The 58,971-nt window shown below is 39.8% G+C and overlaps 1 protein-coding gene and 1 long non-coding RNA gene across 4 annotated transcripts; one reads left to right on the top strand and one right to left on the bottom strand.

Annotated features, from left to right (window-relative positions):
• Positions 1-36,213: 36,213 nt before the first annotated feature.
• LOC307019482 (zinc finger protein 862-like) lies at positions 36,214-43,416 on the bottom strand. 3 transcript variants are annotated; one of them, XM_079650430.1, is made up of 20 exons: positions 43,311-43,415; positions 42,996-43,073; positions 42,738-42,825; positions 42,485-42,655; positions 42,210-42,385; positions 41,855-42,030; positions 41,575-41,744; positions 41,249-41,487; positions 40,917-41,174; positions 40,601-40,804; positions 40,275-40,508; positions 40,046-40,198; positions 39,101-39,955; positions 38,762-38,883; positions 37,735-38,629; positions 37,595-37,650; positions 37,453-37,483; positions 37,287-37,351; positions 36,801-36,884; positions 36,214-36,696 (listed from the first exon to the last, which is right to left on the bottom strand). In XM_079650430.1, exons 1-13 carry the CDS (start codon positions 43,365-43,367, stop codon positions 39,782-39,784), a joined length of 2,178 nt encoding a protein of 725 aa, XP_079506556.1. In that variant the 5' UTR covers positions 43,368-43,415; the 3' UTR covers positions 36,214-36,696; positions 36,801-36,884; positions 37,287-37,351; positions 37,453-37,483; positions 37,595-37,650; positions 37,735-38,629; positions 38,762-38,883; positions 39,101-39,781. The 3 variants fall into 3 exon arrangements, with proteins under 3 accessions (XP_079506556.1, XP_079506554.1, XP_079506555.1); XM_079650428.1 differs by having other exon boundaries at positions 42,210-42,655; positions 43,311-43,416; XM_079650429.1 differs by having other exon boundaries at positions 38,762-38,880; positions 42,210-42,655; positions 43,311-43,416.
• Positions 43,417-52,708: 9,292 nt separating this feature from the next.
• LOC307020434 lies at positions 52,709-58,169 on the top strand. The gene is made up of 2 exons (XR_013802892.1): positions 52,709-54,192; positions 54,396-58,169. It is a non-coding gene; the product is annotated as an uncharacterized lncRNA (long non-coding RNA).
• The last annotated feature ends 802 nt before the right edge of the window (positions 58,170-58,971 follow it).

Raw genomic sequence — 58,971 nt, 5'->3', positions numbered from 1 at the left:
CGTGAGAGTCACGCAATCAACCCATATCTTACGCACTCACGCCACACATGCCTTTCCTCACGCTAAGATTTCGTCCAAAATAAATGTATATAAAAATAAAGTGAAGGAAAAGCAAACCGAGCGGTCTACGAAATGAGACGGTCTTCTGGCTTAGTTCAGTAAAGTTGGAACGATATTGGGAGATTTCACGGATCAATTACTCATGAACAAAACGTTATTCAGACACAAATGACGTCTCCTAAGTACCGTGGTAAGGTTGACAATGAACTACAATCACAATTTGATTAAAAAAAGACAATACGCGCAGTCCTCCGAGCTGGACACATTACATTGGTCTCTATCTGCAGCCGGAGAAGAAACGAGTGCTCAGGGACCGTCTGCAAAGTGCAACTCCGAAAAAAGAGAAAACAATAATATTCAATCGAGAGAGAGGCCTGTAATTTTCATCCTAGGTATACCTCAACTATGAGAGACAAAATGAGAAGAAAACAAATGAAGAAAATCACATTGTCTGATTTTTAAAGAATTTATTTGTAAATTATGGTGGAAAATAAGTATTTGGTCAATAACAAAAGTTCATTTCAATACTTTGTTATATACCCTTTGTTGGCAATGACAGAGGTCAAACATTTTCTGTAAGTCTTCACAAGGTTTTCACACACTGTTGCTGGTATTTTGGCCCATTCCTCCATGCAGATCTCCTCTAGAGCAGAGATGTTTTGGGGCTGTCGCTGGGCAACACAGACTTTCAACTCCCTCCAAAGATTTTCTATGGGGTTGAGATCTGGAGACTGGCTAGGCCACTCCAGGACCTTGAAATGCTTCTTATGAAGCCACTCCTTCGTTGCCCGGGCGGTGTGTTTGGGATCATTGTCATGCTGAAAGACCCAGCCACGTTTCATCTTCAATGCCCTTGCAGATGGAAGGAGGTTGTCACTCAAAATCTCACGATACATGGCCCCATTCATTCTTTCCTTTACACGGATCAGACGTCCTGGTCCCTTTGCAGAAAAACAGCCCCAAAGCATGATGTTTCCACCCCCATGTTTCACAGTAGGTATGGTGTTTTTTGGATGCAACTCAGCATTCTTTCTCCTCCAAACACGTCTAGTTGAGTTTTTACCAAAAAGTTCTATTTTGGTTTCATCTGACCATATGACATTCTCCCAATCCTCTTCTGGATCATCTAAATGCTCTCTAGCAAACTTCAGACGGGCCTGGACATGTACTGGCTTAAGCAGGGGGACACGTCTGGCACTGCAGGATTTGAGTCCCTGCACTCTAAAAACAAATGCCTTGGCTCAGCCAAGAAAATCAACGCAACAGTTTGCATCAATGTTTATTGAGTTAAGACAACTTCTAATGAAATTGTCTCAAAGCAACAAACTTATTTGAGTTAGGGGAGAAGGCTTTCCCTCCACAATCAGAGGTGTTTTTAATTACCACTTACTTAATAATTGGTAGCATAAACACAAGTTTTGAAGTTGATTGCTTTAAAAATTAAGTTGTTACGACTAGTTTTACCACATGATTTAAAAGGAATTTTAAGTTGTACAGATGGAGCACTGAATTTCGGACTCCAGCTTACAGCTTCCTGCCTACCACCAGCCAAAGACCAGTATAGAGGAATGTTAAGCCCTCCCACTATTTTCCAAGAGGGCGTTGCCAGACTTTCAATTTCAGGTTTTAACCAGGAGATGGCGCTTCATTCACAAATACAGAAAGACAAGTTTCATGGACTTTCAGTTGTGTTTTGAAGAGCATTTTAACACATCAATATTTTAGATCAACTAAAGTATATCTAATCTTGTAATTCAATAATATATAGTCTTTATATATTAAATAATCATAATTATAATGTAAATGTTTACATTACACTTCTTTATTTGTTATGCTCATACTTTAACCTTTACAATCGTTTGCTTTAATATGCAGTATATTTTTGTGTTTGCTTCCTCCTGCTCCCTTTCGGACACATACTGTATGATGTATTATTATTATTAATATGAAGATATTATTAAGATAAGATAAGATGTTACTTTATTGATTGAACATTTTAGTTTAGAATGTGCTGTCCCACGGTGATTCAGAAGGCTCACAGGTCACATTCCGACCATTATTTAAAACAATAGGTGCTTTCACACCTTCTACAGTTTGATTTGTATATAGGGAGCTCTGTCAGTTTTCGAATTACTCTTTTGCTTTCGGGGAGCCCTATTTTTCAGAGCACATCCTGCTACTAAATATGTCACACGCACGCTCTGTTGACTGGCGCAGCAGCGCGGATGCGATCAATTGCTATAAAAACACTCTTCTACTAATACAGACGGTGTCACTATGCCGGCGGATGTGGCCGTTGTTGAAGCCTCTTCAGGCTCCGCATCGGCAGGCCTCTCCCTCGGTGTGGAGCTGTCAAACTCGACCCTAACGCCGCTTACAGCCGGCCAACTAAAAGTTGTTTTCCGTTCACGTTGTCATTTTTAGACTCCTTCGCTTCTTTGCTTGTGAATCCAAAAGCTGTGACGCTTGGCTGTTTTCGTTTTGCCATATTTTTTTATTACACAGCCAGAGTTAAAAAAATATCAATATGAACATTTCAAATACCGCGCCGGCATCACCGCCATAATCATAGCAACGTAAGTAAGAATGCAGCGCCGCCACATACAGATGGCAACACCCAGACATATTCACAAATATAAAACAAATATTCAGAAACTGTAATGAACAATAACTATTATTTATTTCAAGAACTGTTATTTACAGAAACTCAACATTTCTAATCTGTGTGACACAAATATGCAGGATTGTTTTGGGCTCCCCCTATTTATCTCAAAGTCAGCCTTCAGGGGAGCTCCCTCCCTCTTCGGGGGAGCCAAGCTCCTCCTAGCTCCCCCCCATTTCGAACAGTGTCTGTGGCTGAATGGCCAGCGATTAGGTGCGGCGCATTTGTCATAGGTGATCATGCCGTCAGATTTCATTTAAAAAACAGATCTGATTTTAAGACTATTTCTGCGCTCATAAAGAATGATAAGAATAAGAATAATGCGTATTGAACTGGTTTCATTAATTAGTGAGTTTATTTAATACTAGAACCGCCAATCGGGTCAATTTGTGTGATGTGTTGTTGTGTGTGTGCAATGTAACTTTTTTTCAATAAAATATTAAAGTCTCCCAGTCCCTGACTTTTCCTGAAAGTGTGTTATGTAGCACCCTATGTGTTCAGAGCAGAGCTCCCTGTCGGAGCGGCAGAGCGTGATGTGAACTGAAAAGTTTTTCTGTGGCAATATTATTTAAGGAACCGTTGAGCTCGCTAGCTAGCATATTGTCACTATCTGCTAACATTAGCTTTAGCCTTCTATTTCTAATAGTTTTTTTCATAGGCTATAAACAGAGGTGGTATACTGTACCTCAAGAAGCATGTCCTTGATCTGCTTCACCGAGATTCATTTTTAATAAAAAGCGATATCACAATAGTAAACAAAGTATGTTTACTCTCACAGTAGCCTCTACTACTTTGTACCCTCTCACATAACTATTCACAGTTCAAAGGCTGCTAATTTTGGTCAAACAGCAATTTGCCAATGCAACTGGGCTATCTATTTGAATGACAAAAGCTGACACTCACCTTAACATGTCCTTTGTATATTTCTATTTGTCTTAAAGGTCACATGTAATGCTTTTCCGGTTATTACCCGTCCCCTTGTGTGTTATGAAGGTTTTTCTGCATGTAAACGGTGTGCAGAGTCAAAACCCTCAAAGTACACCCTGTAGCGAGTAAAGCTCTAAAAACAGAAAATACTTCCCCAAAACGCCTTGTCGGTGAAACGTCATCATGACGTCATCATCCATTTGATTCTTCAGGGTACGTGCTTTCGTACCCTGGAACTAAATGGGCCAATCCGTGGAGCCGTTACGTTACGTCCGCGGAGCCGTTACGTTAAGCCCCCGCTGATTGGTCCAAATTGACCAATCCACACACACACTCAGTGCAGGCAGCCCTGCTGAGTTCTGCTCCCTGCTGCAGGCTGATAACAGACAGTTGGGATCGCGCGAAATTCTCTCTGCAGACCCATTCCCACGGCGTTTATCAACCTATAAACCGTTTTCTTACTCAATATCAAGCCACACTTATTGTTTTTATTTCGGCTGTGCCTTTGTGTGTGTTCAGGTTGAGTTTGGCTGTGTTTGGCTGTGTATCGCTAAACAAGGAAATCACGGAGGGGGGGGGAGCTGCAGCGAGCCGTTTAGTGGAGAAAATAAATACTGCTGAATAGACATACTTTACAGAGATGCTGTATGCGAAACCAATGTGAGTTTGGAAAATTGCACAGTATTTTTCTATTTTAGTATACCTCAACAATGGAATTATGATCAGTGGAAATGGCCATGACATGTGACCTTAAACTGTCGGAACTTGTCCAGGCATGTTAAGTGGGAGTGGACTTGAACTCCTTAACTCAAGGTGTAGAACAATTAAGTTATCAAGCCAATTGCATTACTTACAACTTGAATTTTGTTTTAAGTCAATTAACGCAGAAATCAGAGTTCAAATTACACACAATATTAAGTTGATGTAATTACCAACATTATTACGTCAACACAACTTATAAATACATTTTTGCAACTTAAAATGTTTATCTAAATCAATTAACTCACATTTTTATCTTGCAACCGTGCATTTAATTAAGTGGAGGTGAAAGGTTGCCTGAATTCGTTTTTAGAGTGTGGCGGCGTAGTGTGTTACTGATGGTAGCCTTTGTTACTTTGGTCCCAGCTCTCTGCAGGTCATTGACTAGGTCCCCCCGTGTGGTTCTGGGATTTTTGCTCACCGTTCTTGTGATCATTTTGACCCCACGGGGTGAGATCTTGCGTGGAGCCCCAGATCGAGGGAGATTATCAGTGGTCTTGTATGTCTTCCATTTTCTAATAATTGCTCCCACAGTTGATTTCTTCACACCAAGCTGCTTACCTATTGCAGATTCAGTCTTCCCAGCCTGGTGCAGGTCTACAATTTTGTTTCTGGTGTCCTTTGACAGCTCTTTGGTCTAGGCCATAGTGGAGTTTGGAGTGTGACTGTTTGAGGTTGTGGACAGGTGTCTTATATACTGATAACGAGTTCAAACAGGTGCCATTAATACAGTTAACAAGTGGAGGACAGAGGAGGCTCTTAAAGAAAAAGTTACAGGTCTGTGAGAGCCAGAAATCTTGTTTGTTTGTAGGTGACCAAATACTTATTTTCCACCATAATTTGCAAATAAATTCTTTAAAAATCAGACAATGTGATTTTCTGGATTTTTTTTTCTCATTTTGTCTCTCATAGTTGAGGTATACCTATAAAATTACAGGCCTCTCTCATCTTTGTAAGTGGGAGAACTTGCACAATTGGTGGCTGACTAAATACTTTTTTGCCCCACTGTATATGCCATTTTATATGCTGGGAGCTGATTATCAAGCCTTCATTGTAAGAGTCGCGGGTACACTGTGTATGTGCGTATTCCACTGTAGCCCCGGTACATTAATGGGAAACCCTAGTTTGTAACACTGTACACATGAACGTTTCTTTTTTGGGTTCACCAAAAAAAAATCTCACTCCAAGCTGAACTCAAATGTTGGCAGCCCTGATCATACTGAATAAATATTTACTGTGAATGTATGCAAAAATGTATGGCATATGGCTGTCTGGATCGGGTAGTGACACGGGGTGTCACTACCCGATCCGTTCCCCTGCCCGATCGGTACTGCGCATGTGCGAGATGGTCCGCCATATTGGACAACTCCGGACGGCAACCCAAGATGGACACTTGACACAGTGGCTTTTAGCAAAGCTCAAAAATAAAACCAGAGAGAGATGAGTTATTGTTATTACATAGTGACTTCACTATTATTTAACAACTCTTTTTATTGGGTTCTTTTATTTGGGGTTAAGTACATTGTCAGAATAAGTGAGAAATTAATTTAACTTCTGTTAGACAGCTATCATACTGAATAAATATTTACTGTGAATGTATGCAAACATGTATGGCATATGTGTATTATGTGTCCTTCCTGGATTGCCGTCGTGAGTGCTCCAATATGGCGGACCATCTCGCACATGCGCAGTACCGATCGGGCAGGGGGACGGATTGGGTAGTGACACGGGGTACCATATGGATATCTGCTCGGAGTATCATATCTGCTCGGGCATATTGCTGAGCGGAGGCTGCTCGGGAATGTGGCGGAGTAAGAAGCAACAACGTTGCAGGCTCGTAGAAAAAGTTTAGATTTGAGTCCTTGACTGCAAAACCGACAGGCAATAGCTTATTCATGATACACTTTAAGTTATTATAGAAGCTTAAATAGTCACATTTTACTTTAATTCTCCAGTTACCAACACTTTTGACATAAAGTGCCTGCTAGCATGACCGACCACGATTACAACTTAAAAGTTCTCCGTGAGGCATCTGACGACTCGGTTATTGAGGACATGGAAGCGGACAACTCTAAGGGACACAAAATCAATTGGGACCACTCACCAACTAAAGGACCGAATCCAAAGAAATCAAAGGTTCATGGCAAAACACAAATGGCAGAGGATAGCAGCAGCACCATTCTCCAGGTGATACAAGTCTTATCCGGAAAAATGGATGAACAGACAGAGCTGTTAAAAAAGTTTGAAAAACGCATTGAAGCAAACACTGAAGCAGCTAAAGAAAATAAGAAAGAGATTTCTGCTCTTCAGAAAAAGTTTGATGATCTTCTGAAAGATAACACTTTACTACGTAAGTCTGGCGAGGAGCAAGCCCGCTACAAACGGAGGTGGAATCTGAGGATGAATGGTCTACCTGAAAAAGAAGGAGAAAACACAAGAGAAGCTGTGATCGGGATACTCACAAGAGTTGTTCCGTTGTCTGTGGAAAAGCTGCGTGACTCAGTAGACACTGTCCATCGGCTGGGTGTGAAGGGTAATGCAGTTACTTCCAACAACACACCGCGGTCAATCATCATTCAGTTCGGGATGAGGACTGTTCGTGACGAGATCTGGAAAAAGTCCAAAGATGCGAGAGTCTGCAGCGAGATGCACATTCATTCCAAAGAGGATTTCTACAAGGAGGACCAGTAATTAACTGGAGGGACAAGGAGCAGGTTTTCGGTCCTCAGTAGGTATGCTGAAGTTCTCAGTTTGAGTGTTTTTAGGATTGGACTTGTCTCAGGTTATATTCAAAATTTTGTAAGCTATTGCACTAAATATGTTTGTTAAGGGCCACGTTACTCACTCCTGCGCATCGATATAGCATTCCTTTGCGCATTTTCTTAAGGATTCTATCTTTGCTCTTTCAATGTTATCGTTCATATCCTTAAATGCTAGGGGGCTAAAAAATGTGAAACGTAAGGCAATTTGTCTTTTTTGTAAGGAACAAAAGGCAAATTGTGTTTTTCTGAAAGAAACTCATTCTGCAGAGGCAGACACTATGTTCTGGAATGTACAATGGGGAGACAAAAAAATGTCAGCCATGTAACATCACATTCGGCTGGAGTGATGATTTTATTTAACAGGTTACCTGGAAATATAATTGACCATAGGAGTGATACAAACGGTCATTGGCTAATGGTTGTGACTGATGTTAATGGGACTAATTACATACTGGTGTGTGTTTATGGATATAACAGAAAGATTAAAAACAATAATTTTCTTTCAATCTTGTGCCAAAAATTAGAGGAATGGAAAGTACTTTTTATGACTGATAAGATTATAATCGGAGGGGATTTTAATGTAGTTCCTGATGAGTGGTTAGATCGTCTTCCTTTAAGGGGACATTGTCATAATTTTAATGATTCTATTATTCACTTGGCCTCTAAACTTAATTTAACTGATGTTTGGAGAATAAATAATCCCTCAAAGGCACAATATACCTGGTTTAATTCTTCTAACAATGGTCAGTGTTATAGGCTCGATTATTGGTTAATCTCTATTAGTTTAACTAATAATGTCTCAAAGTGTGACATTTCAGCATCACCTCTGACTGATCACTGTGTCATCTCTTTTTCCTTTTTACTATGCAACTTCAATCCCAATCTTAAACCTATATGGAAATTCAATAATAGTCTTTTGGAGAATGCAGATTTTTGTAAAAAGATCAAACAACTGATAAAAGAAACCCTGGCTTTGGATATATCATCTCTCAGTAAATGGGAATGGTATAAATTTAGTGTGAGACAGATTGCGATAAATTCCAGTAAATACTCCTCTAGATTAAAGAAACAAAAACAACAAGAGATGACAAGTGAAATTAATAATTTATGCCTTAAAGCTGAGTTATCATTGGATGAGCAAATTAAACTGAACAATTTACAAACTCAATTAGACAATAGGTATTTGGAAAAAGCTAAGGGAGCTTTTATTCGTTCGAGAGCCCGATGGATTGAGCAAGGAGAGAAAAACACTTCTTATTTCTTCAATCTTAAAAAGCAAAGACAAGTGAAAAATAAAATCCAAAAACTGAGTGTTAATGATGTCACTATTGAAAATCAAGACCAGATAAACGAAGAAATTAGACTTTTTTATAGCAATTTATATAACTAAAAGATTTCGAAAGAAAATTGTGATAACTTTTTGGTAAAATTACAGAATTCAAAAAGACAATAGATGATCCTTTTAAACAGTATATGGACGATCGACTAAAAATTGAAGAATTACTGCAAATGTCTGGTGGCAAATCACCAGGGCTGGAAGGTATAACCATAGAGTTTTACAAATATTTTGGTCAGATGTGCGAGAAATGCTTTATAAGGCTTTCACAGATTGCATTTCAGCAGGAAACCTTTCGCCAACCATGAAACATGGCCTTATTACCTTAATTCCAAAACCAAATAAAAATAATCTTTTGTTGGATAATTGGAGACCTATTACCCTACTATGTAATGATTACAAACTGTTAGCACATGTTTATGCTAACAGGTTAAACTCAGGTCTGAATCAACTAGTAGATGAATATTAAACAGCCTTTAAAAAAGGGCAGAAGTATTCATAACCATACCAGACTGATATTGGATATGCTCGATTACCAGGAGTTTATTGATACTGAAGGTCTCGTACTATTTCTGGATTTTTATAAGGCATTTGATACTGTTGAACATTCCTTTTTAATGGAAACTCTGACATTTCTGGGTCTTGGTGAACATTTCTGCAACATAATTAGGATGCTCTATTCGGACATCTATAGTTCTGTATCTTTGAACCCTGGAATGAGCCCTAGGTTTAAGGTTTTACGCGGTATTTGACAGGGTTGCCCTATTTCCCCAAAATTATTTATTCTGACCACCCAAGTATTAACAACACTTATTATAAAGAATCACAAAATATTAGGCATTATCCTCTTTGACAAAGAATTTAAAATTAGTCAATTTGCGTATGACACATCCGTTTTCTTAAAGAATAAATCCATGGTAAAGGAAACTCTTAACACAATTTCAATTTTTTCAAAAGCATCAGGGTTATCTCTTAATCTTTCAAAATGTGAATTACTCCCTTTCCATTCATGCGATGATTCCATTATTGACTCTATTAGAGTGGTACCTGAAGTGAAATATTTAGGAATAACATTATTTTAAAATTATATCAGTTGAGAAGATCTTAATATTTGTAACCATATCACAGATATGAAGAAATCTCTCAGTCGTTGGTTAACTAGAGATCTTACTATTTTTGGCAGAGTTCTTCTTACTAAAGCAGAAGGTATATCTAAACTTATTTATCCATGCCACTCATGTTTTGTCTCTTCGGCTAATATTAAAAAAAACAACTAAATTATTTTCCAATTCTTGTGGAAAAATAAAACTTACTACATTAAAAAGTCACAGCTTGTTAAAGAATATGATAAAGGCGGAATTAAAGCTTTAGACTTTGAATCGATGATTGGAACAATTCAAATAAAATGGTTTAAAGCTTTTTTGTCCCAGCCAGAATCCATGTGGTTCCATATTCCAAAGGCCATATTTAAACATCTAGGAGGGTTTGATTTTCTTTTAAAATATGATTTTGAGGTTAATAACATTCCGACCAAATTGTCAAATTTTCATAAGCAGATACTTCATTATTGGAAAATGATATTTACCCACATTTTTTCTCCTCATGGATCTACTTTATGGAACAATAGAGTGATTATTATAAACAGAAAATCCTTGTTTAGGAGTGATTGGCATGAGAGGGGTATTTTGTTTGTTAATGATTTACTAGATTGCAATGTTAAACTGCTAGATGTTTTGGCTTTTTCAACGAAATTAAATATAAAGTGTACTGCTAAAGATTATAACAAAATCTGTAAAGCAATTCCTGTACCACTTATTGAAATGATTCATAATACTTTACTGTACTCAAATGTTGTATCAGTTTTACTTAATTTAGAATTTATTGGCGATACTCTTAAGAATAACAAATCTATTGATGCTTCTCTGAAATCCCACATTTTTCACAATTTCAACAGAGGCTTATTTCCACAAGGGACCGATTTAGACACTTTATCTGTATTCTTATACAGAATAAAATCTTATTTTTATAAAATGGCCTATTTCTCCTAAAGCAAAAGAAACTCAATTTAAAATTGTTCATAAAATCTACCCGGTTTCTACTTTTTTAAATTCAAGATTTAAATTTGAAGTGGAACAATGTTCCTTTTGTAATTTATCTGATGAATCGTTGGAACATTTATTTTTCTCATGCCCTTTTTCTGAATTGTTTTGGTCGAATGTGAGAGATTGGTTGTTACTTAAATTAACAAATATTCCGGCCTTCAAAATATATCACATTTTATGTTATATTGATAATTTGGACTCTCCCATATCTGATTTGGTAAATATAATTATTATTTTGGGTAAATACCATTTACATTGTAAATGGAGAGGAGGCAAGCCCTCCTTTCCCTGTTTCATAAATGAGTTCAAGTCCTTTTTTCTGTCCCTTAGGAAAATACAATCTTGTAACATGTCTATAAAGATTTGCAGTGACATTTCCAAATGGTTATTATTTTAAGTAAGCTTAATGCCTCTTAAATGTTTTTGTGCCTTTATGCTTTTTTCTCTCCCCCTGGCTCTTATTGGATGTATTATTTATGTTTTTTTTGTCTTATTGTGAATGAATGTCTTGCACTTATGTTGATAAGTTGATGATATCCTCACCGAGCTTTTGTATGTTTTAAAAATGTTCAATAAAACATTAAAAAAAAAAGGGGTACCATATGTGTTCGGGGTCCGTCTCTTACCAATGACGTCACGACGTCAATGACGTCACGCACACCAATTTCCCCGCAGGCTAGGCAGTCAAGAATATTCTAATTAGCTTCGGCTTGATGTGGAGATGTGATTTGATGTGTTGTTTGTCCCCCAACTCCTCTCCAAAGTCTAGATATGTAATAAAATACTCAGGGGAGTTTCCTGAATGTTCATGCCCAAAGCTAAGCACTAGGCCCTGGGTAAATTAAGAGGCTGATCTGGGACACTTTTGTCCACCTTCCCTGGTGCTAGAAACTCAAGTCAGACATCCCTGGAATCGTCTCAGAGAGTAAATGATCAGTGGTGCCTTGTTTTTACTGAAACATGATGTTTCGATTTGTATATTTCCATTGAAAATGCTAACCGCTAGCCGCAAAGCTAGCATCGCAGCCACTGCTCCGTTTTCAGAGACTTTGCACACGTTTTTCACAAACATTTTACATTGTTTTTGTTACTTTCGTTGCAGTGTCTTAAATGTAATTTAGGTTAACTTCCTGTTTGAAGTTGTTGCTATGGAAACAAAATGACGGAGAAAAAAGTAATATCTTCTACATATAATAACGGACAAAGTAAAGAATTTAGTGTAGGCTATGTTTAAATGTTCGGAATTTGACCTTGTATGATGGTCCTCTTGAGTTGCCGTACAGCCAATGCCGTAAAGGGTGTTTCATGTTCATGTTGAACTCCCGCAGCGTCAGACAATAAAACCCTCTCTCTTTTCCGCCGTACCCAAATCTTTTTAAAAACAGGGGTACAACGAGCGGGTACAGATTTGCTGCCGATCTGACGTCAAATCTGCGGCGGACCCACACAAAGTTGCTATCAGAAACAATGCCTGACATGTTTTGGACGTAATCTCGTCTTTGTTTACATTAGCAAGCGTCGCTAACACTCAGAGCTAACCTGTACCGGAGAGCACTTGTGTTTAAAATGCAGGAAATAAAAAAAAGAACTCACCTTTTGATAAACCCGCAAGAGAAAAAGCATTTGAGCTCCATATTGTTTCAGAAAATGTAATCTTTGATGTGGTTTAGAACAGGATGGCGTTTTATCACAGCATAATTTAACTTTATCTCCGGTAGAATTCTGATTAGGCATTAGCTCCGCCTCCTCTTTTTATTTTTTTAAAGCTGGACCCAAAATCCGCGTTTCTCTAACAGGGCTGCAAAAGAGGTGTTTGAGCAGTATGATGCATGGCTACAATGGGTGATCTGTTTGGTATTTTAAGCAAAAAACTTCACAGACATGTTTGGTATAGGTATGGCCCTACAATATATATGTTTCCAATATAGCATAATAGGTCCACTTTAATTTACATCAGAATCAGAAAATCTTTTCTTTTTTTTTTTATAATTCTTTTTTTTTTTTTTTTTAATAGTAGGACAAAGGGTTCGGTCCGGATTGATTTGCAGTTTCGGTCCTGATCCGGACCTTGGTCCGGAGTTTGAGAAGCCCTGCCGTACAGCCACTGCTCCGTTTTCGGAGACATTGGGCCTTTCTCACTTCGGTTAAATGGATTCCTTGCGTCCCTCACTTGCGTCGTTTCCCTGTGACTAGTCCCTCCCACCAGGGAAGCATGGAGGGATGCAAGGAAACCACGAGAAGCAGGGAAATTAGTTTTAAGAGCAATGGGACGTCCTTTCCTCCGGAGCGTCATGTGAAGCGACGTCCGTTTGTGATGACGCTGCACAGCTGATCGTCTGACAGCAGCCAGCTCTGTCCCCGTTATTTCCACACACACACACCCGCTTCTATATACAGTCTATGTTTAGTACACATTTACTGACACAAACATTTGTATCATCTGTTGTAGACCCAAATAAATACAAATAAAAAAAGAACTAATTCTCAAAAAAGATAAACGCCATTCTTAAAATGTATAAACGAACAATAGTTTGATTAATATTGATTAGAGTGCACATAATAAATAAAATAATTCAGAGAAGAAAAAGAGATATGTTATACAGTTGGGCAAAAAAGTATTTAGTCAGCCAGCAATTGTGCAAGTTCTCCCACTTACAAAGATGAGAGAGTCCTGTAATTTTCGTCCTAGGTATACCTCAACTATGAGAGACAAAATGAGAATCACATTGTCTGATTTTTAAAGAATTTAATTGCAAATTATGGTGGAAAATAAGTATATGGTCACTTACAAACAAACAAGATTTCTGGCTCTCACAGACCTGTAACTTCTTTTTTAAGAGCCTCCTCTGTCCTCCACTTGTTAACTGTATTAATGGCACATGTTTGAACTCGTTATCAGTATAAAATACACCTGTCCACAACCTCAAACAGTCACACTCCAAACTCCACTATGGCCAAGACCAAAGAGCTGTCAAAGGACACCAGAAACAAAATTGTAGACCTGCACCAGGCTGGGAAGACTGAATCTGCAATAGGTAAGCAGCTTGGTGTGAAGAAATCAACTGTGGGAGCAATTATTAGAAAATGGAAGACATACAAGACCACTGATAATCTCCCTCGATCTGGGGCTCCACGCAAGATCTCACCCTGTGGGGTCAAAATGATCACAAGAACGGTGAGCAAAAATCCCAGAACCACACGGGGGGACCTAGTCAATGACCTGCAGAGAGCTGGGACCAAAGTAACAAAGGCTGCCATCAGTAACACACTACGCCGCCAGGGACTCAAATCCTGCAGTGCCAGACGTGTCCCCCTGCTTAAGCCAGTACATGTCCAGGCCCGTCTGAAGTTTGCTAGAGAGCATTTAGATGATCCAGAAGAGGATTGGGAGAATGTCATATGGTCAGATGAAACCAAAATAGAACTTTTTGGTAAAAACTCAACAAGACCTGTTTGGAGGAGAAAGAATGCTGAGTTTCATCCAAAGAACACCATACTGCAAAGGGACCAGGACGACTGACCCGTGTAAAGGAAAGAATGAATGGGGCCATGTATCGTGAGATTTTGAGTGACAACCTCCTGCCATCAGCAAGGGCATTGAAGATGAAACGTGGCTCGGTGTTTCAGCATACAATGATCCCAAACACACCGCCCGGGCAACGAAGGAGTGGCTTCGTAAGAAGCATTTCAAGGTCCTGGAGTGGCCTAGCCAGTCTCCAGATCTCAACCCCATAGAAAATCTTTGGAGGGAGTTGAAAGTCTGTGTTGCCCAGCGACAGCCCCAAAACATCACTGCTCTAGAGGAGATATGCATGGAGGAATGGGCCAAAATACCAGCAACAGTGTGTGAAAACCTTGTGAAGACTTACAGAAAACGTTTGACCTCTGTCATTGCCAACAAAGGGTATATAACAAAGTGTTGAGATGAACTTTTGTTATTGACCAAATACTTATTTTCCACCATAATTTGCAAATAAAGTCTTTAAAAATCAGACAATGTGATTTTCTGGATTTTTTCTTCTCATTTTGTCTCTCATAGTTGAGGTATACCTAGGATGAAAATTAAAGGCCTCTCTCATCTTTTTAAGTGGGAGAACTTGCACAATTGGTGGCTGACTAAATACTTTTTTCCCCCACTGTATGTGAAAACCCAGTTAGATTAACATTCATTGGATTGCACACTTTGTTTGTTTGTTTGGATATGTAGCAAATTAACATTTTAAATATCACTTAATGACTGACTGAATGGAAATGATAATAAATGAAAATGTAAAACGAAAAAAGCGATCATGAAAATGTTTCCAAAAAATGAATTAAATGATTTTTGACCACTTTGTTGTTCAGATATATATCACATATTTGTAACTAAATTATACATTAATTGACACAAAAGACAGTATAAACTGAGGAGTGACTCCCGTGAGGTTCATGTATTTTCTTCACTCCGCTGGGAAACTGCTCTCATGTCAAGAAGCATCACATCAGTGCATGCACTGCATCGTCCAATCAGTGAGCGATACACAGTAAGGGGAGGGGCGAGTGTCTGAGGATTTCATCGGAGGATGGTCTGGTGGTTCCTCGATTATAGCTCCTCCATTATCGCTCCTCGCTCCTCCGATAAAAATAAGGCCATTGGGACGCTACTCAAGATGGCGCAAACAAATCAACTTCCGGTGAGACCGAGACCGAGGAGCGAGGAAATGAAAAATAAGATAAGTGAGAAAGGCCCTTTGCACACGTTTTTCACCAACATTTTCACGCGCTAGGATATGGTGGCCGGCAGGTGCAAACCATGGATGTATAATAAGAACTGGATACTAGTGATGGGTCGTTCGCGAACGATTCGTTCTTTTTGAACGAATCTTTGAAGTGAACAAGATTAACTGATTTCTCCCAAAAAACGACTCGTTTGTTTGAGTCGCCGCCTTCCGCCAAAAGCTAAAGAGAAGCTGTTCGCGAACGACGAACTTAAAGAACTGGCGGAAACAGTTCAGAACTGTTTCCTACAGTTCTTTTATCTTATATCCCTTTCTTTCAAGAGATATACTGGATGTTCCATCTACACAGAGTTGGATTCAGTTAGACAACTACCACAAATACAATGAAGTACTTTACTGTTGGACTCAGTACTAGTTGGACTTCTACCACAAGTAGGCTAATATGAAGTTATTTTACTGCATACCTTTTCAGTTATTCTCTGTCAAACTCCTGTGGCAGAAAATCATTTTATCTCTCATCAAATATGTCAGAAAACATGCAGTTTGACAGAGGATTAAAACTGTAATCAGAGCCCTCTCTCACACACACACACACACACACACACACACACACACACACACACACACACACACACACACACACACAGGAGCGGGACATCCTCCTCAACCTGTCAAAGCATAATTCATGGGGCAACAAGATGAGGTGTAAAATGTGTTTTAATATCCTACATTTTACGCCAGCAAACTTCTTGTACGGACTTCGGCAGTAGTGAAGACTCACTGAACGAATTAAATACAAAGACGAATTGTTTGCGAACGTGCAAATCACCAGAAGTCGTTCGCGAACCGGTGAACGAATCAGTGAACGAATCTTTAAAGTGAACTGAATCAAAAGATTTGTGTCCCCGAAGGGATTCGAAATGCCCATCACTACTGGATACAGTGTGGGAGGCGGGGCCTCATTCATTCCTATGAGAGTTGCTCATGATGATAAAATGGCCCAACTTTTGAGAGAGCGAAACGTCACAGATTACCCGGCATGCCTGAGAAGTACCCGTATGTGCGCCCATAGCGCATGCGCAACTTTAAGCAAAATGCTCGTTCACATCAAGCACGTCCATTTGCGTACACGTAACAGAACCGCGCGTTCATGACAGCATGGTAATGATTTGTTATTATGATGGATTTGATATTAACGAGGCGGCAGTTAGCAGCTAGCTAGTAATTATACTAATGTACACATCAATCGTTATCTACTTATATTACGCTGTAACAGGATCTAGTGATATCCAAGCAACAGAGCTTCATTTAGCATGAAATAATTATTGCACTGTATATATATATATATATATATACAGTGCAATAACCTTCTTAGTGCAATACGAAGCTACAGGGACGTTAGTAACGTCGGTAATATTAACTTTATTTAATACAACATTTACGGTACAAGATTTAATCATACAGCCCATGTAGTATAATAATGAATTACAGCAAACATGTGCAATATATCCATTATTACAGCTCCGTGAGATGGCAGTAAGACGATATGGGTCCGTTCTTATTGTGCATCCATGGGTAAAGATAAACGCAACACACATTGGTTTCTCATACAGCATCTCTGTAAACTACGTGTATTCACTGAATTTCACTTTCTGCCTTTAACGGCTCGTTGTAGTTCCAATAGTTCCAGCCCCCACCCCCCCTGTGAGCACAGTGTGCTCTGATTGGTCGGGACCATGCTGAACACGTAACATGAACGTGTCCCGTGGGTTAGATGCGCGTTCATAATGCAGAGGGAAATAACTCTCAGAATAACGTTATTAGCACATTTTTACAACTTGAGGAACAAATGTTTTTAATAAGGGCTATACAAGCGTTCATACTGGGTAGTTTATTTAGTTTTTAAAAAATTATCCAACGATTTACAGACCACTCTTTCCCCATATAAGTCAATGGGAAAAACTGTTTCCGGGCCTGGCAACCAAACGGAAGTGTAGTACCGCCGTTTGGCCACCACGAATATTGTCATCTGAGTCCAGCGCACTTCCTGGGGGCTTGGTGCAAACCAAGCGGCAAACTCTGGGCCACTTCCGGGATGTGAATCAGGAAGTGCCTCAAACTGCAGTTCATCTAGTGGCCAGTAGGAGCAGTCTGCAGAAGGAAGCAATTTCCAAAGACCCCAATGTTAAAATGCCCAACTTTACAGCAGAAATAAACATGTTTACATCGTGGTTTCAAAACATTTTATTCTCAGTATAGTTACATTCCCCCTTCCTGTCTATGGATCCTGGAGGGAATTTGTTCTCAACTCATCTGTTTAATTAATATTCAGTCTTAAAGTTATGCATAAATTAGGGCGTGGTCACATTGAGTGACGGCTCTTTCAAGTGACTGCTGCTGCTGGCTTCTTGTCTCTCTGCTAGCTGCTCCGTGAAGCTAGCTACAGGGACTCTGCCTGGTCAGTTCATCCAGGAAACACAACTTGAAGCCGGCCGTGGTTGTTTGTTCTTCATGCTTATATATCGGACTATTGTGACCCGCTCTGCGGTTAAAACAGACGGTGCATGAATGCGGTTTTGCGGTAAATTAAATTTGAGTGCTTTATTTATGTGTTAATGATTTTAATCAGCCACGTAATGAATGTTAAGGCTTCGGTTAGCGTGTAAGCGAGTGGTAGCTACATCGGTGCTAACAATGCTAATCGTAGCCTCCAAGTTAAAATCATAGACTGTACATATAAAGGTTAAAACTAAATAGACAAGTGTTAAGCGTTAAGTGGGATAATACTGTTGAACAAACGGCTTCTGTTTGAGGTTGATAAAATAAGGTCATCCTTGTAACTTAGAGATATTTTATTATGTAGGTAGGAACTGTATGCATCGCTAAGGTTAATTTAAATTGGCTATGCTCAAGTATGTAGACAAGCTAATGTTGAAGTAGTGTATGTGAAATCAACCTCACAATAAGATGTGTGTATATTATAATTATTAATGTCATATTTCAAGATGATTACTTAGATATTACAATATGGTTGGTTGAGCTGGAGTTCATTATTGAGCTTACACGTTAACATCACAGTCATATCTGAAGAACGAACCCAAACCTTGTTGTTTTTATTAATTGCATTACATAAACAGTAAGCATTGGTAACACAACTTCCAAAGTTACAGTAAAATAAAAAGGACCCTGACTCGGACAATACACAATCCAACATGTTCAACAGAAGATAATCAGTTATATTGTTTGTAAACATGGTACTTTACATATATATCTGTTTGTTTAAGGTGTCCAGGTGATGCAGACAGGCTGGACCAGAGAGTGAGAGACAGAACTGGACTCCTCACAGCAGTGAACTTCAGCTCAGGTACAAAGACTCTTTTTTTCATACTGTACAAAGAATCAAGAAAGATATTGGTTTAAATCAGTGGTCACCAACCTTTTTAAGCCAAAGATCACCGACCTCGGCCTAGGTGAAAGGCGAGATCTACCTATTGCAGAATTAGGAGAAAAAGACGGCCCAGACAATGCTTCCAATTTGAGGCCTTTTATATAGGCTAATTGCATCTGAATTACTGTTACAATGAAGGCTCAATAACCAGCTCACGGCATATAGGAAGGGGTAAAGTGCTATTGGGGGGCGGACCTCATCTCCTCTAGGGGGGTCCGGGGATTTTTTTTTTAATATTGAAGTTGAAAGCATCAATCTGGTGCACTTTGAGAGCAACATGAAGAGATCTATGGATACCTCTCTCAGCACCCATATGAAACAGAACTGTAAACAGATTTTCTTTATGGATATTTTACAAATCACTCCCCTTGTATTCTTGTTTTACTGCCATAAAGTAGGCTATTTCATACCTGTTTTTCATTTATTCTCTTATTGTTTGTATAACTATAATGATCATATGAAGGTGTGCCGCGGAAATAATCTTTTGAATAATTTGTGACAAAACCGTTCTAAACACTCAGAGAGTCCTTTAGCTCACCTGAGCCCCTCAGTCTGAGAGGACTCTCCGCAGCTTGTTGTGGAAACAGCTCCTTATGTCCGTTAGTGCAGCTAGCTAACCAGATGCTAACATCACGGTCCCTGCTAGCACCGGTCCCTCTCTCTCCCTCACTCCCTCTCTCCCTCTCTCTATCACACTAAATGCGCTATTGCCACACACAAACAGATCCGAGCTTGAATGACACAAGCACACGTGTATTTCCATGCAACTCTCTGATTGGTCTGGTGTCTTGCCTCTGTTGCGTTCACTGAACAAGGGAAATTACAGTCCTGCCGTCGTCTCTTGTGTCATGATGAGGTTCACGTAAAGCACGGTTAATGTATTATATTATTGAGGTGTCTTAAATATACTTCAATCAAGTGGCACCTGCTAACGGGGTGGGGGATGATAGGTTTACATCTAAAAACATATTTTTCAAACATTATTATTTTATTTTTCTTTCTCTTTTTAACGGTCCGCGATCTAACCGCACCACGGTCGATCGCGATCGACTAGTTGGCGACCACTGGTTTAAATGAATGAAGTATTGGCTTTAATACACTGATATACATTCCATTAAACCAGCGGTTTTCAAAGTGTGAGGCGCGCCTCCCCTGGGGGGCGCCAGAGAGCTTCAGGGGAGGCGCAGCGTGAGACACAAAAGAACGAGAAAAAGACGAGTAAAGTGACACTTGCCCACTTGTGGCTGTCTGTGGAGACCGAGTTCCCCCACCTTGCCAAAAAGGCTGTAAAAGTGCTCATTCCCTTCACCTCCACCTACCTGTGTGAGTCAGTGCTTGAATTGGGCCGGTACTCACCGGTACGCATTACCGGCACTTCTGATTTTTACCCATGTGGTACCGGCACTTCTTACTGAGTACCGGCAAAATGCCGGTACTCAGCCGCCGGCAATATACGTATATATTGTAAACGCAACGCAGCGCAAATGTGGGTCTGACTCTGCCTCACAGAGGGTGACTGGCTGTCTACATGACGTGGCCTGCCGACATTGCCACTGTTGGAGATTGAGAGGATGTTGAGAACCAACCTCGTCTCCGCGTGTCGTTTGCTAAGCTGAGTGAGTTCGGGAGAAGAGAGGGATTAAGAAACACCAGAATACAAGTTAAACAATAATCTTGCTTTAATGATATATAGCAACAGTCCAAATTACACATACAAAACACAAAGACAAAGGAAGTACTTCCTGCTCTACTTCCGTCCTACCCGCCTGGTCAGCCTGAAAAAAGAGAATGAACCCCGAGAAAACACAGTGTTTCATACTAAAACCACAGGAGGGGGGGTGAGCGGGCTTTTCCCCCCAGGTCATCTTATTGGCAGAGACCCAGATATGGCCTGTCTACCCAATCAGTGCGACACAGCAGAAGAAACCCCGCTACTTCTCGCAGCCAGCCCCCCAGTCCGTTTATGGCCCTTTGTCCCTGGGTCCATCCCCCCCCACCCAGTTTATGGCCCTTCAGGTTACCACACACAAGTTAAAAGTATGTTTTAAAATATAGTTGTTATAGTTGGTTAAATATACGTAATACATGTTAATTACTTTCATATCAATAACAACGAGGAACACATTACCTATGCTCTTAAGCAGTAGTAGAGATGCTTTTCAAATAGTCAAACTTCTCACAGGCTTACCTATGGCCCTTCCATTTGTTTGAGCTATTGTTCACATCTTTACTTCAAATAAAAGGTTTCACATTGTATATTTCCAGCTTCCTTTACACACACTGCTATTATTAATACAAAGTAACTAACCACACACCTCTATTGAAAACAAGTCGATTCCCCTGACAATTGACATGCTGAAACTCCTGGAATGCGTCCCTCCCCCAGCTCTCTCGTCCCTATCATAAAACTGCTTCCATTTCATATAGAGTAATAAAAGATGTTTAAGCTAATTTCTCCACAATGTTTGTAGCCATTTAGTACCCACACATGAAAGAATAAGAACAGAGGTATAGTTGACCAGTAATCATGTAGCATTTATATTTACTTCAATGAAAACACATACACATCTGCTACAAGATTGTGTCACACACACCCATCCTTCTTTTACGAGGGAAGCATTCCAGCGTCTGGCATTATTCCCAAATATGGAGATCTCCTGCTCCCATCCTTCTCTGAACACACAGAATTCACCTCAATATATTGGGAAAGGAAAAGATACTTTGTCCCTTCAAATTTAACACACATGAATATATATAAGGTGACACCAAAATGAATATACCAGATTTTACTTTCCTGTCATACCCCGTTACTTTAATCCTTCAAATAATTCAAATAATCCTTCACCACTTTCATACAGATCATACTAATGCCCTCGATTGGTCTCTGTGTGTCATTCAAGCTCGGGAGGGTGTGTGTTGGTGTATGTGTGGCGCGAGCGAGCGAGAAAGCGCGCGCACCGGTTACGTGTATTGTTGTTAGCATCTGGTGCTAGCTAGCTGCGCTAACGGATATAAGAAGCTGTTTCAACAACAAGGTGGAGGGAGAGTCCTTTGCTGTCAGACTGAGAGGCTGATAACTACAGCTCTGGTGAGGTAAATTACTCTCTGAGTCTTTAGATAGTTAACTTAGTTTAAGTTATCTCAGTGGGTCTCAAACGGTTCGGTCACCATTTATGTAAACACATATTTCCATTTGAGGGGGTAGTGATTAGTAAAATATACATGAATAATACAAACAAAATGTTAACTAGGTGAAAAAAGGTAAGATAAACTTGTTGAGAGCTAAAACTAGTCTTTGCTGTTGCCTCAAAGAGGAGCAGGGGGAGAGGAGGGAGACAGGAGAGGCCGATTCAGGAGCCCAGACACACTCAAAACTATAAATGAACAAAAAACAAATAAATAAACAAGTTTCAATGTTTTTTCATATTGGATATTGTATGTTATTGGTTATGGCCATGTACTTATGATTTTATGATTATTTAAATGTATACATTTTTGTTTCATATGGGTATAGTCTCTTTATTTCCCCCTCAAAATGCACCAGATTGATGCATTTAAGTCCAACATTTAAAAAAAAATCTTACCGGGGGAGCATGCCCCCGGACCCCCCTATAGGATTTGAGGCCCGGCCCCACTGTTCCCAAATAGATTTGCAATTTTTAAAATTGTAACCCATCTCCATATGTTTCTTTTTGGGTAGTAGATTTAAACTAGAGGGCTATCACTTTGTGCAGCAACGCTATTGACAAATAAATCCAGCAAAATGGCACAAAAAACTGGTAGTGGCCCCAGGGACGAGGAGTCATTTAACCAGCCAGTAGGAGTCAAGCTTTACTTTCTTTTATATCCATAAAGAAAAAGTTTACAGTTGTTTCATTATGGATGTTGAGAGGTATCCATATATCTCTTCATTTTGCTCACTAAGTGCACCAGATTGATGCATCTAACTTCAATATTTTAAAAAAAATGTTCCCGGGGGAGCATACCCCCGGACCCCCCTAGACTAGAGGGTGTCAGCTCCACTCCCCACTTATAAAAATAGCACTTTACCACTGCACCCCCTCTAATTTCAGATGCACCCTGAGTCATTTTGTTTAAGTACAGTGAGCCTTTCTAAAATATACAGTAAAGAGACAAACCCACCAGCATTATAGGATATACTATGACTTTGTGCCAAATACTTGTTGCTGATTTAGAGTACTGGCACCTTTTTTATTACAATTCAAGCACTGGTGTGAGTGCAGTTTTTCCGCATTGACTTTGATCAAAAGCAAGTACCGGTCAAGGCTGCAGCCAGAGGATGATCTGCGTTTATTCCTCTGTGCATCAAAGACGCAGACTCATTGTTCCCACTAAAGTAGGGGTGAGTGTAATAAGGAGGCAAAGTTGACGTTCAGTGTGTTACCGGGAGCATATAAGGATTTATCCACCATGTTGAAAATGTTAAAAAAAATATGTCTTGAGAACACGGCGTGCGGAAATATACGGGTCGTGCTGCATCTAGATGTGCCTGTCATCTGTAAGGTGTCGGCGACTGACATGCAAGGAAGAACGGCTGTCCACAGGCTGTTACAACTTTAACAACTTTATTAGCTTCCAGGGTAGAGAATTGAACATGCAATTTTAATTGGGTGTGTGGTATATTTTCATGCACGGACACGCTTGTTCCACAACACACAAACTGAACAACACTCAATTTTCCGATCGCTACCAGCGTCCTTGCGATCTTGTTATAATAACAAGTGCACGTTACTGATGCAATATGGTTGAGACCATTCGGGCTTATTCTAGAGGCGTGCAAGGAATAGTCCAAGTAGTGGGGGAGTTTTATACAATATGTTTAAAACATAAAAATAAAAAGGTTTTAAAAAGTTATTGTTTAATGTTTAAAGGAGGTGACGCTACTCAGCCAATCAAATCGGTGCAGTCAGCACGATAGATTCAAACACACACAGAAACACGACAAGAGGAGAGAAACAGTCGGAGTAATTTCAAAAGGCGGAAGGTAGACAGCGAAAACAGAGCATTTAATTAAATGTTCTCTTACTGGACCTCTTTGAAATGCAATTGAATACCCCTGCATTATAGCAACAACAACAATAATAATAATAATAATAATAATAATAATAACAGCAATAATAATTGGGAGGGGGGGCGCGGCTGTTCTTATGTTCTCTGAGGGGAGGCTCACCTACCCACACTTTGAAAACCCCTGCATTAAACAATACTAGATCACCTACACATCAGTTAAGTTGAGGGGTTTTTCCCTGCAAAATGATTTTGTCAGCTTTTTAATTTAATGTATTGAAGGTAAAGATATTTAACACATAGTGAGAACTGCTACTATTTATCTCTCCATATTGTCTGTAAAAAACGTGGTAAAAGTTATTCTTTCAGTGAGGCAACAGAGCAAGCTTCTACACTACGTTTTGATAACAGTTAAATATTATTTTGATAACATATATTTCAATGTTGATGAACTTCATACTTTTCATTCATAATCTGATTGTCTTTGTAGCTCACTGTTGAAATGAAAAAAAAACATTACAATTACAAAATAATGATATCTACCGCCCCTAAACACACAAACACACCGCTTTCATAAATAACACACTTGTTTTGCAATAATATGTTTTATGTTTCCTGTAATTTTTGTTAGGAAAGGACATGCCTTAAAGACACAACATTTTCTCCTTCTCTGAGGGTCAAGAAGAACATCCAAGAGGAACATTAAAAGCTGATGCTATGAGATTTTAAGACCTACTTTTATTGTAAAAACAGTCAGCTGATGGAATGCACCTATTTCCACATCTACACTCCATCAGCTGATTATTTGTATTTGCCTCGCTTTATGAGCTTCACATCACTTGTGCCTTGTACCGCAGAGTTTGCATCGTCACAAATAAATGGGGCCAATCTTCAGTCAGATGTGAATGTGTAATCTAACATTTTCAGTAAAAATAATGGACGAAAGGAGTGCAAATACAAATACAATTTACTGAAATGTGAAACAAAAGTTAATCAAATGTTTTAAATAAAAAGCACATATTGACAGAAGGTGTAAACCTATTAAATGTATAAGTAAACACATTTAGTCAAACAAAGTGACAGACTAGGCCTGTGCAGTTGGTATCAGCTTTGCCCAGCATGGGCTCCTCCATCAGGCCTGGTCCTCCTCGCAGAGGAAAGACCCTCAGTCCTCTCCGGGCTAAACAAACAGACAGGACGTCCATCACACGGGGGTTTCTCCCTGAAGTCTCTGCAGCTTTCTGGACACCACGCTGTCTCAATCCGTCCACACTGAATATGAGAGGGGGGAAATTAAATTAATAAATGCTTTAGACAATAAGAAACATAAAGTTGACTGTTGAGTTGCTCAGTTTTTTTAGATTGTCAATACTATTACTGTATAACTAATATATCAGGTTAAGAGGCACATTCAAATAAAGATTGGTCTTTAAATACATGTTGTCTTTTGAATTGTTTGTCTAAAGTCAAGGATCTAGAACTGGTACTTAGTTTTAATGAAACAGTCTGGTTATTATGCTGTTCGGAGGAGGCCTCACAGGTAAGAGCACTAACTATCTACCATCACATGTACCTTAGCTTGACTTAAATGTATTAAACGTATAATTAAGTGATATCAAAATATAAATAACTAATGTCATGCAAGCATATTAATATTTGCTTGATTCCAGTGTTGAATTTAGCACAATTGCATACAAACGTTAAGGGATTTTAAGATTCTGAAGTATTATGGTAAAAACTCAATAACTTTGATTATTATTTATAGTTTTGCTGAATAGTTTCATGTCCGCTTACCTTACGGTACGTCTACACTACAGGCATCAAAAAATGCTTTGAACGCTTCGCCCATTCACTTGAATGGGTTGACGTAGAAGATTTTTTATCTTCGCCGAACTGCATTGTGGGGAGCATGGCATGGCTTTGCAAGCATCACGAGCATCTATCGGCATCAAAAGTTGAACAATGTTCAACTTTTGAGGCTCGATGCTTGGCATCAGCCAATGAAATCCCGTTTATGCAAATCCCGCCAGTGCAAGCGCAGCCAATCAAACCGCGTGCAAGCTGGGAGAGCTAGACCGCAGTTCATTTCCTCATATTCCAAACGAAATATTACGGTAGCAAATCACCCGGTTCTTTACGACCGGAACTATTTACCGGGATACAAACCGGAGGAACCAGGCATGGAGGGAGGTGGCAGAGACAGTGGGTGAAACTGATAGTTTTTTCGCCTGTTTGGAGAGTTTATATCCAGTTTACTTTGTTTTAACATTGCTATTGCTTTGTATGCCGGGGGCGGGAGATTCATGTGATTGGTTGCTCGCAAAAAATCGCCAACCTTCAGACACGCCCAGCTTCAAGATTTTATCATGCCTGTAGTGTAGACGGGCCGTTAGAAACGTAAAATGCCACGGCAGTCTGGAACTTTCAGCTCGGTGGCAGCAGGTCCCGCCTCGGCTCCGCCTCTTTGCCCTTATAGAGAGGTGAAGTCCCTCCCCTTCCGGGAGCCTCCATGGGACCCCGGAAGCGGAAAATTATACATTGAATTCAATGGAGAAAGAAAACGTATCTTTTGATCCCGTTTGAATTGTGCCACGAATGACACATATGATGTTTGTCAATTTAAAAGAACATTTTGCAAGTCAAAAAAATTAAAATGTGTCGTAAAACTGTGAAGTAACACATTTATTTGTGTTAAGCCGCTCAGTGAACTACATGTCTCTGGTCCCGCACAATACGCGTCACCAACACAAAGATGACCTTCACGTTGGCACATTTCACCTCATTCTTTCAGAATGAGAATAAAAGTATAAAACGAGGTGAAAATCACTACAAGTCTGGGCACGTTGAGAGCTGTACATACAGGAAAGGGGAGTTAGTCGGTTCTGTAAGAGCCAGCATGCGGGACCGGCTTTACAAGGTTTCGGTGAGTAATATGAGTGCAATGTTAAACGTTAATGTCAGTCAATAAGGAGGAGAATGAAAAAGAAGATGATGAACCACAGACCCGGCATATAATGACTGCAGTGTGCAGGGCTGTGTTAATTTATGTTACTGTTATCAATAGCATTAGTTGACTGAGAAAACCGTCAAGAAAAAAAGTTTAGCGATGTTACGAGTCGACTAGCATAATATGAACCACGGCTGTGATTGACAACCTGGACAGCCAGTCAGAAGCTAGAATGCCAACCTAGAGAGCCAATCAGAACCTAGAACGGGTGTACTGTATACGGGTGTGTATGCTGTGGATAACATTAGTGTTCACAAGAACAAGGTACACTCCCGTGTTTTGTTTTAGTTGCTCTTCAGATTGAAGCGGCCAGTTTTATATCGACTATATGTGTGATCTCCTTTTTACATCTCGTTGTGTCATTTGAGTTTATTTGCTGTGTGGAGATTCAAGGATTTTGGTTATCTTGTCAATTTGTTTGGTTATCTAGGCACAGCTGTGTGTGACTCCCTCTGGTACACTGGTATGTGTTTTCCTAATGTCGAGAGCATTGATGAATTCATAAACTACACACTGAGTCTAGATCCTGACCAAATCCTTTTTTGTTGATCAAATGTTTTTCAAAAATGTAATACACATTTAAAAAAATACAATGTACAATCACAACCAATACAACACAAATTACAAAAAATTCAGAAAAAACAAACAATAACAACAATCAGACAAGAGGACAAAACTATGGAAAAATAAACCCTCCCACCCCCAGATCTGGACCATCCTTGTATTGCTCATTCAATCTATTATAGCACGTGAACAAACATGGTACTTACTTTATTTGTACAGATCTACATGGGAGAGGATGGCGCGATGCAGAGCGCTGTCTGTGGTTGTGCATGGAGGATTTACAAATGCAGCCACGCTGCAGCATTGGCAATATTTGCCATGTGGCAGATCAGCTCCACAGAAGTTGAGTGCCAGTGGAGGAAGCCTGGCACTTCAAAAGTAGTCCAGCCGGTGTCTCAACTCTACCAACAGCAAGAGGAGACATACAACCCACTGGCCAGAGACATCGCCACTGAGGAAGTAGACTGGTTCAGGTCTCCACTGAGGGGCGCAGCGTGGCATGGCATGGCTTTTGTCACCTGAGCCAGAGCTGCAGCCTCAACATCAGGCCATTTTCAACGTACCGGAGCTGGTGAAGGAGCATGGGGGTCGGGGGCTTGAGGCAATTCTTGCCTCAATGCGACTGAGCAGAGACCATTAAGCTGCCATCCAGACAGCCACCGTAGGACAGCAGACAAATCCTCAGTGGCAGTTACAAAGGCAGGGCACGTTGACAGCCAGCAATTTTGGTGCTGTGCTGAGGTCGGGACTTTCATCCACTCCGCGTCCCTCATGAAGAGGGTGCTTGGGGGGTACAATTTAGACGGAGTCATGGCTGTCAACTGGGGAGTTGTAAATGAGGTGTGTTTGGCCAGTGTGTTTGGCCTTTTAAGTGTGACACATATGAAGTGATAAATGCTTCACCTGACCACTGTTCCTAAATAAAAAAAGTGTTCTGCATCGTCAGTCATTTTTTCCAAATAATTACCAATATTTCACAAATTCTTCATGTCAACTTAAGAGCACCGCTGTATGTTGAGTGTCAGCTTTGCTTGGTTGATCTTACTGGGGGCAGCTACATGGATGTCGGTGCAGTCCACAATCATTTTGCAGTTGAAGGCAGAATGAATTTATTATTGACTCAGAATGAAGCACAATTTCATGTCATACAGTACATTGACTTTATTTGTAATTGTGTAAAAACATATGAGCATTGATTAGCAAGCAGGACCTGCAGGAACAGAGAACGGTGATGAGCTGGGAAGAGAGAAGAATAAAGAAAACAGATCAACTTTATTATCGGATATTAAAAATTCAATTTCAAAACAAGTTGCCGCTCCTACAGTTTTCTAGTATGTAAAGATGATTTCACATGACCTATGCAAAATATCACACTCAATATACATGTGTCTCTCTGGGGGGTGCATTGTGCCTTTGATGTATATAAATAATATACCATAACCAAATACTATTACGTACAGTGGAAACCAGGTTGCCAGAGCAGGTCAGTCCAGTGTGCATGTTCCTCAGGGTCTCAGCAGTTACAGGTGAGGTAAAGAAAATAAAAGAGAAAAAGGTCAGTAACAACACTTTAAAACAGGGGTGGGGAACCTTTTTCCTCTCAAGGGCCATTTCAATTTTTTCAACATCCTCCGAGGGCCGTACAAATTATTGACCTCTGCTTAAAAAAACTAAAATCACAGCCCATTCATTTCGCCTTTCTTTCATGCTGTGCAAAGAAAAAGCAACCTCTTAATCCAGATATCTTACCATGACTCGCGCATGCATGCTCCTGCATGGTGTGGCATGACCACCGCAACAGAAAGATATGGACACAAGATGTGTGCAAATGTATTTAGTTTCATATCCATGTGGACATGATTTAAGTGGGGGGGGGTACCTCACACCCCGGGAAGATTTGTTTTTAAATATTGAAGTTAAAAGCATCAATCTGGTGCACTTTGAGAGCAACATGAAGAGATCTATGGCATCTCTCAACATCCATATGAAACATAACTGTAAGCAGATTTTCTTTTTCTTTATGGATATTTTACAAATCACTCCCCTTTCAAACTGTATTCTTCTTTATTAATAACAACTTTGTTTTACTGTCATGCAGTATTTTATACCTGTTTACTTTATTGTCTTATTTTTTTATAACTATAATGATCATATCAATAATAATAATAATACATTACATTTATAAAGCGCTTTTCCTGGTGCTCAAAGCGCTTACAAGCAAGTAAAACAAAATAACAACAGATAAATAAAGATAAAATAAATAAAGATGATGATAAAGATGTGCCTTTACCTCACTGGTTGGAGAAAAAGCTTCTTATATTCGTTAGCATAGCTAGCTAACCAGATGCTAATAACAACCAAGTTATTGACTGTATGATCAGTATGACAGATGAACAGATCACCACTGGGCTTTGAACTAAAGACACAGCCACGCAAAAACTGCGGCATGTGTACGGCTCCTTATGGGTACTGCAATTTCTCAAGTGCCGGACCGGCGTTCTGGCTTTCTGGTGCTCTCTGTCAAAACTGCACCCCTGTCAGACACGTCAGGTTCGTGTTGTGTTCAAGGACCCTAATCTTGGCCAGGAAAAACAGGCACTCGCTCTTTTTCTTTTTTTGCGGTCTATATTTCTTCAATTTTTTTCTTTTTTGCGTGTGTTTATAAATTACCTCGAGGGCCGTACCAAATGGTCTCGCGGGCCGTATACGGCCCGGAGGCCGGGGGTTCCCCACCCCTGCTTTAAAGTAACAACACTGAATAATTATCTCTTTTAATAATTTTCTCTCAGTGATCACTCAACTACTGTCTTTCCAACAAACAGATTGACTCACCCTCAAAGTCATCACAATGACACATGTCCAGAAGAATGTCATGCAAAGCTCCCTGCCTGCCTGCCTTCCTTCGACTCTCCCTGAACTGCTTCCTTAGCACCCGGTGGAGGGCGCAGTAGGCTACTCTTCAAATGTTTCGCGAAATACTTACCATGATGACTACTCATACTGTTTAACATTTTGGTGTACTTCATGTAATAAAATAATAACTTCATGGTAAGGCTACTAAAAATGACAAGGCTAAGTAATGTAATGCGAACTAACGTGCTCGCTACTAGCTAGGTAGCTAACTTGACTATGTTCCATGCACAACATGTATATTACCTATGATATTACCTGATATGTCTGATCCAGCGACTCCTGGCCCTTTCATAAGACGGGAAGCGATAGAACGAGCAAGTGGTATGATCACTTTTGTGATTACAACATGGTACAAAGCACACAGGCATCTTATAAAAGTGAATTTATTGGAGCAATCTCTTATATTTATTGGAGGGAATAAATCAGTTATGAAATCTTCTTCGCTTTAATTACGAGTCGCAACCACTTGGAGCATTATCGCCTGTGACATCACATGCGCGACCCAGAATGGGATTTGGGATTTGTAGTCTTTGTAGTCGCGTATTTTTCATAGTCTTATATTTCAACAGTTTTATGACAAAATTTGACTTTTTTGACATGGAAATGATTGTTTAAGATTGACAAACATCATATGTGTAGTTCATGGCACAATTCAAACGGGATCAAAAGATACGTTTTCTCTCTCCATTGAATTCAATGTATAATTTTTCGCTTCCGGGGTCCCATGAACCGGAAGTAGATGGGCGTGACTTCGCCTCTCTATTTGGAGCAGGCTGGAGTAGGCGGGAGTCGAACTCTGACGTCAGTGTCGAGCCGTTAGTGGCCGACTCCGCCTACTACGGGCTTCTCTGCAACTCTGCAGAATCCTATGGGTGACGTCACAGACCCTACGTCCATTTATATATACAGTCTATGGTGCAAACGCGGAACAACAGCCCAAAGCACATACATTTCCAAAAACACATACATTTCCAAAAACACATACAAAAAAAAAACATTCCGGAAGTGCTCCAGGACTCTAGGGGGCGCGCTACGTGGAACAGATTGATGTATGACCAGACATAGAGAGAAGGAACAAGAGTGATGGCAATCGGAGGAAAGAAAGTTCAGAGAGAGTGGAGAAAGATATAAGAAGGTACGTTTTGTTTTGTTTTTATATATATAGCGTCATATTTATATAGCTAGCGTTACGGCCCGTCTACACTACAGGCATGAAAAAATCTTGAAGCTGGGCATGTCTGAAGCTTGGCGATTTTTTGCGAGCAACCAATCACATGAATCTCCCGCCCCCGACATACAAAGCAATAGCAATGTTAAAACGAAGTAAACTGGATATAAACTCTCCAAACAGGCGAAAAAACTATCAGTTTCACCCACTATCTCTGCCACCTCCCTCCATGCCTGGTTCCTCCGGTTTGTATCCCGGTAAATAGTTCCGGTCGTAAAGAACCGGGTGATTTGCTACCGTAATATCTCGTTTGGAATATGAGGAAATGAACTGCGGTCTGGCTCTCCCAGCTTGCACGCGGTTTGATTGGCTGCGCTTGCACTGGCGGGATTTGCATAAACGGAATTTGATTGGCTGATGCCAAGCATCGAGCCTCAAAAGTTGAACATTGTTCAACTTTTGATGCCGATAGATGCTCGTGATGCTTGCAAAGCCATGCCATGCTCCCCACAATGCAGTTCGGCGAAGATTAAAAATCTTCTACGTCACCCCATTCAAGTGAATGGGCGAAGCGTTGAAAGCATTTTTTGATGCCTGTAGTGTAGACGTACCGTTACGGTGTTAACAATGTTCAACTTTTAAGGCTCGATGCTTGGCATCAGCCAATCAAATCCCGTTTATGCAAATCCCGCCAGTGCAAGCGCAGCCAATCAAACCGCGTGCAAGCTGGGAGAGCCAGACCGCAGTTCATTTCCTCATATTCCAAACGAGATATTACGGTAGCAAATCACCCGGTTCTTTACGACCGGAACTATTTACCGGGATACAAACCGGAGGAACCAGGCATGGAGGGAGGTGACAGACAGAGTGGGTGAGACTGATAGTTTTTCCGCCTGTTTGGAGAGTTTATATCCAGTTTACTTCGTTTTAACATTGCTATTGCTTTGTATGTCGGGGGCGGGAGATTCATGTGATTGGTTGCTCGCAAAAAATCGCCGAGCTTCAGACACGCCCAGCTTCAAGATTTGTTCATGCCTGTAGTGTAGACGGGCCGTTAGCGTGCCTAACTACACCAGCTGAGGAGAGCTTCACGTGAAGAGAAGATAAAGTGAGGGAAGAACATTGTTAAAAGAGATGACAAATCAAGTGCAGGCAAATAACACGGGCCATAGTGAGTACCGCGGAAAAAGGACATTTGAATTCTTAGCAGTTTGTTTATATGTATGTATTTGTGTATAGATGTTTTTCTTTATTAAACACTTAAACGGAATAGCGTTTGAGAGGCCTTTTTGCTTTTGGCTTTTTACCTTACTAAATGGTCATATGGTCATTGGAGAGATGGGCGGGGCGAAACTCACGGAAGTGATTTCAAAACAAAAGCGGTGATAATATTATAAACAAAGGGAAACAAGGTGAATTTAGCGATCACAACGAAAACGGCCAAGAGACATATTGAGCCCAGAAAATTGATGTTATTAAGGGCTGTAAATATAATAATCCTCTGTCTAAAAAGGACAACATTGTTAGGAGATTTAAACTATACAGCGATGCTGCACTGCGGTCACTCAGCCGTCTCTCGAGTTTGTTTTTTCAAATCAGCTGCTCTTCATTCCTGCTATATATGACGAGTGATACAAATATGTTTTACCACAAGTTCTTAAGAAAACTGACACTGTTGAACTCGGTTCTAGTTTGACTTCTACCAGAAATAAAATGAAGTACTTTTACTGTGTACTTTGTGAGTAATCCTCTGTCAAAGTCCCCTCCATGTTTTTCTGCTATCTTTGATGAATGATACAAATATAATTTAACCATTAGTTCTTCATGAATTTGATACTGTTTGACGTTGTATTAGTTAGCCTACTACTACTTACAATACATTGAAGTACTTTTACGGTGTATTGTTTGAGAAATACTCGGTCAAAGTCCCCTGCTGAGAACAAAATCAAGCCACTTCTGCTAAGTTTGAGGAGGGAATTCTTTTTTGTCATTAGTTCTTCATGAGATTGATACTGTTGGACTCAGTACTAGTGAAACTACCCCCACAAGTACTATGAAGTAATTACTGTGTACTTTTCCAGTACTCCTCTGTCAATGTCCCCTCCTGAGAACAAGAATGCATGTTTCTCTGCTATTTTGAATAAGCGTTAAAAAAAACTTTCTTCATGAGACTGATATTGTTGGACCGAGTATTTTAAGAGGATATGGTAGACTTGATATCAGCAATATTTCCAGTCAGTACTCCGGCAGCAGCATTTTTACCCCTTGGAAAGTCTTTAGAGTCTGGCCTGGATAGCTGGTCTATCCTTCAGCACACTGACACACCCTGTCACTCTTGTTGGCCTCTTATGAAGCTGCTGTATATGATTATTTCTCTGCTCCTAGTTCATTCCTCGCAGATTCTTTAATCAACCCCAGTCATTGCATGTCAGTCAGTAGAGCTTTGAAAATTGTGTCCAATTCAACAAAATGTTTTATTGTGAGTGAAGGCCAGAGCTAAATTATAGATTGTTTGATTGTGTACTTACAAGGTGAGAGAAAATAAATCCACATCCTCCTATGAAACGTATTTTATTTCCTTTTCCATGTTATACTTACTTGCATTATAACATTTGCATGTTGAACTACATGATATCTTCCCCAGCCTCAAGAAAATAAAATAAATGGATTCATAATTTTAAAAAATTGATACAAATGTATAAATTAGTAATGTTGTTTGCAAACATTTCAAATTTAAATATAAAATGAAAAATAAGTTTACTTTTGAAATGATTTGTCACAAAAACCTTTCTAAATTATAGTAAACTATTAAAAAAGGTTTGGTCAATAAACGTTTTTCTGCCTAAAATAGTTGAAATTGAACGTAAACTATATCAAACACCACATGCATGGCAATTAACCCATTGTTGCCCGCTATTTAAATTGATTTTGGTTAGTTAATACAAATATTGATATTATATATATATATATATATATATATATATATATATATATATATATATACATATATAATTGATGCAGTCTTTCTGAACACCTTTTTAAAAAAATACTGCAAATGAAGAATATTTTTTAATTTTCTGCACAGACAGTGCCCTAACTTACAGCAGTTGAAAAGATTTGTGAAAGGATAAATTCTTCATGGGCTTCAACGGCTCTCTAGTAAAGGGTGTTTTATGGTTGCTTGTATTATCCTCAGATAGTGGTTTGTTTAAATAACTAGAGACATTTTAATAAATATTGCAAAAAAGGTCTCCAAAAAAGGCATACATATATATAACCTGGCCGGCTTAACCAGTGTGTAATTCTTCAAGCACCACAAGATTCAGAGTTTATAAAGTACAATTCTGGGCCATTGATTGTGTCATTTCTCCAAACACAAACAGTAAAAATGCCTGTTTTGAAGCCTTACAATGGTGCAGGAAAATAACTTTACATTGTATTATACTTAAAGACAGGGCTATTCAGTTCAGAGAAAAAGCAAAGAAAATTGTTATAATGGGTGATGTAACATTAATGACAGACATAATATGAGGTCCTTGGCAGTTGGTACTCTGACTCTAGAGGGGTCATTTTGTGATCATGGGGCATCACCCTTACAGCATCAGGACAATATCATATGGAATCAGCCACTGGAAGTGTGCTGGAGGCGTTGACTGGGACTGATGGAAGGATGAGGCTGATGAGACTGAAGAATCTGTGACAAACTAGCAGCTGAGAAATAATCATATATTAAAAGACAGCAGCATCATAAGAGGCCAACAAGAGTGACAGAATGTGCCAGTGTGCCGTCTACCATCCTCTTAAAATACTCTATCCAACAATACCAGTTTCATGAAGAAAGGTTTTTTAACGCTTATTCGAAATAGCAGGGAAACATGCATTCTTGTTCTCAGGAGGGGACATTGACAGAGGATCGTTGGAAAAGTACACAGTAAGTACTTCATAGTACTTGTGGGGGTAGTTTCACTAGTACTGAGTCCAACAGGATCAATTTCACGAGGAACTAATGGCAACAAAAAAGAATTCCCTCATCAAACTTAGCAGAAGTGGCTTGATTTTGTTCTCAGCAGGGGACTTTGACAGAGGATTTCTCAAAAGATACACAGTAAAAGTGCTTCAATGTATTGTAAGAAGGAAGCTAATACAAAGTCAAGCAGTATCAATTTCATTAAGAACTAATGATAAAATTATATTTTGTATCATTCATCAAAGATAGCAGAAAAATATGCATTATTTAAGGAGGGGACTCTGACAGAGGATTACTCACAAAGTACTTCATTTTATTTCTGGTAGAAGTCAAACTAAAACCGAGTCCAAGAGTGTCAGTTTCCTTAAGAACTTGTGGTAAAACATATTTCTATCACTCGTCAAATATAGCAGGAATAATGAATAGCAGCTGATTTGAAAAAACAAACTCGAGAGGTGGCTGAGTTGACCGCAGTGCAGAATCGCTGTATAGTTTAAATCTCCTACAATGTTGTCCATTTTAGACATAGGCTTATTATATTTACAGTCCTTAATAACATCAATTTTCTGGGCTCAATATGTGTCTTGGCCGTTTTCGTTGTGATCGCTAAATTTCCCCTGTTTATAATAATCACCGGTCCTTCAGCAGGATACTATAGTGATTCAAAGTGTGATTTTAGCAAACGAGTGCTTTTGTTTTGAAATCACTTCCGTGAGTTTTGCCCCGCCCCTCGCTCCAAGGACCATTTGACCATTTAGTAAGGTAAAAAGCAAAAAGGCCTCTCAGACGCTCTTCCGTTTACGTGTTTAATAAAGAAAAACAATTGGACGGTACATACACGGATTACCAATGCATGATTAAATACACAAAACAGCTTATATTATATATTCATAATTGTGTATTAGTTCTATCTTTATAGAGAACATTATACATTTAGAATCAGATTTTGAGACAATGAGCGGCTGGGAAAGTCACACCGCCATGGGGCACAAACAGTTGCTGACGTGATGTTTTCTTCGCATTCTCAGTCATTCCATAAGGAGGATCAGGAACTCACGCTTGGGACTACCAGTGTCCACTCCATCCTCAGTTTGTCCCTCATCATCAGTGAACTTAACTGACATCTCATGAGAGGGGTCGAATGAGGCACCTTTGAAGCTGTGGATTGCTCCATCCCACACATTGGTTCTATTAATATTGAACCTGCTGCAAGATGTATTTGTCATTTTTGCAGAGAGTTTTGCAACAATGTGTGCCGCAGTCAGGTATTCTGTGCTGGAAAAGACAAAGTGATGTATTGTAATATTAAATGATGAAGCTAGTAATAAGATTTATAGTATAGAATAGAAAAATTAAGTGGTAATAGTAACAATTAATACCTTTCCTCTGCGGTTTGCTCCATTTTGTCTTCTGGCTCAGACTGGCTATCAATAATGATAGGTGCATACACATTTGTGTAGTTGCTGCAGTGAGAAGACAGTTGAATAATTATTTTCAAATACATTATATATGCATGACAGTCATATTTACAAAAGGATGTCGATCCTCTTCCTGTTTTTTCAATACATTGGGTTCTAAACTGACAACAGCACTTTTGTCATACTCCTGCACAATCCTTGTAAACATTTGAAATGGATGCAACAAACAATATCTGATCTTTGAAAAATATTTGTGTTTTTTTTTTGTATAGTCTTCACTAAGATGTCAGATATTGTGGGTGTCATTTGGAAATGTATGAAAGTATAATTGTTCTGCTTCCTGGCAATGTTACCCACTGTGATTGGAGGCTATACAAACAAACACATTTAAAAATAAAGATACACACCAAACAACTGTGTCACGATGCAACTGTCAACATCGTTTACCTATAGAAGCTGTTCTGACCCGGGGCAGACTGGACCTCTTCCTGGAATGGGGCTGGTGCTCCATCCTATTTTTAGCCAGGAAACAAGTGCACACAAAGGCATTTATTGATTTCATGTTCACAAATTCAAACCTACATGGTATAATTACATTTTTAATTAGTCTTACCCGATCAGATGCTGGTTTAGACCTAAGAGGTCTGATAAAGGTAAACAAAAAATATATTCAAACTACTTTTTTAACTTTAACTACTGTTAAAACATTCTGCTTTTGTGGCACAAAATAGTATGTTGACAATGTTTTATTTTACCCTGGCAAACTGTTGTTCATTCTTGGAGTGCTTTGTACATTTGGAAAGTCCCACACCTGCATAGAACACACAAATGACTGACTGAAATAAAAAAAATTCACTTTAATTAAGAACAAATGCCACGATAAATCCAAACTGACCAAGGTGTCTGCAAGATTGTCTCCAGATGGCAAATTGACATGGACCACACTGTCCTCGTCACTTGAGGTTGTTCCATTGTAACCTAAGAAAATAAAATTCATGATTAATACTATAAAAATAATTGTTCCCCTACGTCTGTACCTATCATCGAATGTTGTTTTGAATCCTGAAATATTGCATTGACATTATTCAGACAGGATTACATCGAAACACAAAATGTTTGTGAAATGTACATTACATTGTTGACCGTCCTTTTCACTCTCACATTAGGATTTACATTGGGGCACAACAAACCAACATTGTTGTGAGAAAAAAGGTTAATTTAGAATTACAATCCTTAAAAGGGAATTTATATTTAGTTTGAATAGAAGGAAGGTTTGGAAGCTTTTTTTTATACTTAAATTCCGTTTCTTCTGCCACTATTCATAAAAGACCATTTGACCTCATAAGTTCAACCACGAAGAGAAAGGCAAGATGGGTGGAAAGAATTGTGTTAAGAAATATAGACAGAACAACTGTTATGTTTGAATTCTTATACAGTTTAGTGCTTTAAACAAGGGGGAATATATCTCAGAAGCATTTACAACTGTTTTCAAAGTCTTCAACAGTACAGATGTAAAACGTAATTCGTTGGAAGGGCTTTCCACTGGCCTCTTTGTACATCTGCCCTGTGAACGGGGTGTCCGTTCTGGGGATATTTGTTATCACCCTCGCATCAGGGTACAACAAAACATGGGCACCATCTTCCAAATCTTGGTTAAAAGCTTTCTGCTTTTTTACGGCAGCAGCCAACAGTTCTTGACATGACCATTGAGGTTCGACATCAAGGGGAAGTGACCTCCCTCTCACAGATTTAAGGCAGCCATCCATCATCCTCATTACTCCAAAAGAAATCTGCAAAAAGACAATAACATGCAAATTAATAAAACATTTAAAAAATGAATACAGTAAAGTCTTCGGACAACATGAGAGAGTGGTGACCAGATGTGAATTACAGATGTATTCATAATAGAAAACGTTGCATACCTTCACTATTTTCTGTTTCTTTTCATTTGTTGATTTATGCCGTCCCTTTGTAAAAAATGTCTTTCTCTCCCTCTTTTTTATTTCCCTATATTTCTGAAAGGACTCTACAGCTGAGCTTCCTGCTACAAAAAAACACAGGAATAAAACATTCATTACTCATCAATATGTTCAATAGGAGTCTCCTCCTCAGTCCCTTCTGAGGAATATCTCAGAACACATTCAACAGTAGGTAAGCCACATAGTTTAGAGATGTATTTGTATAATAACAGAATTCGAACTTTTAAACCAAGTTTTCTATAAATACTTATTTTTCAGTAATAAAACTAACAACCTATGTACCTGCACTGGTGCTAGGCTGTGCACTTAGATGTGCAATAGTGGTGGGCATTTCCTCAGGGACTTTGTTAGCCACATCCTTTAGAAACGTGATGTCTCTGCCACAGACACCACAAAAGCCATGGGAAGCTGTCACACTGGACCCACAGAATGGACAGTACATCTGTGGAGAAATAAAATGTAGGACAGCTAGGTTAAGTCAAAAAGAGTGGGTATTTTTCGGCTACCTAAATATTATAATAGTATCAAAGAAGGGTCTTTTAACTCATCAGAAGCCAACCTCCTGTCTATCCCCACACAAACCAATCACCGACCCTGGGGGGACAGAGCTTTCTCCATCGCTGCCCCCTCCCTCTGGAACTCATTCCCATTAAACATCAGAGACTGCACTGACCCTGATATTATGTCAAGTTACATTTAGGTGCACAATGCTGTCTCTTGCAAGCTCTTTTATCAAACGACGTAAATATGACGCTATATGAATAAAAACCAAACAAAACGTACCTTCGTTTCCCCTAGGTTTACTGCCTTGGCAGGGTGCTGGCCCCAACGGGGGGGTACCCACATTTTTTTTGGGAAACATCTATTAATGTAATTTACGCACATGAAGCCGTCGTAATATCGTATTATTTTTATTAACACAACATCAGTACAAACTCTTTGCAACATCCTGGCACACTGTGTTTATCCACACAGTGAGCACTTATTTTTGCTACAGTGGATCTTCCTGGGTTTTCTGAAGAAGGTTTCCAGTGCCTCCTGGTATGGGAAGTCCGACACCTCTGGCCCATTTATTGAGATCCGCATGCAGGCTGCAAGATGGTCCCCCTGCAGCCTGTTGCGGATGTTTGTCTTGACCTGCAAATAAATTCAATGTTAAGCTTTAAAAGTGATAAAAAATACTGATAACTTAAAACGCCAAATGCCATTGTGAGAGGTATTTCTTACCCTATTCAGGGTGGAGAAGTCCCTTTCGCAATTTACACTGCTGACAGGGACAGTGAGGGCAATGGCAGCCAGCTGACTAATGGTTGGGTACAGGACCCCAAACTCCTCATATTTTGAGGACAGGTCTGACAATATGTCCAGCTGTGTCTTGTTCTGAAAAGGTTCATTTGATTAACACACTGCATTGCTCATGATAATGTCATGTGAGAATGTTACATTTTAAAGTTACCTTCAGAGGACCAGAGACGACTTGTTCCTTGAAAGAAGCCCATTCCTCAAGGACTGTGTCGAAATCGACATCGGAAAAAAACTTCCCCACCAGTGTCCTCAGGTGTGTGTGTGTAATGTCATTGGGGAGTGTAGTTGATTGTGGACCCAGTATTCCAAAAGCAGCCAAGACTCCAACCTCACTGAACCGCCTCTCAAGATGGGCAATCAGGCCATCCAAATACGGATCCATCACCTCATCAAACAGTGGGGGAAAAATGTCAGTAAACTCTTCAGTCTAAATTTAAGTTACATCAATGATGTCAGCCAAAAGCTACATAATCATACCTGTGATTGAAATCTTTGCCAATACTGCTGTCTGCCCCCTGTATTATCCTGGCCTCTTCTTCCTCTCTCCTGTTCGGCAGAGATGCTGAATGCACCCAGTCCCAAAGGGTCATCAAGACTTTGATGTAGTCTGGCCAAGTGTGAACCCGGTTGATGACCCCCAGAATCTTTTATGCCCTTTATCAATGCCAGTGTGACAGGGACCTAGGAAATTAACCAAATTGACTCAGATGAAAAGATAAATTGGGGTAACCTATGTTTTGCAAAATCAAAATGAATTTAAAATATAGCAGATGATTTGGGTTAGTAAAAACACCTGCTCTTTGATTGCCAGGAACATGACGTCCTCCCTTTGAAAAAGCTTAGAGAGACGTGCCAGGTGCGGAAGCACATCAGCTTGCAGGTGAAGGGCGGCAATGAAGCGATAGGTGGCAAGGAATGAGTAGAGTCCCTTAGCAGTAGGACATTTACGGATCTCCACTTCCTCTGCCAAGGCTCCCAGTACAGCAGAGATATTCTTACTGAGGTTTTTTACAGCCTCATGTTGAGAGAGCCACCGTGTGTCCTTTACTTGCTAATAATGACAGATAAAACAGTTGTTAGTATAAATATTAAAATCTCAATTTATTTGAGGTTTAAAATATTTACCTTCACTTTCAGCTCACACACACCGAGAACCTCTGCAGCTGCCTTCAGAGAAGCAGAGCGGTTTGCACTATTCCTGAAGTACAGGTGGAGCTGTTCTAAATGGTCTCTGAATGTTGCCATGTAAGGCACATCTTCTGATGCGTCCTTACAGGCTAAAGCCAGCCTATGTGCAGCACAATGGACACTGAGGAGCCATGGCCATTCGTTGGACAGCTGTTTTGCAACCCCATTGTGTTTTCCTATTGAATACATTTGTTAATGAATTTAACAAGAAAGAAATATTCAAAATCCAGTTTAATTGAATACAAAAAACCTGTTTGACCTACCTGTCATAACTGCAGCGCTGTCAGTTCCTAGTCCAAAGATTAGATGTACAGGGATGCCCTTCATCTGAATAATGTTTTTTAAAGCCAACACTATAGAATCTGCTTTACCGTCAGTCAGGCAGATCAGATCCAGGAATTGGCTCCAGAGCTTCCCCTCTTGGTCCAAGTATCTATGTCCATATGACAACATTTCATATATACATTTAAATTATCCCCTATTAATTAACTATGTATTGAAATGTTATTAGTCGATGAAATGTTACACTTTGATTACGCTTACCTGACATGGATGTCCATTTGTCTGCACACAGAAACATCTGTGGTCTTATCTATTTCCAGTCCAATCGCTTTTGACTGAGCAATGGCCCTTAATATGGGCTGCTCAACCACTGTTGCAAGAATTTCTAGCATCTCATCGATTATTCGATGAGATCTGTAGTTGGTTTTTTGGCCAATCTGAAAAATAGTTGGAAAATGTTACATTTAAAGATGCTGGACATTTAAATGCATATTAATTATTAAACTAATGTACTATTATGCCATAAAAACATACAAATAATTGTCAATATAACGATCTGTTAAAACTAACAAAAAAATACAAAACATATTTTTAACTTAATAAAAAATAAGCATACATGAAGCTTGTCGAAATAGGTGCAGCCCAAAAGATTAGCCAGTTCCAGCAAGGCTGGATAGTTTGTGTGGTGGGCTATTTCATGCTTGATGAGCCAATATAAGCACTTGAATGCCCCCACCACAGCCTCGTGCTCCAGGATAACTGTTGGCTCAAATGACGCAAGGACGGTGTTGCCTGAAATGAAATGTATCATCATTATCAAGGAGCACAATTCTGTCTGTCTGTTATTGAGACAATTATAATCTAAATAGCATATATATATATCATTTGTACCTGATGTCAAACCCGACTGGCGCTGACAGGCTATTTTGTGATGCTCAGATGCCATATGAACATCAAGTTTGTCCTTTCTGTAGGACTGGCAGGGTGACTCTATAAAGACCCGGGTCTGGCTCCCTCTCACAACCCCCTGTTTGTGTTGCCTACATATCCGGCAGAACATTCCTAAAACCAAAACAGAAATTTGTTATAATTCCGATTCATTCTTTATGTACTCTGCGTTTCATTTATTGGTATATTTGTTTACCTAATTCTGTCTTGTAGAGCCAGGAGGAGTATTTACTCTTTGACAGCCAAGTTGGGTCGAATCCTGTCATCCTGTGACCGGACTTGTGCTGCTTGTCACGATATTTGAAAATTATACTTAAGTACAGTAACAAAGTATTCTTACATTAAAAAGTAAAAAAGTACAGTGTTTTATTCAAACTGTTTTCCCTTCTTATCATGTAGCCTACACTTCTTCCTTTCATTGATACATTTAAATCAGCTGACTACAGCAACATACCTGCTGCAACCCTGTGCTGCTGCTGCTTCTCTCTGCCTCATCCTCTATTGCTGGAGGCAGCTCCACCTCATCTGATCTCTGATATGAAAGCAATCGTGTTATGATCATATTGAGCTATTGGTGTGAGTCTAACATTAAACAAGCAGTCTGCTTGTCATACATTGCTGACGATACATTTTAAGAGGAAATTTGTTGAGTCACTGCCGCTAAATTCCGGTAGCATCAAGCTAGCAAATCCTGCATTAGCCTCACATCAACAGGTGTAGACAGAACATCCAATTATCCTGAGCTAATTTACTGAATAAACCAACTCACATCTCCTGTCTTTTTTTTCACCCAACTCATTAAACTATTCTTCTGCTGGCGTTTCATTGTTGTTTTCTGTCAAATTCAATACTGTTCAAAACCGCGGTACCTGCTATTTTTAGAATGCGCACGCTACTTTCGTTGTTGCGTTCCTGTGTGTGTGGGGGGGGGGGGGAGCGGAGCGGAGCCCTGCCCTTCAGAAACAGCGGAGGGAGAATGTGAATACGCAAAGCAGTGGACACTGAAACATGCACATACATTGGATAAATAACATAGGCGTTTAGTTTATTTAATAAAAGAGCACATGTTCAATGTGAAAAGTGACCGTAGATAGATTACTTCAGTTGCAATTTGGTGCTTTTTTTTTTTTTTTTTTTCTAAATAAAAAAAAAAAAAAAACACCTTGAATTTCAGGCAGGGCGCGGGGCTCCGTTGGCAGGGCGCAGCGCCCGGCCAAGACAATGGTAGGGTAAACACTTTCTCCACTCTCTCTGAACTTTCTTTCCTCCGATTGCCATCACTCTTGTTCGTTCTCTCTATGTCTGGTCATACATCAATCTGTTCCATGTAGCGCGCCCCCTAGAGGCCTGGAGCACTTCCGGATTTTTTTTTTTTTGTATGTGTTTTGGGAAATGTATGTGCTTTGGGCCGTTGTTCCGCGTTTGCACCTGCCGGCCACCGTAGTAGGAGTATGGGAGTACTTCCGTTCGCTTCGTCTTGATGTGTAGATGTGATTTGCTCCCGAGCACCCCTGGGTAAATTACCGTACAGCCAATCACAATGCGTGACGTCATTGGTAAGAGACGGATCCCGAACACATATGGTACCGACACCGGTATAATTTCACACGCGAAAACAAAATAATAATTGGAATACGTTATTTTAGTGTCGTAAAAGTAGACTGAGGTATGAAGGGTTAACGTCACATCTAAGGAAAATGTTTAGTCATGTTCTGTATACATACTAACATATAAGGGTATACTTAGTGTGGTTACTCCATGTTTACTAGCTATAACATTAATGTTACATCACTCTTTTTCACTTGTTACTCAGTCAGCCAGAGTGCAGATATCACCATTAGATTCACAAACCCGAAACATCATCCATTTCTTCACTGCTGGTGATGACATTGTTGTCAGTTGCTGATACTTCTGCTGCTGCTGCAGCTTGTGGCACCTGCTTCGATGAAAATAACTTTCTAATATCCATAACTTTATAGGCTATTAGCTTAAAACTCATCAGGCACTAGAAGGATCACTTCTTCTTCAGGGCAGGGAAGGCTACGCAGTACGCAGGCGAATGTCCCGCAGCGGCTGCCTCCCTTGTGGACTCCGGTACTGCACATTTATTTTTTAAAACAATTTTTTAAGTGAAAGATCCGGGGCTTTTCAGAAAACATCCGGGGCTTGAGCCCAAGTAGCCACCACCTAGCGCCGCCACTCGCGCAGTGCTACGATGGAGCAGCTGGATTGAATGGGGTGCAAGCGAAAGTTAAGGAAACAATTCCACAGGCCCTTTTCATTCACTGCTATGCTCACATCTTAAATCTCGTCTTGTCAAAGGGAGCTTCCAAGATAAGAGAGTGGCGGCTGGTGGAAATTATTTTAGGTGGGGTTATTGTAATGGTGAATAAACCACACGGGGAACATTTTGAGAAATTACCCCTTAAATTAAATTGGCTACTGTGGTGACCACCTATTTATACACTGGGTTCATAATTCAAACTGGGAACTAGAGTTGCGGCTATTGTTCCCGCACGGACATGTTATGTGTTACTTATATATAGTGTGTGCCCTCTCAACCCAGTCTCATGGCATTTCGTGTTCACCAACACGATTTTTAATCTATTGATTCGTGTTCACCAACACGATTTCCCCCTTTTTTTCGTGTTGCACAGCACGATTTTAAAAGCAATGTATTTCTATTGGTAGTCTCACGACATTACGTGTTATAGGAAGACCGGAAGCTGTGTGGTTCATAAAAGCATGTTCTTACTCAATATTAAGCCACAATTATTGCTTTTATTTTAAATCGTATAATTTCGGACTTTTGTTGCCGTCTGTGAGGAAAATAAACGGGGCTGAGAGCCTCAGGATACTGAAATCTGTATATTTGTAAAACTTTTTTTCCTTCTAATTTGTTATTCTTTTCAAAATAACACACTGTTATTTACTCACCAATAACACACAATTATCCTTGTTTTTATTTATGTTTAATTCCATAATCTCTGGCTTTTTTGGCGTCCGTCAGGAACTGAATTTCAAAATAAAAATAACCGGAAACAGACGTAGGCATTTCGAGTGATTACCCAAGATCCTCAGCTATGGTTTAAGCTCGCCGATTGGATGTTTTAGCCGCAATGCATGCTGGGATTTGGTGTTTATATGATATGAAATCCGGAAAACATTTTAAAATAATAAAATAATACTTAATTCCGTGTGTTCTTGCTTTTCTCTTTGAAAGTCATCACATAACGGCATTGTAATACACGGTTCGGCTGCATTAAATATTACAGATCTGTCGTAGTTCTTTATTTATAGAGCCCTGATGAGAAGACCTTTGGAAAAACTGGAAGAAATGCCGCCGAAACTGAAGACTTGGCTATATATATATCATATATATATCAACAATTAAACAACATCTTCCATTTTTCTTCACACAATTCGTCTCCTTGCAGTATCATCACTAATTCGGCTGACTTTTACATTTGATCCAATTGGTAGATAGGTTATATTTACACCATAACGGTGCACAGCTGATATAAAAGGACTTGTAGTTTTTAAAGATATTACTGATTTTCTTTGAATATAAGAATGTAAATACTGAGTCTGAAATAGTATAGCAATATGCTGTAAAGTTATGTGAAAGCATGAATAAAACTACACATCTTCAGATTTTGTACATACATAAGTGTCCTACACTAATAATAAAAAGTTATTATGGCTGTGTGCACCTTGTGTGCACCGCCTAGTGGTTAAAACATGTTATTGAATTATTGTTTTTATGTGTTAACTTATATTTGATTAAAAAAATATTAAGAGTAGATTCTTTCATAGGGGGAAAGTAGAAGGTCTGTGATAGAAATATAGAATATAAAAAATCAAGAAGATACTGTAAGTGATCTCTACAATAAAACAGTTTAGTGCTGGATGTACAAAGATATTAACCTTTATTCAAACATTAAATAATACGTTAGATTAAGGTCTTCTTTTAAATAAGAAAACGCCTAAAAATCTACAGATAAATATTAAGCCTGACAAAGTAATTAATGTCTAATATATTGCTTTCCTGCAATGTTGACTATGTTGAAGCACTTATTTTAACTGATATCATACATATGAATTATACTCTTATGTATGTAGATAGTATAAGAAATGTGCAGAATATGACAGTTTAATGGTGGTGGTACCATGGTGGTACACACATATTGATAGATGTCTTGTAATGCGCTGTTGAGGAACCTGTGACCCAAGTTTTTCATTCATTGCATACACAGTTGTGTATTATGATATGTCAATAAACCTTTGAAAATCTTGAAATCTTGAAAGGGATGTGCAAAATAGCCATTATACAGTCTTTAATTAACTATTAGTAGAGAATAACGAGTAATGAATATACTTTATTACTCGTTTCCATTCATGTCAATTGCAGATAAATGTTTAGTCTTCTCAAGCACCAACTATCAAATATCTCTCCTGATTGTTGGCACTTGACAATCACCTTCCCTTAATTTTACTCAGGTGTAACTAAAGTCTGCTTTAAGGGTTGTTTATATTTCACATCATTAATCAGAATCTGCAAAGCAACTCAAATAAATGTAGTGGAGTAAAAATACCAGGTTAACCTCTGAATTGTAGTGGAGTAGAATTACAAAGTAACAATGAGCTGTCATGTGGGTATATATTAATGCTGCGCATTATGGACACAAGCGATTTTCACCCATTTATTAATTATATGTTTTACATTTGATAACACCAATGTGTTTAATACTGGCAACTTCTAATTGTGGGAAAAACGAAAACATTCAGTAGAGACGTCCCATAGCATGTGTAGTCCTGGGGGGGCGTTCGATTCCAGTTTTGGATAGTCTGGCGTGGTTTCGTTCCATTTCAAACAGCTGTTTGACGCTCGGCGTAACCTTGGCGCACTGCCATTTCAACATCCAATCCCAGAGCTTGAAGATTAATCACGGGGACTGTAGTCCTAAACGATAGCTGGGTATTACGGGTAGTGTAGTGTCTTCGGCCATCCTGAACTCGAAATGCGTATACATCTGTTTCCGGTTATATTTATTTTGAAATTCAGTTCCTGACGGACGCCAAAAAAAACAGAGATTATGGAATTAAACAAATAAATAAAAACAAGGATAATTGTGTGTTATTGGTGAGTAAATAACAGTGTGTTATTTTGAAAAGAATAACAAATTAGAAGGAAAAAAAGATTTACATATATACAGATTTCAGTATCCTGAGGCTCTCAGCCCCATTTATTTTCCTCACAGACGGCAACAAAAGTCCGAAATTATACGATTTAAAATAAAAGCAATAATTGTGGCTTAATATTGAGTAAGAACATGCTTTTATGAACCACACAGCTTCCGGTCTTCCTATAACACGTAATGTTGTGAGACTACCAATAGAAATACATTGCTTTTAAAATCGTGCTGTGCAACACGAAAAAAAGGGGGAAATCGTGTTGGTGAACACGAATCAATAGATTAAAAATCGTGTTGGTGAACACGAAATGCCATGAGACTGGGTTGGCCCTCTTAGTTCTTTCTCTTGTCGACCAGGGCTGCGACCCGACAACATGTCCTATTCTGCTCTCTATTAAAGTACCCTTTCACATCTCCATTGCACCGCCTCCGACTCAATGTCCTCGGCACTACACTGGTGACCCCGATAAGTCTTGGGAAGTTTCCTGGACGGAGCCGAACACGGCAAAAGGAACTCGAGTTCCTTTCTCGAAATGCCGGGGTTTGATCGGAGACGTCCATGGCTGCCACCGGCACGCGGACTGAGGCTCGGTGCGCGCTCCGCGGAAGGCTGGAGACGTTGCTCGCCGTTCCCGCATCGGCTTTCTATCCAACGGGGGGACGATGCACGACCTGCTGGGTCGACCAGCAACCCCATTGCTACCTCGTGGGTTTGTTCTTCGGGGCGTGCGGCTGCACATCCCGGCTGCTAACCACGTGGGGCTAACGACGGCTAGCAGCTACCCATGGCTGCTAGCTAGCGGCTAACGGCTATTGCTAACGGCTATTGCTAACGGCTAGTGCTAACGGCTATCGGCCCTTTTGAGTTTTCTGGTGCCGGAGAGGAGGTTCGACCAGCCGGTTGACCTCATGTGGACACTCTCACCTTTTTCACCACATCGACGGCGGTTCCAGACGCCACTCACGTTTTCATCGATGCCTGGGTGGTGCACTCCTGGACCCCGACTCGCCTCGACAGTTCCAGACGTCGCCCATGCTCCATCGGCCCATGGGTGGCACGCTCCGGGACCCTGTGGCTGCGACCACACCCTCGTCGGCCCCTATGGTGTTTCCTCCACGGGCGTGAGGATTTATTTTGCCCTGTTTGAATTCTGGGGGGGCTTGTGTGGTGACCACGTATTTATACACTGGGTTCATAATTCAAACTGGGAACTACAGTTGCGGCTATTGTTTCCGCACGGACATGTTATGTGTTACTTATATATAGTGTGTGCCCTCTTGGCTCTTTCTCTTGTCGACCCGGGCTGCGACCCGACAACATGTCCTATTCTGCTCTCTATTAAAGTACCCTTTCACATCTCCATTGCACCGCCTCCGACTCCATGTCCTCGGCACTACACTACACTATTTCATCGTTGCTGTTGTATGATTGGTGTTTAGCTACGGTATTTAGCGTCTACAGCACCTCCGCTTTTAGGGTTGACGTAGGCCCAAACGTCGCCCGGAGGTCCCCCGGTGTTGTTGCGGGAGCTGCTGCACTAGCTAACGCTCCACTAGCTAACGCTACATTAGCAAAACAAATGCTTATTTCTTTTGCAAATGGTGCGGCGGGCTTCAAACACGTTCCCCTCCACTGGTTTCAACCAAGCACTAAATTAGATGTTTTCCAACCAAATACGGTTGAACTGACACTTCCCCATATTAATTTGTAAGTAGATTCGAAGATACATCAGTTTCTGACTGCCGCAAGCTGAAGCTTGGTTGCTTGGTTGCTAGGTTACTAGCTGGGTGTTCTACAATAAGGGGCCGGGGGAAACAAAGTTATTGATTACTGGTTCCATGTTGGTTTAATTCAATACAAATTGTTGCGGGGAACTGAAAGGCTATTACCGTACTGGTTACTTTGAAGCCCGGACATTTCCCCCAAATTTAGACGCCATCGCAACACAGAAGTACCTTTCAAATCCGATCATTTTTAAGACCTTCTAAATCATATTTAAGACCTTTCTTATTTTTTTGGTCATATTTAAGACCTTTTTAAGGCCTTACATTCAGATTATCAAATGTAAGACTTTTAAGACCCCATGGGAACCCTGAGGAGACTAAATACGAACATTATATGCAGACACAGACGTGGTTCAGAAAAACAGAAATATTAGAAAACAGACCATTACGGCAAAACATCTAGCTTGATGGATGCTGTCAAAACTCAACTACAATAATATGTGTGTGTGTGTGTGTGTGTGTGTGTGTGTGTGTGTGTGTGTGTGTGTGTGTGTGTGTGTGTGTGTGTGTGTGTGTGTGTGTGTGTGCGTGTGCGTGTGCGTGCGTGTGCGTGTGTGTTTATTTAGCACGGGCACATTGTATCTGTCCCCGGCTGTTTGAAGAGCAAGTATGGGAAACAAAAGACAGTGTTTACCTCTTTGCATCCAGCTAGTCACACAGACAGTTACAATCACACTCCCTGTAATTGACATAATTAATAGATAGTTTAGCTTCTCACCATCATTTGCTGTGGCCCACTGATGTTAACGATTGTAACTGAAAGGCTGCCTGTCAAACGTAAACATTCAGCCACGTGACTCGCAAACTCTCACGAGAGTTTTACACAAGACGGATCCTGTCTAGCCATAACCCTGCACCGGGCGCTGACATTGGCACCCGGTGATCATCAGATTTGACGACGCTGATTGGCTGAAATTATGTTTCGGAGCCATAGCTTACAGATAGTAACAGTCAGCTGCTAGTGGCTGCTGCTGCACTGGTTGAGGGCTCCTCTCTTAGCGCCCAGACGAGAGAGGGTAATGATACACGGGCAAGGCCAGGCAGGAAACATGTGACTTATCAGTAACTTTAGACATCGTAACACCATTTTAAACGAGATTATATAATATGTGCCTTGTTCATTAAAAATTTAAATTAAAAACATATATTTAAAAAAATATATATTTTTTAAAAAATATATATTTTTTAATTTTAATTTTTTTAATTTTAATTTGTAATGTGGGAAGAGGTGGGGCGGCGCCCCTAGCGCCCCTATGGGCCGGCCGCCACTGAGTGTAAGGTCTTCTTCTCCCACCTCTCTGGCTTGGCCACCTTTTGAAGCCGCTCAGCAAAGCGCACCAAGTTACTGGATGATATTTGCCAGCATAGGCTTCCACGGGCAGCTCCTCGCTGGTGCTTTCATTCTCGCTTGGTGTGCACCAAGACCAGGGAATTGAGAGAGGTAAGATAATAATAACAATGAACATAATGGAAATATTAACAATAATAAAGAAATGATATAGTATTGGAAACTACCCACTCATAAAAACATGAAGGTAAAGAACTATAGTATTACATTAAATGAAAAGCTAATCTTAGTGTTTACTGGAGGTCTATAATTTGTTTTTTCTAAACTAAGCATTACTCTCGTAGGTGTTCGAGCACATCGTAGACCATCACACAGAGTTTGATGACGAAACTGTTCATTGCTCTGATAGATACATCACCCTCCTTACCAGCTTCGATTTCAGCCAATTCACAATTGGTTTTCAGAACTTTTTTCTGGATTTGGATTTTATTTACATGTATGAAACGGAACACATTTGTGTGTGCATTGAAAAACACAAGTGTGGATCCGGAAATACAAGTGTGAATCCTTTTGCGGATCATGAAATACAAGTGTGAATCCTTCTTCGTGCATGTGTGTATTATGAGACTGTTCTGAGCCCATACAAGTGTGTATCCAGGAAGTATTTGAATATTAAAAGCATGTTGATGTCATTTCCAAAATAAACCAATTTTGCATTTCCTAAATCCTTTCTGGGCAATCTGTGCTCCACATACTGTTTTAGTTTATCCATGACAATGTCCGCTATTTGATAGGGATCATCTTAAGTTTTCAAGGGCCATGGCCATGAAACAGTTTAAAACAGAAATTAATTAAAGAGGCCCTATTATGCTTTTTGGGGTGTTCCCTTTCCTGTAGTGTACTATACAGGTTTTTGTGCATGTAAATGGTCTGCAAAGGCTAAAATCCCTGTGTTCCCCCCAAAACGCCTCTATTGTAGTCCTTTGTTTACTTCTGTAACAAAGAGAGATCACTCAGAACACTTGCTCTTCTATTGGCTTAGCCCTCCAACACATTATACGTGATAGGCTAAGGGGCGGGACATCTCATAGCGATTGACTAATAACAACAGAGCCGGCCAGCTAACCAATCAGAGCAGACTGGGCTCTGGTTTCAGACAGAGGGTGAAAAGAGGTGCTGCAGCACAGGCAGTATGTGAAAAATAAAGAGCTTTTTGAACATTAAAGCATGGAGACATGTCCCAGTAGAGACACACATTACTAACATGAACCTGAACTGAGCATAAAAGGGCCCCTTTAAGTATTAAAGGTCCCATGTCATGGCCATTTCTAATGATCATAATTCCATTGTTGAGGTCTACTAGAATAGATTTACATTGTTCAATGTTCCAAAATCACATTGGTTTCTCATACAGCATCTCTGTATAGTATGTGTATTCACTCACTGTCCTACACGCCTTGTTGGAGCTCCTGCCTAATACAAAATTATCTTTTTTTTTTACAAGCCTGTATCAGGGGTAATAAAACTGAAAGGAGTCCTGATTAGCAGGGAAAGGAATCAACTTCTTTATTAATACCGTGTCCTGATTGGCGGGAAACGGTTGCAGCATATAAGAAAATAGTTTTGTTTCACACTGCCAGATTATTCCCCCTATTACTCGTTTTATGAAGGAGATGTCCGGTCACCAGGGTGCATGATGTGTGTGTGTGTGTGTGTGTGTGTGTGTGTGTGTGTGTGTGTGTGTGAGTGTGAGTGTGAGTGTGAGTGTGAGTGTGAGTGTGTGTGTGTGTGTGTGTGTGTGTGTGCATGCTCTGCTCAGCTCCGTGTGTGTGTGTGTGTGTGTGTGTGTGTGTGTGTGTGTGTGTGTGTGTGTGTGTGTGTGTGTGTGTGTGTGTGTGTGTGTGTGTGTGTGTGTGTGTGTGTGTGTGTGTGTTGAAGGATTATTTGAATTATTTGAAGGATTAAAGTAACGTGGTATGGCAGGAAAGTTCAATCTGGTATATTCCTTTTTATGTCACCTTATATATATTCATGTGTGTTAAATTAGAAGGGACAAAGTATCTTTTCCCTCCCCCAATATATTGAGGTGAAGTCCTTGTGTTTAGAGAGAGATGTGAGCAGGGGACACCCTTATTTGGGGATAGCTCCAAAACTCTGGAATGTTTCCCTCGTAAAAGAAGGGTGTGCGTTACACATGCTTGGAGCAGATGTGTGTGTGTTTTCATTGCAGTAAATATATGTGCTACAGGATTACTGGTCAACTATACCTCTGTTCTTATTCTTTCATGTGTGGGTACTAAATGGCTACAAACATTGTGGAGAAATTAGCTTAAACATCTTTTATTACTCTATATGAAATGGAAGCAGTTTTTTATGACAGGGACGAGAGAGTTGGGGGAGGGGACACATTCCGAAGAGTTTCAGCATGTCAATTATCAGGGAAATCGACTTGTGTTCAATAGATATGTGTGGTTGGTTACTTTGTATTAATAATAACAGTATGTGTAAAGGAAGCTGGAAATATGCAATGTGAAACCTTTTTAATTGAAGTAAAGATGTGAACGATAGCTCAAACAAATGGAAAGGTGGTAGGACAAATGAGTGTGTTCTCTATATTAGGCCTGTGTGAAGTTTGACTATTTGAAAAGCATCTCTAATACTGTTTAAGAGCATAGGTAATGTGTTCCTCGTTATTATTGATATGAAAGTGATTTACATGTATTACGTATAGTTAGCCAACTATAACAACTATATCTTAAAACATACTTTTAACTTGTGTGTGGTAACCTGAAGGGGGGAAGATGGACTCAGGGACAAAGGGCCATAAAGGGGATGTGTGTGTGCTGGCTACAAGATGTGAATCGGGTTTCTTCTGCTGTGTCGCACTGATTGGGTGCGACAGGCCATGTGTTGGTCTCTGCCAATAAGATGACCTCTGGGGGAAAGCACGTACACACCTCCTCCTGTGTTTTTAGTATGAAAGCCTGTGTTTTCCTTTGGTTCGCGCTCTTGTTTTTCACCGGCCGTTCCTGAGACCTGTCTCACACGGTGGTAGAACCTGAGCCCGGAGTACTCTGCAGAGTGCTTCGTGATTTCTTTGTATTTGTATTGTTACTCTTTATCATTAAAGCAAGATTATTGTTTAACTTGTATTCTGGTGTTTCTTAATCCCTTCCTTTTTACGAATTCACCCAGCTTATCAAACGACACGCGGAGACGAGGTTGGTTTTAAACATCCTCTAAATCTCCAACAAGTGGTGACCCGACGTGTCTGAGTGGGGTGTTTTCGGGGAAGAGACCACCAGCGGCAAGCGGACGAATGGTCCGGAGAAGAGGCCTAGAATAATCTCTGACAACTAAAACGAGGATCCTTCAATTGAAAGGTGAGCAGACAAGCCTGTTTCTATCGAAGGTCTGTAATTGGCTAAAACTAAATTTTAGAGTTGTCAGAGACATATTCCGGTGTCATAGTTGTTGCGGTGGACTATACAAATACATATTTTAGATAGGTAGGAAAGTTATATAACATAAAAGTGAATCAATGAGGTATGTAAGACGAAGGTGAAAGGCCCCGTACTTTTTTCAGAAAGGAGACGGCTGAAGACTCGTTGGGGGACGTCCAGTGACCGTTTTCAGACGGCATCCAGGAGACGAATCTGAATAACAATTCTTAGGTTCATAGGAATCGAAGTTGAGTTATAAGTAAAATCCAAAGGAGAGTAACGCAACCTTCGAAAACCAATTTTGAAGTGACCGGACCTCATTAATCCTTTGTTCTGTGGGGGTTGAATCTATAAAGCCAAACGTCACGATAAAGAGTTCTGTAAGCCTTGGTTACGTCAGCGTCACATCGTTGAAAGACGGTGTTGAAGCGCGCTGAGAGGCTTGCTAAACTTGTTGGAATAAACATCGGACAATAAAAGCTGAATAGACTGTACGGGGAACATTTTTTCTGTGAATATTTACTGGTAACAGAAACAGCCGAAGTCAGATGAATAGATACGAAGTCATAATGAAGGGAGAATTTTAACGAGAGGAGCGTGAGTTAAGAGCTTACGAGGACAGTGGGTTCAAGCAGAAAAAAAATTGAATAAAAGGATAGCAGAAGTGTTAATTGTTGAAAGAAGCCCCCCTTTTCCAAAGGAGAGGCTGAGAGCTACAGCAGGGGAGAGAGAAGGGGGTGTCAGTATTTGTCTGTGAGAGTTCCCCCCACCCTTTTTCCTCTCGAGAGCAGCAGCAGCAGCCCGGAGTGTGTCTGCTTGCTTTTTTCTCTAGTGATCTGAAGTTGGAGTGAAATACATAGAAAATTAACAGATCAAGGTGTGATTTGAAGTGGTAGATATATTGAAATAAATAAGAAACAATGATTTGCTGCTATTTAAATATAGTCTTTGAGAACTGATTGATACCGTTGCATTGCGTTGTGAATTTCATGGTATTTGTCATTAACTAAGGATTGTACTTAATTATATTCCAAGGGAAAAATTATATTAAATACAGGAACAAAAGAGTAGAAAGTAAAGAGAAGGTTTTTGTAAGTTTGTCAGAGGGAATCTGTTAATGTTTAAGCATGACAGAGGTCCTGCACGAGGTTTTGCTCCAGCCATCTCACACGGTTACACAAAGGGGTGATTTATGAGAAACTTGTGGTCAGGAGAAATGAGATGTTTTGGAAAGTAGACAGAGAGAGAGAGAAAAGTAAGGTTGTTGCTAAAATATAGAGAGTAAAAGTTATATAAAGTTAACTACTATTCGGGAGAATGTCATATTGTTGAATGAGTAACCTAAAATAAGTGAAGATGGTGAAATAGTTTGATTAAGGATACAACCGGTAACTACTGATTAAATACACAGTGATGGTGTACATGAACATTGAGAGTAGATTAAGTTGTTTTGTTCTTCATGCTTTTCACCAGAAGTCATTTGAATTGTTATTATTTTTAAGTAGTGTTGTTTTGTGTTATATTTCTAGACTATAATGTACCCACATGCATGTGGTTTCTTTGTCCCAGTTCATTTTAAAGTCAGCCGCCTCATGGCTAAATCTATTTGACCCCATGAGGTCAAGAGTCATTCTGTTAGACCACCATCTTGTGAAAGACAAATCATTGTTCTTTTGTCACATTTTGAATTAGAAAAGAGTTCATTTTGCTAGATCAATTTATCTATAAATGTTGTAGTGGGAGTTTTGTGTTTGCTAACATTTTTAGGAACGACAACACTAGGAGATGAGTAAACTCAAGAATCCGTGGAGTGTAAATACATTGAGAAAAACACATTTTTATACTCTAACTTTTTGCACATCATAGACAAGGTATTTAGACAATATAAATAAATATTCACCAAAAGTAATAAGTAAAATGGAAAGTAGACATAGGCCTACACTTGAGTCAAATTATATTACTGTGATCTGATCAGTGTGCTCTGCAGGTTTACTATTGTTCTAAGTAACAGTGGGATTTAAAATATTGGAGAAAGTATGGAGATGTTCTTTCGTAGTGTGTGAAATATGTGATGCTTGAAACAGGTATTTCAATTTATGGAAGAAAATGGTTTCCTGAAAGAGTCAGGTTGGGTAGATATGTAACAATGGATGAAACAATTTATAGAGGGAGTTTTTGTAATATCATTAGTAGACATTAATGGTGTTGTTTAGATAGCATTTAGCAACTAAGACAGACAGTATGATTAGAAAGAGACAGAGTGGAAAGGGTTGGATTGATTCAATCTCAGTCAGTGTGCTAGATTTCTTATGGATAATGCGTCCCGGGACCTGGACTCCCCCTCTGAGTTAGAAAGGCTACGACCCCGTCCCTCCAAGCAGACAAAAGACCCAACCCAAAAGGAGGCTCATCCTTCTCCATCAAACAGACAGAGAACCGGAGCTGAACCGTCTCCACCTGAGGCATCCAGAACCAAACCGCTTGCTGACATACAGAAATACTCTCATCAGTCCCTCAGACAGGGCTGAGCCAAGAGATTTGGCACAGGAGCAGAGTGGGGGACATCAGAGCAGAATCCGCCCTCCATGAAGCAGCAGAGAGGCTGTAAAGGGGAGATGAAATGCAAAGCAGTGCAAGAACAGTGGCATGATGTGGGCTGCAGATGTGACTGGGCCAAAGGCTGCCTAAAACAGTTACAGCGGATGGATTCAAGAGCTGATGGACTGAAGAGAAGACAGACTCAGAGGAGTTGGCATAGTCGATTTGAAGTGAGGAGGTCGGGGTCACGGCTTGAGACAACCAGGGGAGGAGAAAAGGAGAACGGGAATGAGTGAGTTTACACATAAACACACTTATTCACAAAACGCACATAGAAGACACCACATTTAAAGAACTTGAATTGACTTGATAAATAAGTAAAGATAAAAAGAGGTATTAACCATGAATTAATCGATTGGTAAATTCAAAATAGCAGTAAAGAGGAAACTATTCATGTAAAATGAGAAAATCATCCTAAAAACACACTGAGGGTTAAAGGGGGAGACATGAGGGAAATATGCACTACACTTTAAGCAGGGGGTGTTTTGGAGTAGCACAGTGTAGAACCATATTCTTCAATCTTTCCATCATATTAATAAATCATTCTTCAAGAGATTTTTATTCATGTGTGAATAAAGCAGTGATCTCATTTGTTACAATATTGATTTCACCATTGTGGCATAGTTATTACCATAGGAGGGCTTTAGGATGGAAACTGTTTTTAATCCTTGATAGAGTAAAGGGTGATGGTTGCATGTTCGGACACCCAAGGTTCCACACACTGCTAAAGAGTTTAACATTGTTTTTAAGTAGACCAGAATTGAAGATAAATGAGTATAATGAGCTATGAAATGCAGAGCTACACAGATCCTAGTAATGTTTTTGACTTAAGATAATAGTTATGTACACAAGTTTCTGAATTAGATTTCTTAGACATTTTAATACTACTTAGTTGTAAATAAATTGCAGTAGTAGTAGTACTATTATGAAGTGAGTTTTGTACCAAGTTGCAGGAAATGTGGGAAGCAGCCGTCCCGATGACAAGTTAGAGATATCTGACTTAAGGTGGTAATCGTGAATTGATAAATGATGGCGCTCCATATATGACTGATTTTTGTAGACAGAGGATACTGGCCTATGCTGAAATATCAAAGTCTCTGCAGAGCACGACACATGGCCAATGAAACTGAGACCAAATTACCTTTGACCCTGACTGACAGTGTGACTTGAGAAAAGCACTATCAATGACTGACTCTGGGGCTGACCAAACTTGACTTTACAACCTGACAGTGTGGGTGTGAATGAATTTCTGCATGTGATCAGTGTAACTGCATGATTCTAAAACAATAACTAACCGAGCATGTCTTTGGACTAATACATTATTTTGGAGCTCCATGGGAAACACAGGTTTCCTACAATTCCACGCATTTGGAAAAATGCACATGTGACCCGTTTCTAATTCCCACAGGAGTTGGCGGTTTGCAAATGTAAAACTCAAACTAAAATCTAAAGATTCTGTTTCTTTTAGGACTGCCAGCTGGAAATGAAAACTTATTTTCCCTGGAGTGTTTACTGTGAAAGATGATGGATATACTTTTGTGAATGATGTTTGGTATTTTCTTGTAACCACTGGTTACCTGAAGGTTTTCTTCCCATACAGAAGTTTGTTACACATGTTTACATGTGTAAAAAGGGGGAGTGTGGGATATTTTCATTTAGGGACTGGAAGAAACCTGCCGCCCCAACTCAGATGTTCAATCTGACCATTGATTGACAGTTTTAGATTTAACCTGCTCCATATCTGGGGATAAGATACTGTTTGATGAATGTTGACATGTTTCTAATATTGATTGAGTTATAACAGGTAACACAGATGCAGAATCAGTGGCCAAGGGGCTACTGAGAGAGGTAATTCCAGAATGAGAATACCAGAGAAGGTGAACTGTGATAAGGAAAACAATTTTGTAATATTTCAACAGGTATTAAAGTAACTGAGGTTTGAAATGTAGAAAGAACATATTACAGCTAAGTTAAAACATAGTAATGTAATGAGATAGAATTTAATTTAGACAACATCTTGTAACTAGCCTGGTAAAGAAGTAAAAGCCATAGACTGTTTAGATCATTATGGGGATGTACATTTAATTTAAAGTCATAATAGAAAGACATTTGATGACAGTA

This window comes from Notothenia rossii, assembly GCF_949606895.1.
Source record: "Notothenia rossii genome assembly, chromosome: 9".
In the NCBI taxonomy this organism is placed as follows: domain Eukaryota; kingdom Metazoa; phylum Chordata; class Actinopteri; order Perciformes; family Nototheniidae; genus Notothenia; species Notothenia rossii.
This window is presented reverse-complemented; position numbering and strand designations above follow the sequence as displayed.

Excerpts from the sequence above, each read along its gene's own strand:
- LOC307019482 (XM_079650428.1), bottom strand. The coding sequence starts at position 43,367 with ATGAAACGCCAGCAGAAGAATAGTTTAATGAGTTGGGTGAAAAAAAAG. Across the intron at positions 42,826-42,995 it reads GCAGCACAGGGTTGCAGCAG|CACAAGTCCGGTCACAGGAT; the intron begins GTATGTTGCTGT and ends CGTGACAAGCAG. Across the intron at positions 42,656-42,737 it reads GCTCTACAAGACAGAATTAG|GAATGTTCTGCCGGATATGT; the intron begins GTAAACAAATAT and ends TTTTGGTTTTAG.